The sequence below is a fragment of the Eleutherodactylus coqui genome, chromosome 1, assembly GCF_035609145.1.
Source record: "Eleutherodactylus coqui strain aEleCoq1 chromosome 1, aEleCoq1.hap1, whole genome shotgun sequence".
Classification (NCBI taxonomy): Eukaryota; Metazoa; Chordata; class Amphibia; order Anura; family Eleutherodactylidae; genus Eleutherodactylus; species Eleutherodactylus coqui.
The window spans coordinates 389,747,509-389,819,597 of record NC_089837.1 but is presented as its reverse complement, the minus strand read 5'-3'; positions in this window follow the sequence as shown (position 1 = coordinate 389,819,597).

The following is a 72,089-nucleotide window of genomic DNA, read 5'->3' as shown; positions in this document are numbered from 1 at the left end:
TTTCAACAGTTCAAATTTCTAAACTTTGATGGTGTTAGACATTAGTACTCAAAAACACAATTTGTTTTTTTGATTTACTCATCACTTCACACTAATACAGAATAAATCTAAAGATTACCAATCACTGGTCAAGTATTTCAACAGAAAATATTCTAAGCATGCTCAATCTCATTGTACAATGAATTACCATATATAAAGTGTATTGTAAAACTATGCCCATATTTCCATATCATATACACAGTACCAGATATAATATGAATTCAGTATTATTTCCAATTACAAACCCTAGCTAAACATCTTATAGTACGATTCTTGGATTTTAATGTCTCAGTAACTAACGAAGAAAAAAAAAATTGATTGAAAATGAAATACACTTTTATGCGAGCACTAAAATAATTCCTAATTGTAATTTTCTGAAGAAAACGCCTGCAAACAACCTTGTCTGAATTTAAAATGTGGGTTTGGTCGGAAACTAGCTTAAAATGACATCTGCTTATTAAATACTGCTACATTATCTCTGGACAGAGAGTGCCTTGGACATTCCAGACTGGGAACCATGCCACAAGTAAATACATTGGATGCATAAACATTATCTCTTGGCTGCTTAGCATCATGCTAATCTATTTAGATGGCACGGTGCCTGCTCGCAGGTTTATCCTTTCTATTCTCATGGCATACAGTAAATTCTAAACAACAATTCATTGTGAATGATTGTTTTTGAAACAGTTTGATGATGGTGCCAGCTGTGACGTAGGAAAACACATGTCATTAAGGAGAAACACACATAGTTTCGGAGTTCTGAAGCTTGTTATCTATGTATGGATTTACCTTTTACTTATTCGTTTACCATGTCTTTCCATTCATATTTTGTAATGTATCTAATGCTTGGATGCCAGGTTTTCCTAATTTCTAGGGAAAGTTAGACATTGAGTAATTGCACCTTTTAATGTCCTTCAGCTTCAGCTGACCTCATGTTGCTTCCTGTAGTGGTGCTATTAATAACATCCATTATACTAAAAGACAATGAATCTGATCTATCTAAAATACATCTGAATGATATGAGATGTTGTTTTTAACTGTAAATAAAAGAATATTATGGTCTTAAAGAGACAGGTCCATCAAATTAAACTCTAATTTATCGACCAAGCCATTTCCTTGTTTTAAGGTGGTAAAGTTTTCATAATTAGAAAGGTAGATGGATGATTAAATAAAAAATGTAATATTGGGACTCACTGCTCTCGCTATACTGTGCAGACCTTAAACACTAGAGGGCCCTTTCAAATGGGAGGAATTTTTCTGCATTCTACACCACAAGCCGTGGTAAATTCTACACCAAAATCCACAGTGAGACTTGTGGATTTCAGTGTGGAATTCACAATCATGCATTAAGGTGTGGATTAGTGGTGCAGAATGCAAAAAAATTACATTCATGTGAAAGGGCCCTTAATTGTCATCACTATACTGTGCTGAACTTGATTCATTGCAAGTACCATAGAGAAGACCTGTCATGATGATCCTATCAAGACTATGTAGTGAGTCAGAGTGTGGAGACCTGTGTCAGAGGGGCTACTACAGTCCATAACCCCTACAGTGGAATGATGGGGGATAAGCTGGTGTGCGCTGGCCTCTGCTCCTGGCGACAGTGTTGTGCTACAGTGTTGTGCAGGTTCCCCAATGGAAAAGAGTTTCAGGAGTCAGGAAGGTAGGCAAACATCAAAACTCATGTTTATTTGTTTGTTTAGGTGATATACAGCATGACACATTAGGCCACTTCCATATATCAGTTAGAAATAGTTAAAGGACCTGGGAATATTTACCTTGCAAAAAAGAAGGCTGAGAGGAGACTCAGTAGCTGTCTACAAATATCTGAAGGGTCACAGTGCAGAGGGATCAGTCCTATTCTCATTTGCACAAGGAAAGACTAGAAGTAATGGGGTGAAACTGAAAGGGAGGAGACACAAAATAGATATTAGAAAAAACTTTCTGACACTGAGGGTGATCAATGAGTGAAACAGGTTACCACGGGAGGTGGTGAATTCTCCTTCAATGGAAGTGTTCAAACAAAGGCTGGACAAATATCTGTCTGGCAAGATTTAGGCATATGAGAGCTTTTATGCTGCAGTCCTGGGAGAAGGACCACTGCATATCCTACATCAAAACATTAGATCATTACTGGGTGGCCGCCCATCTTGATTTCTGCTACAAGGCCAAAATGACAAATCTCATTCTGTCAATAGAAAAGAGTCTCAAAATGCAGCAGTATGGCCACAAGGATGCATCCGCAATGGATTGCGGCTCTGCGGCTCATGGGGGATGAGCAGGAAGCCACCACAACAGCACCACCACCAGTGACATGGAAAGTCTAATAGAGGTGTGGCATAGTTTTTTTCAGCCTGTAGGAGCCTGCAGCAACAGCAGAGGTTAGGACTCTCAGTCACAGGCAGCATTTATCCATGATGGTCCAAGAGTATGTCAGCTCCAGTGTGTGGATGTACTCAGACATGGTGTTGGCCCCTTTGACATCCAGGTGTCTAGGCTGGAAGAGTAGCCATAGCTTGCACAACATGCTTTAGAGGTGCTTCCCTGTCCCACTGACATTGCCAGGTGTAATAACTGAAAGACGCATCCGCCTGTCCACAGACAATGTGAATCATCTGACGTTTATAAAAATGAACCAGGCAGAATCTGCACCTTTATGGCAGATTCCTCTGATTAGTTAGCTTACTGGCAATTTTTACTCACATATGACTGAACATGGATTTGTATCAAAGACCACACTGTGCCCTCAAGGTGCTGGTGGTGGTGCTGCTGCTACTCTCCTTCTCCAGCTTCCGCCATGTTTCCTCCAACTACCCCACTCCCCAATTGAAAAATATATAGAATAAGCAGAAAAGTGCCTGATAAATCTTCAAATGAAATATATATTTAAATAGGTGCTCTGTATAAAATTATAGACTCACCTGGCACTTAGTGGGGATACCTAGTGTTAGGGATTGTACCTGCTCAGCACCTGTAGTCCAGGTGCACTTGTAAATCAACAGAAATCACTCCTTGTCCTCTAAATATCCAAGGGTTCAGGCAAAAGCAGATGGACCCCCAACACTGACGGGTGCAGGGGTAATAATTAAGAAAAAAGGTAAAGAAAGAACTGGCTAAGCAGTAAAAAACCTCCGCACTCTCGAATTCTTATAATTACAAATGGTTCATTTCCCCATTCCGGGGAAATAAGATAAAAGCAAATGACAAATACATAAAAAGTTGCCAGAGTGTGGATAGAGGGTACTCTCATCCACTACCCGGCTATAAGTACAAAGTGCAATGAATTTCTGCACTCTAAGGGCTCAGTCCCACTGGCGCCGATCCGCTCATGTTTCAGGACGGGAAAATGGCCACACTGCAGGTGCGGACGAATCTCCGCACCTGCCGGAAAGAGAACACATAGCTGGCAATGGAGCTGGTTATGTGGAGATTAGTCCGTAGGCGGTGCAGCGGTTTTTCTGTCCTGAAACACGGGCGGATCGGCGCCCATGTGACAGAGCCCTAACAGCGCCTTTCTAAAGCATAACAGAACAGGGTATACAGATGCATATATATAGGAAAATGTATCCAAGTTACCTGGAAGTTGTTATTCTTTCAATATGGGCCTCGAGTTGGATAACCTTCATATCAAAATAATGATCGTAGACAGTCTTCACAAGAGGCGTCAGATTGCATTTCTGTGACAAAAATGTTATTCCACCACAAATGTAACACAAATTATTCACTAAATTTACACATTTTTGTGGCATTTTGATATAGCAAATTTTACACTTCAAAAGCACTCCAAAACCAGAAATTCTGAAAAAAGAAAAACAGAAACAATATGAAACTCAGTCAGAGCAACATTTATTATGCTTATAACCTACAAACATATGGAGAACGATGTGTTATGTCAGTTGAGAGGTGTGACAACTCCCCCCTCCCCCCCAAAAAGTCCCACAAAATAAAAATGTAAACTCTAAAAATAAACTCATGTCACTGTATCGCCAAAGCAAGATCTAATCAGTCATTTTTATGGTGATTTTTGAATTCAGCAGATGGAAATACATAAGAATGCACTAATTTTGAGCCCGAAACAAAATCATCGTTGGGCAGTCATGCAGTGTAAATGCAAAAAACTGTTGCTCACTATTCGTTTGCAGTTCGTTATTGTTGACTTCCAGTCAGCATAAAAAGTATTGCTGTTTGCTGGCTCCTCATTCGTGTAAATGCTCCCAGCTCTGCGCTTCACATAGAAGATGAAGCGCTGAACGAGAGCCAACGACGACGAACTCTACCTGTGCAAATGCTCTGCAGGAGCACCTGTCAGCACTCATGCAGTCCTTTACCCGGCTTTCATCCTGTATAAAAGGGCCATTCGAGTGAGCACATGACCCGTATCTCTAAGATAAGCAGGTAGATGAATGGCATATCTCTGAAGGTGGTGGTCCACATATTAGGACAACCCATAGATGATGGGCCCAACACCAGAAATAATCAGTCAACCCAGAGGGAATGGTATATTCTTATGTTCTTTTGGAAGCAAGTTAAAACAAGTTATTTCGGTATTAGATGTACAAATAAAATTATTTTCTGTATAGACGTGCATAATCCACCATGGTGTAGAGGGGAATGGTAATATCACTTGTAGTTTTTTTTCAAGTTTTTATAATATTCTGTACCACCTAAAATTCTCAAGGCTTCTGATATATATTATTTGCCCATAATAACAATGACCCCTCCTGTATGTGCATTTTTAATTACTATATCTTGGTTTAACTATATGATTAGGATAAGCTATCCTGGATGTTAAATCAGTGAGATAATTGAAGGGGCTGCTTAGCTCCAGCAAGCACTATGACCCCTTTACAGTCCAGGAAAACCCTGTGTTATATGAGGCATCTCTGAGTAACAATCTCAAACACATTACCAAAGTCCAAATTTATTGTATCCCCAAGTTTAGCTTTAATGTTGGAGAATGGAAACACAACTATTTGCACCATCTATAAAGTCTAGTTAACTACTACCCTCAAGTTCCCTGTCACCTAGTCATATCTTCATATTCTTGAAAAAAACTGTATAGATTCCTTTTTTGCCTTAGAAAGTTGGTTTTCTCTCAGACTTGGCTACACCTAATGGAAATACTGATTTCATTTGCATGCATGCGATTATACATATATTGAGCCAAGACAATGTAGGCCAAAAGAATGTATATCCAAATGAGAGATGCCCAAGGACTTTTAAAGATAAAGAAGTTAAGATTGTATTTCAGAGACTATAGCTCCCCTGTTCATACCAAGGTTTTGGCAGCAAATATCAAAGTCATTGCAAGGCATCTATTGTTCTAGCTTCCTAAAAAATTACAAATGTTATAGTTGTAAACCCTATGATATTTATGCAGCCAGATATTACTATGGGTCCTCCATGTGCAGTATGGGATATATGGCGTAGTCACACTACACATGTGAGTTCTGACACCATTTTCAGGGTGAAGAGTGAATGAAAAGCAATGAACAGATCTTTAATTCACTGATAGTGAGCACTAAAATGTTTATACTACTGACTACTTTGTTAGTTGTACTTGCTCACTTGCTTTCTGACCTGGATTTTTGTCCCACAAATATACAGAAAACCCAGGCAACAAAGCACTAGTTTCATAAATATAAAAGCAGTAAGAAAACTGTAAAAAAAATAAAAGTTGCCACATTCTGGGTAAGGTAAAGCAATAGCTATTGATGCTTTTATGCACCTATATACAAGCTCTCACGCTGTAGTCTTTGCTTGAGAAAAGCTCTAATGTGAGAGCTGAACTGTAACGTTCAGGACGTTTCAGGCGTGTGGAATAATTATGACACAAGATCACCAGATGGCAGATGTATAATACCAAAGAATTTCTACAAGTGGCATGAAAATATGAGAAGTTGGATGCAATGTTTGCATAGGTCACTTATTTCTATTATATATGCCATAATCCCCCCGTGGAATATTCCAGTAGTAATCAGCTGGCATCGCAGGCATCCCCTTTCCTTATACTATTTCTCGATTGCATGTATGTTTTGGTGCAATATTTCACCATGATCATCTGATAAGTCACTGCATCTCTCCGGGAAGTATAGAAGGTGCAAGTGCATGAAATGTACTTTGAGGGATACGTTGCATCCCAAATCTTTCTATGATTTCAACATGTCGGTCACAATCTGTTCGAAGTCGTTTGATCTCGTTTTCCCTAGATATTTGTCTCTCATGTTTTTGAATGCCATCCAGCAGATTTTTCTTTGCTTCTTAAGCATTCATTAAAGGGGTTGTCTCGCGGCAGCAAGTGGGGTTATACACTTCTGTATGGCCATATTAATGCACTTTGTAATATACATCGTGCATTAAATATGAGCCATACAGAAGTTATTCACTTACCTGCTCCGTTGCTGGCGTCCACGTCTCCATGGCTCCGTCTAATTTCGCTGGCTTCTTGCTTTTTTAGACGCGCTTGCGCTGTGCGGTCTTCTGCCTGGTGAATGGGGCCGCTCGTGCCGGAGAGCTGGTCACCGCGTCGTCATCGTAGCTCCGCCTCCGTCACGTGGTGCCGAACAGCCAATGAGGTGGCTGTATCGGCAGTGGAACGCGGAAGACAGAAGAAGAAACTCCACGATGCACCATGGGAAGACCCGCGGTGCCCCGTGGGAGAAGACCAGCGGCGCCATCTTTAAAAGAAGAAATGAAGAAGCTGCAGAACGCTGATGCAGGTAAGTGCAATGTGCTTGTTTAAAACTAACCTATGCTTTCTTTTTAACAGGGCATAATGCAGGGGTCCATTTAAAAAAAACAAAATCGCTTTCGCCGCGAGACAACCCCTTTAAGTTTATTATCATGTTTCAGTTCCTTGATCTGCGGACCCACGAAAACACCCTCTTTTATCTTTGCTTTAGAAAAATGGGTAAATTTGGTCTTGAGATAGGCAAATCCATTTTTATCCATTGCCGTGACAAAACTGTTTCAAAAAAGTTTAATTTAATATGTAATAGAGGAAGCAGGATGTTGTCGAGGAACCTTCCTTTGTGGAACCACGGCTTACTCAATTTGGAATGTTTACACCCCTCCATATTAATTCTGAATTGATAATGCGCATAAGAAGTTTTCACACTGACACGAGGTTCAGCATGCATAGCTTCCTCAATTCTAACTTTAATGATCGGCGTGTAGCCTATTTTAAGAGTTTAACACATCCGCCCATCTGGGCAGGTCAAAGATTACATAGATACAACGTATTGTTTAATTATTGGATAAGCATCTTGCAATTCTTCCATCCTCCGGTCATCTGTGATTGGCCATCAGGTGGTGGATGAAATGAGTGGGTTGTCTTGGACCCACGTGTGGTTCCTTCGATATGATTGGATGTTACATCATGAACTATAAATTGCACAAACCTCCCATGTTATTTGCATACGTTTCCAGTAAAGTCGCTGGGGAAATTTCTGCGGTAACTGTTTCAGACTGCGGTTGTCCATGTCTGAGTTAACGGTCCTCCAAAGTTGCAAAACAGATGGAAAATGTAACGTGTTTATACTATATATTATCTTGTCAGCGTTTTGAGAACAGAAGTTTCATGTTGGCTTCCCCATGTCAGCAGAGTTATAAAACAGATATTTTCATATGAGCGGAAGTACCTATTGCATAACTGTAAGAACATTATATTTGTAGCAAGACAGAAAGCGAATATGTATACAGAATGTTAAATTGACAACTGTCTACTGCCAAGGCCCACCGATCCATATAGATATATACTGGGCTTCCACCACAATGTCTCCAGAGAAACGCTACAAATTCTGACAGGCCAGTCCTTCCTTATGTAGTGAGACTGCCTGTCATGGCTATTTCATTCACACAGAAAACAGGCAATTTTGTGAACCCTGTCTGCATTCCCAATATGACAGCAATGTCCTTCAAGTCTCCATAGATCTTCCACTTATGTTCAGAGTATTAAACCCCTTCCCACTACAGGGCATACATTTACGCCCTGCGGGGTCAGGGTATGTATGAAGGGAGATCGCGGTGCGACCTCCCTTTATACAGTGCTGGCACTGGCTGTTTATTACAGCCAACACCCGCCTGCAACAGCTCCACTCAGCCGCGTGGCTGAGCGGAGCTATTAACCCTTTAAATTCTGCCAGCAGCATTTAAATCTCCCGAGCAATGTTTGGGGGTGCCGTACAGCCCCCTGCGAGGAAATTTCAGGGAACTGTGTGGATTTCATGGCAGCCAGGGTCCTTCTGAAAGGCCCCAGTGCTATCTTGGCACAATGCCTACCAAGCCATCCCCGTAGGGTGGCTTGATAGACTGCCTGTCCAATTACAGTATGATGTAATGTGATGAAGGTATCGCAAGTTGTTGTTCCCTGTGGGGACTAAAAAAAAGGGAAAATGAGAACAATAAAGTTTTACTAATTGTTGGAAAAAAAGTAATAAAAGTTCCAAAAAAAACCTTTTGCCATATTTACAATAAAATAATCTAAATTCTAAAACGGAAATACAAATTTGGTATTGCTGCATCCGTAAAAGTCTAATCTATCAAAATAATGCATTATTTGCCCCACTTGATGAGCGTCGTCCGGAAAAAAAATAAAGAACGCCAGAAATGTGCTTTTTTGGTCACCCTGTCTTCAAGAAAAAATGCAATAAAAAGCTAGCACAATTCCATATGTATTCCAAAATGGTACCAACGGAAGCTACAGGATGTCCTGCAAAAATGAGCCCTTGTACAACTATGTAGATGGAAAAATAATTTAAAAAAATGTAATGTCTTTGAAAAAAAGGAAGAGTAGTACAGCAAAAAATAATCTAAATAAGTCTGGTATTGTAGTAATCATACTGACCCATAAAAATAAAGTTATCCCTATTTTTGTTGCAGTTTGTGCGCTGTAGAAACAAGATGCACCTAAAGATGGCGGAAGTTCGTTTTTTTTTCCACTTTACTCCACTTAGAATTCTTTAAAAGTTTTTCAGTACATTATATGGTACATTAAATAGTACAATTAAAAAAATACAACTCGTCCTGCAAAAAACAAGCCCTCATACAACGACGTCAATTGATAAATAAAAGAGTTATGATTTTTTAAAAGGAAGGGGGGGGGGGGGGATGGACAAAAAAAGGGCCCCGTCATTAAGGGGTTAATTGAGTGAAGCATATGCTGCTGCATTTTATAGGATTCCTTGGCAAAACTGGCATAACTGACTGAAACAGAAAGCGGCACATTGCTGCTGTGAATAATCTGCATTCATACTAGTTTCTGAGGCGTCCATGAAAAGCCTTCACTCTTGGACAGCATAAGACCTACCTAGAGCGGACATCAAACCACTTGCAAAATGTCTCATCATAAATGAAGAAATGTGTCTATAAATTGTTACACTTGATTCGGATTGGAGATTTCACTCTTGCAACCTTGGGCCTAGGAGTTCCACTTTCCTTTAGCTCAGGCGAAAATCACGGACCAAATCATTTAAATCTGTCTGTGTTAAGAAATGTGGAGTTGAATATCCTGTAAGTTGGAATGGAAGATCATCTCTTTCACTGCTTGATGGAAATTGGTTAACCTCTGCAGTGAGATCAGCGGTCTTGTGGGGGAGAGCAGAGTGGGGAGAAGAAAGGTACTGCTGCGCATGCTCTATCGTTGCCCATGGAACTACAGCAGGACATGTGCATGGGCAATTGTGAGCCAATATCCCAGCTGAAGGGGGGGGGGGGACTTGGCATAACTGTGCATCGAAAGATACATTTTTGAAAAAAAAACATTTATTGGGCAAATTTTATATTCTGGCCTACTTAACATGACATGCAATCAAAAACCTGGCACAGCCCCTTTAAGAATAAAAACGCATTAATATCACATTTTCCACTGTCTGAGCGAATTGAGTAAATTGAGTGGGAGAGCATATATTATAAACATATATTATAATGCAACATACAGCAGACACCGGAAAATTTAGTTTTCTGGTAAAAAGAGGGACATGCATGTGGTCATCTTATGTCTCAAAAAGGATTTTTTGCTGCATGGCAAACCTACGTCACGCGTGCCGGGGGGCACACAGAGCCCTCTTTTCTGGCATGCGTGCTGTCAGCTGTTCACCACTGTAATGATAACCGGCCAGGGTGCTCCAGCTCCACGCCGGTAATCATGCTGCAACGCTGATCCCTGTGCACACTCTGACATCAGTGTGCAGCCAAGATCCTTCTTCCCTGAGTCCTCTCCTGCTTATTTCCGCAGGAGAGGACAAGGGAAGAAATGTTTCGGATGCACACACTGACGTCAGTGTGTGCACCGGGATCAGCAAGAGCAGAGGAAGAGCGGCACTGACTGCAAGGAGGAGGTAAGTATATGGGTTGGGGGGCTATTATTACTGGGGCTACCTACAGTGGGGTTAATATTACTGGGGCTACCTACTGTAGGGTTAATATTACTGGGGCTACCTACTCTAGGGTTAATATTACTAGGGCTACCTACTGTAGGGTTAATATTACTTGAGTTACCTAATGTGGGGTTAATATTACTGAGGGGTTTAATATTATTACTGGGGCTACTGTGGGGTTATTATTACTACTGGGGCTACTATGGGGTTAATATTACTTAGGGGGTTAATATTAATGTGGCTACTGTGGGGTTATTATTACTACTGGTGCTACTGTGAGGATAATATTACTGAGGGGGTTAATCTTATTACTGGGGCTACTGTGGGGGTCACTATTACTACTGGGGCTACTGTGGGGTAAATATTACTGAGGTCACTATGGGGGTCACTATTACTACTGGGTCCAATATAAGAGACACTATTACTACTGGAGCTACTGTTGGGGGCCACCATTACTACTGAGGCCACTGTGGTGGTCACTATTACTACACAGGGCCAATATAGGAAACACTACTACTACTGGGGCCACCAATATAGGGGATGCTTTTACTACTGGGGCCACCAATATAGGGGATGCTTTTACTACTGGGGCCACCAATATAAGGGTCACTATTACTACATGGGGCTGATTTGCTGCAGAATTTATAGTAGCTGTAGCAACAAAGTTACATCCACATGCTGTGGAACAAAATCTGCTCAAAACCCGTTCGGATATTGACATGTGGTAGGGGATTTAATTCCACAGCATGTTAATTTTAAATATAATGTATAATAATAGCCCATCCCTTGCTCCAGCAAAATCCCTGTTTAGTTTTTTTTTAAACGGCCCTGTCCTTTTTACAATGACGGAGGTAAAAATCATATGTTCTGATAAGCCACGCCCCTAACCTCTCCCTTGACCACACATTCTGTCCTGCTTTGGGGCTTCATGAGAAACTTTTGCTTCAAAAAGGGCTCCATGGCTGAAAAAGTTTGGGAACCTCTGTGCTATATCTTTACCAAATTGACACACATAATTGCCCAACTTTTCCATTTGTGGCCAATCTGGATAATCCCCTGTCTATTTAAAGCACTCACTTCTCTGGAGGATGCTTGAGCAATTATTCTTCTCTGGTTTGCAGAGATGTTTACTTGTTCTGACTGACTCCTGGTTTGACCCATGCCTGTTCTACTCAGCTTTCCCATCTTCTCTATTCCTGACCTTAGTTTGTTTACTGCCTGTCCTGACACATAGCAGGAGTGCAAAATACACTCGTTCACTGTGCAAAAAAATTGTGCAGCAGCAAGTGTTCTGCGTATTAGGCCCGTCTGTTTAAGCCCCCAGAGATGTGCCCATTTCATACTTTTCTGTTTGGTATTGGATTAAGCATAGAATGTAAGTACACCGGGGTATTTGAATACACACTGGGGGCTCTTTAACTTTTTTCACTATTGTTACCTCCTCTCATACTACTGACTATAGTAAAATAACTGCAAACACAAAGTTTCACCAGGTTACATGAGGGACACAGGGAATTGTCTAACACAATGGTTTATATTGTCAAATTTCTTCACTGCTGCACTTAACTCACAAAGCGCTAGGACACTACATTTGTGATGTGTTGAGGTAAAAGGTTTCATTTACCAGTTTTCTAAACTATAATTATCACCTGTTTTATCTCATTAACGTCAGTTCTGCAAGGTCCTTTCCATCACATTGATTGACGAGGCATTAATACATTATACACTTTCACATACTGTACACTTTTCGCAAAGTGATAGGTATTGTTATGCCCTCAAAAGAAATCATGCAAAAATAACATCAAAATTAACAGCAATTAAGCCAAGTTTTAGATTTCATAATGTGCAAGTATCATATTAAATCCGTCCCACAGAGATTACCTTTTAATTGCATAGTAATATCTTCTCTATCTTCTAGCTCAATGCAATAGGGACAGAAAATCTAGAAGTAAATATTAGTAGGATGATACTTTCCATCAAGGACGGATCTGAACAGCGAAAATAGAAGTGTGGGTGTGAAAGGGGTCTGAAGTGTTTATCGTGATGACAGGTGGTGATTTTCCGCGCGGATTCCTCAAAGGTAAAATCCGCAACAATTTCAGTAACAGCAAAGTGGATGAGATTTTAAACTTCTTTTAGGCTGGATTCACACGAACGTATATTGGCTCGGTTTTCACGCCGAGCCGATATACGTCGTCCTCATCTGCAGGGGGGGAGGATGGAAGAGCCAGGAGCAGGAACTGAGCTCCCGCCCCCTCTCTGCCTCCTCTTCACCCCCTCTCCACCCCTCTGCACTATTTGCAATGAAAGGAGGCAGGACATGGGTGGGGCTAAGTTCTGAGAATTAGCCCCGCCCCCAGCCCACCTCTTCCCATTGCAAATAGTGCAGAGGGGTGGAGAGGAGGCAGAGAGGGGGCGGGAGCTCAGAGCACTGCTCCTGGCTCTTCCATCCTCTCCCCCCCCTGCAGATGAGGACGACATATATCGGCTCGGTGTGAAAACCGAGCCAATATACGTTCGTGTGAATCCAGCCTTACATAGAAGTTTATTGGAAGTGCGCAAATGCACACTCAATACCCACTCACTTACAGAATATGCTGCGCAATTCCATGGGCGATAGAACACATCTGGACCTCACTAGGCTAAGTAGCCTTTTAAATCACAGGAGGGGTTGCGCATGCATGTAAAGTGGTCCTCCACACACAAAGAGTGCAGTACTACGCACCAATATGCGTGCAAATCTACCTCATCAAATTCTGTTGCACAGAAGTATGTACAATTGCGCATACAGTTGTCTGAAGTCGCTCTAGGGCATTACACATACTGCTTCAGTGCACTTACTACACACACAGCTCTACTACACACAGTTCCTATACACCCACTACAAGCACAACTCTGCTACAAACATAGTCATCCTACTGTCCATACACACAGTTTGCACACAGCCCTGCTATTAATTTTAGTAAAGACTTTAGATACCAATCTGTGCTCCTCAACTCTGGCTCCTTTCATTGATTACATGGGGCTGACATCGTGAAAGGTCCTTCTACACTTTTCATTCTTGCTGCTGTTCCAGGACCTGCAGACAGGAGCATCTCTCCTGCAGGGCGCACTGATGACACTGATCAGTGACGCAAGGTCACAGTGATCTGGTAAAGGCTCTCACATAAAAACAGGTATGCAAGTACAATTTTGGTCCAAATTTCTGGGATGAATATTGCACTCGCTCATGTAAATACGGTCTCGCACATTACCCTTCTGTAACTCATGCCAGGAAACAGAGTAGGTGCATATTTACCTATCCTATACAGTGCACCTGAGATATGATATTCCATCTTATATGTACATGAGCTGACTGACTGTAAGGGCTCCTTCACATGGCCATATTTGCACACGCAGAGAATAGAACCCATTAATATCAAGGGATTCATGTAGATTTTCTGTTTTTGCGCATACTTTTCTCACACACGCAAAAAAATAGAACTAGCTAAATCCTTATAGAGGTAAAAGTATGCAAATCCGCCCCCAATGCACGCACAGATGCAAAATATGCTGCGCATTTTATGAAAAAAGAACACATTTTAAACTCATTAGTCTAAATAGCTATTTAAATTAGGACATGTTTGTCTGCTGCACAAATAAACTTGCCCTGTGTCAGGGCAGTAAATATGAATCCATTTTGAATCTTGTATCCATTTTGTATGCTGTCATTAATATTGTATTATATTATATTGTTGACATTTTCCACCATGAGAACTTCACAGATATAACTTCTAGTATAATCTTGATTGGTCAGAATATCTCATACTATCTGTGTTTTGAGACAAGAGAACCAGACTACACAACCTTGAATAATATCAGCGCTTGTTCTCCTTGGAGAGGGCTGTTTTACAGAGATCTCATGAGATATAGTGCCAATCGGCCTGAGAGAAGTCCTGCCTGACAACTAAGACATCATCTCTCTTGTTTAGTTTTAATAACCAATGATATCCTTCTGCGCTGCTGACGGAGCGCATTTACTGTCCTGCTTTAAGACCTATGTCAAAAGGACCAGACAGAGGTATTTCGGGTGTGGATGAATGGTTGTTGTATGAAAAAGATATCAAAAAAATAAGGAACTTTTTTTTTCTTTGTTTCCTAAATGGTGGAGCTAACACAAAAGGACATTTGTGAGTCTTACTTGTCTTGACGCTGTGAATGTGCATGATTTACACTAGAAGAGAGTATATATGTACCCCCTTTAAAAAATCGTAACTCCTTTATTTATCCATCGACGTCGCTGTATGAGGGCTTATTTTTTGCAGGACGAGTTGTGCTTTTCAATGGTGCTATTTACTGTACCATATAATGTACTGAAAAACTTTTAAAGAATTCTAGGTGGAGTAAAATGAAAAAAAAAAAACACATTCCGCCATCTTTCGGTGCGTCTTGTTTCTACAGCGCACAAACAAAAATTACATGATAACTTTATTCTATGGGTCAGTATGATTTCTATGATACCAAACTTGTATAGTTTCATTTTTGTTGTACTACTATTTTTTTTCAAAGACATTTAATTTTTTAAAATTATTTTCTGCTGCCCCCTTCTGCTCACAATAACTTTTTTATTTTTCTGTCGACGTAGTTGCACGAGGGCTCATTTTTTTTTCAGGATATCTTTTAGTTTACGTTGGTGCCATTTCGGAATATTTAAGACTTTTGATCGCTTTTTATTGCATTTATTCTGGGAGACAGGGTGACTAAAAAGGTGCATTTCTGTCGTTCTTTTTTTTTTCGGCAATGTACACTGTGTGGGCTAAATAATGTGCTACTTTGCTAGATCATACTTTTACAGATGCAGTGCTACCAAATATGTATTTTTGTTTCATGATTTAGATTTTTTTATTATAGATATGGCAAAAGGGGGGTGATTTAAACTTAATACTTTATTTTTTTTACAATTAGAAAATTTTATTGATCTGATTTTTACTTTCATTTTTAGCCCCCTAGGGGATCATAACTGGCGATGCTTTAAGCGCTCCTGCAGTAGGATGTAATGCTATAGCATTACATCCTACTGCAATCTGACAGACAGACATATTAGCCAACCCACGGGGATGGCTTGATAGGCAGTCTGCTAAGGCAGCCCTGGGGCCTTTTAGAAGGGCCCTGGCTGCCATGACACCCACACAGCTCCCTGTGATCTCATACGGGGGGAGCGATCAGACGTGTATGGGACCCCCGAACATCGTTCGGGGGATTTAAATGCCTCTGGCAGAACTGACAGAATGTCCTCTGCCTTGACCCCTCTTCTACTTACGGGCATTGCATCCAATGAACCCCGTTGTATGGTATCTTCCCCATCCGTAGGCCGAGAAGCTCCTCATGCCTTTCCCTAATCTGTCTTCCTATACTAATGGTTAAAGACATTGCTTCAGGCTTTGAGGCACGGGATACGCCACCAAAAGGTCCTTAATCTTATCCGCTATGCCGCAATAAAACTGACTCTGCAACGCTGGGTCGTTCCACTTAGTCTCTGTCACTCAGCGGCGAAATTCGGTGCAGAACTCCTCAATAGGAGAATCTCCCTGACGCAAGCCTCTGAACTTTCCCTCTGCCAGTAAGACCCTATCGGGATCATTATAAATCAAACCCAAGGCCTTAAAAAACTGATCCCCAGAGGACAAAGCTTCAGAGGAGGGGAGGAAGGAAACTGCCCATGCCTGGGGGGCACCCTGCAACCTTGCAGGACTCTTTGAAGCAAACAAATTTTATCCTATCTCCAGAAAAACGATCCTCAAGATTGATCTTAGGCTCCTTAATAGAAGCCCCCAGAATGGGTTGCTGCTGTTTTATTTCAGCAGCCTCCAGTGTCAGCAGCTTCAGCTGACTAGTTAACACCCCTTAATGGGATTCCTCTTAACAAAGGTACACAATATCCCACTGAGTAAGTACAGCTGTAAATTCTGTTACGTCTGCAAGGGACGCACTGGGCCAGCACTTGCAGACATGCACAATAAGAGCTCACAGTGCGGCGGCCAAAACAAACTGCCAAATAATAAATGGGAAGTCTTTCCCTAAATACGTAACGAATGAGAGACACACCTACTAAGCAAGAAGGTATAGAACCATGACTAAAACCCGCATTGGACTCCATCAACCTGGCAGCGATCCCAGCACCGCAGCAACATGGGGCTTTAATCACCTGTCAGAAGGCATGTAAGGGTGTACATATCCTTTAAAGCCAGACATACAGCAGTAAACTTGGCAAAATAGCTACATGGAAGGGAATAATGATTGCCTTATCAGTGGACATTACCATTATGAAACCTTTGCTTGACATTTTCTGAACAGAAGCAACCCAAGGAAACAACCACTATTTCCTATTTAACTGAAAAACACAATTAAACTATCTAGTTGTATCATCAGTAACATACAAAATCTTCATAGACTAGAAATTCAGAATCTTGGCCCTAAAATGTTCAATTAAGAAATACACACATTCATGGATTTTTAACCTTTGTCCTTGAGGTGGTCAACATAAGGCAGTTACATGAATCAGAGATGTGTTTTTCAGATAAAACATAAGTTGCACTTTAACTTAGCTTATCTATTTCTCTAATATTTTTTGACTATAGTACATTAGATTTAACTCTAATTTGACCTGGATTGACCCAACGTCCCTCAACATCTGCAGTCAGGAAAAGGAGGGAGAGAGAATGTTGGGTTTGAACATTAAAATAAAGATTCATGTTTATGGTGAAGTCAGGGAGATACCTGTTGGCTAAACCACCATTCAACAAAGTTTTTCGGTTTTAGTCATCTACAGTGTCTTACATACGGCAACCACATGTAGCATTATCAAGTCTTTATTTGAAAGTAATGTCAATGAGTCACAATTTTTTAAAGATTATTTCCAAAGTGTTGGGCTGTATATGAGCTGGAGTGGGTCAGGAAGGGGCCAGCATCTCTAGAATCAATATATCTACGTCTGAACAATTGCCCCCAAAATATGCTTGTAAGACATAACTATTATGAATAATTATTATTACTATTTACAAGAAATATTGTCTGCATTTGTGTAGATTTGTTTAGAATATGGCATTTTCTTACAATGCAGATATTCAGCATTTCTAAGTATATTAGGCATGTTAATCATACTGGGGTTTTGCCAGAGGCATAAGACTTTGAGCTGCTGTTAATTGAGACACGAACCGATGTTCTGGAAAATAAAATTACACTGATGATAAATGTATTAGTGCTGTTTTTTGACTGCACAATTTTAAATGTATGCAATTGAGTATTCGTTAGCACCTTATTGCAAATATTTTTAAAAAATGATATCATACAGTCCTCAAGATTTTTGATGGGGGTCAAATTGGAATAGTGTGTGCATTATAACAGTTCTGCACACAACAATATAAGTAGAGATGAGCGAACGCGTTCGTCCGAGCTTGATATTCGTGCGAATATTAGGGTGTTCGGGATGTTCGTTATTCGTAACAAACACCATGCGGTGTTCTGGTTAATTTAACTTTCTTCCCTGAGACGTTAGCGCTTTTTTTTGGCCAATATAAAGACAGGGAAGGCATTACAACTTCCCCCTGCAACGTTTAAGCCCTATACCACCCCCCTGCTGTGAGTGGCTGGGGAGATAAGGTGTCACCCGAGTATTGAAATCTGCCCCTCCCGCTGCTCGCTATGGATGCATTCTATATGCGCTCAATGGGGCCAGCGGCAGCAGCGCTGACCCCATTGAGAACATATAGAAGACAAATCCTTCTTCTCTGGCACAGCTGTAACAGCTGTAGCAGAGAAGAACGATGTTTGCCCATTGAATTCAATGGAGCGGCAATACAGCATGTTCCACTGAATGCAATGGGCTGCCGGCGATCGCAGGATGAATGGTCGGAAAGGGGTTAAATATATAACCCCTTTCCTGCAATTCATCCAGAAATGTGTTACACTAAAAATATATACCGGCGTATAAGGCGACGGGGCGTATAAGACGACCCCCCAACTGTCACCTTATACGCCGGTAATACAGTGGAGCAAAGAATAAAAATCATTACTTACGTTTTTAGATGATCTGCGGCGCTCCTGCAGGCTGTCACTCCCTCCTGGTCCACGGCAGAGTATTGCTTTCTCCACGAAAGACTTTAAATCCCTGCCTCCAGAAGCACACGTGCCTTCAGCCAATCACAGCCAATGACAATGATGTCATTGAATGGCTGTGATTGGCTGTGTTTCTGGAGGCGGGGATTTCAAGGCTTGAAATCCCCGCCTCCAGAAACACAGCCTATCACAGCCATTCAATGACATCATTGTCATTGGCTGTGATTGGCTGAAGGCACGTGTCTTCCTGGAGGCAGGGATTTAAAGCCTTTCATAGAGAAAGCTTGTCTGCCGTGGATTAGGAGGGAGTGACAGCCTGCAGGAGCGCCGCAGATCATCTAAAAACGTAAGTAATGCTTTTTATTCTTTGCTCCACTGTATTGCCGGCGTATAAGGTGACAGTTGGGGGGTCGTCTTATACGCCCCGTCGCCTTATACGCCGGTATATATTTTTAGTGTAACACATTTCTGGATGAATTGCAGGAAAGGGGTTATATATTTAACCCCTTTCCGACCATTCATCCTGCGATCGCCGGCAGCCCATTGCATTCAGTGGAACATGCTGTATTGCCGCTCCATTGAATTCAATGGGCAAACATCGTTCTTCCCTGCTACAGCTGTTACAGCTGTGCCAGAGGAGGACGATCTTTATGCTGACAGTGGGGGGGGGGGCACTCTTGCCGCTATTGTGGCTTAATAGTGGGACCTGTGAACTTGAGATGCAGCCCAACATGTAGCCCCTCGCCTGCCCTATCCGTCACTGTGTCATTCCCATCACTTTCCTGAATTGCCCAGATTTTCACACATGAAAACCTTAGCGAGCATCGGCGAAATACAAAAATGTTCTGGTCGCCCATTGACTTCAATGGGGTTCGTTGTTCGAAACGAACCCTCGAGCATCACGGGAAGTTCGTTCCGAATAACGAACACCCGAACATTTTGGTGTTCGCTCATCTCTAAATATAAGTCATGTATCATATGTATTAATATATTCATACTCCATTTATTCCACTATTTTCCAAATCCAATAAAGGAGAATTAATATTCACATTGCGGTTGTTAACCCGTTTAGGACCAGGCACAGTAAATATACAGCGCCTGGTCCTGGGCTTAAAGCCTAGCTGTATGTAAAATTACGGTGGGGCTTTAATCCTCCTGGCTCTGCAATCAATCAGAGGCAGGACGGGCTGTCTACTGTTAGTAACAGCTTATAACCCGGAGGAGAAGGCAGGAGGGTTTTTTAACCCTTTCTGCCTATTCTTCCCCGAGTATACAGCGCACAATGAGCATTATGTACTCAAAAGTGAAAGGGGAAGTGTAACTTCCACTACGGGAGTCGGGGGGCTATGTGACAGCGGGGATTCCCTGCTATAGCAGAGCTGCAGGGTCATATTAGACCCTGACCAGCTCTGCTAGTGACTAATGTCACTACAGGGGATGTTTTCCCCTGTAACTGGGGCTTCTATGGATGGAAGTGTCAAATAAAAAATAAAAAATAACAACCTGTGAATGTCCCCCAGAGGTCTTACATGACGTCATGGGGACATAGATAGTTAAAAACCCAATTACATACATTAGTAAAACAAAATTACAGAATAAAACAACAATGCATACATAGGAAAGAAAATAACCCTGAACCGACGCCAACCAAAACCGTCACTATAAGTGCCCTGTAATCCAAAACCATACATATTATATATCAAAACATCTGAAACAAAATGAGGAACCCATTCCAATACTTTATTTTAGCGTAAATATACTGCTTTTAAAAAAAATAACTAGAAATGTTTAAAAAATCTTTTTTTTTTTTTAGCTTTTTACCCCCAATAAAACTAAAAAACGGGAAAAAAGTCAGTGAAAAAAAAATTAAAAATATAGCCCTCTATGTCATGGAGAAAAAATGCAGCAAAAATAATTTTGGTAGCTAAAGGAAAAAAATAGGGCAGTAAAACCACCACATGGGTAAAATCTGTAAAAAGTGTCTGGTCCTTAAGGTACAAAACAGCCTGGTCCTTAAGGGGTTAAACAGTATGAAGGAATTAAGCTCCTTCAATACGTTATTCCCCTACCTTCTTTATACTCCTTGCTTTCTGGGAATGTAATATATAGTATATACATACAGGCATATACATTGTAGCACAGCGGAGGTTAAAGAGCACTCCAAACCGTCACTTTTCTTTTCTTTTGGTTTATTTACACAGTCTTTAACAGGAACATAAATAACTGGGTCTCCAGATAAATGGTAAATGATAGCAACAAAAAGTCTCTGTTTAGATTTAACCCTCCTCAGTCCGGAGGTGACACAGGTAACTCCTCAGCTGAGGAGACCATACAAGTCCATAGAGGTGCACAGACCTGTGGATGTCCAGAGCGCAGCTGGTCCTTCTGCCTTCAATCTCTCAGGCTCTAGTCCAAGGGCAGGCGTATCCCCTCCAGGGGTCCTGCTACAACCAGGTAGCGCCTCGTCCACAGCGCCTCTCTCTGTTCACAGTGGAAGTCACAGAGTACTTGCAGCCTGTATCTCCCAGGCGCACACACCTCCCTCTACCTTCCACCTGTCTCCTTAAATGGCAGGCTGGACAGGTGCTAAGATCTGGCCTGGAGTGAAAAAGGACCGGACTACCTCACAGAGGCTAATAACCTCTGTGACACATACCTTCCACTCCAGACCATTCCTCTTACCCTGTTACATACCTCCCCCCTCTGCCCCAAGCCATCCGGCTGGGCACCAACTGTAGCTGCACAGTAAATCCTAGACAGGGCATCTGCATTACCATGTAATTTTCCCAGCCTATGTTCCACCTAAAAGTCAAATTCTTGTAACGTTAAGAACCATCTTGTCACCCTGGCATTATTCCCTTTATTTTTATACATCCACTTCAAGGGGGTGCAATTGTGGCAAAATTTGGGACAAAGCATCGGTAATAGCCCACTATACCTAAAAACGACCGCTCCTGTTTTTTTGTGAGGGGTCGTGGCCAGTCCTGAATGGCTTCCACTTTATTAATTTGGGGTTTAATTAGCCCCCTACCCACTATGTAGCCCAGGTATTTGACCTCTTCCATTCCCACTGCACATTTTTTTGGATTTATCGTGAACCCCACCCTCCTGAGAGAGTTTAATATTGCCTGAACCTTGCTGAGGTGGCTTTCCCTGTCCCGGCTAAATATTATGATGTCGTCTAAATACGCTGCTGCGTACTTCTTATAGGGAGCTAGGATTTTGTCCATCACCCTCTGGAATGTTGCAGGGGCTCCTTTTAGTCCAAAAGGCATGGTCACATACTGAAAACACCCTTCTGGGGTAGAAAAAGCCGTCCTTTCTTTTGCGTCGGCTGACAGGGGAATCTGCCAGTACCCTTTTGTGAGGTCTAGTGTAGTCATATACCGGGCTGAGCCGAGTCTGCCAATCAGCTCATCAACCCAGGGCATTGGGTACGCATCAGATTCAGAAACTTCATTAGGCCTCCGGTAATCATTGCAAAAGCGCCATTCCCCTGACGGTTTCGGCACTAAGACTATGGGGCTTGACCATCCACTTGTTGATTCCTCAATGACCCCCATTTCAAGCATCCTTATTACCTCCTGGGACACTACTTCCCTGCGGGCTTCAGGGATTCTATAGGGTTTTATATTTACCCTTACGTTAGGGTCTGTCCGGATCTCATGTTCCAGGACCCTAGTGCGACCGGGTCGGTCGGTAAACAGATCCCTATTCCTCTGCAAAAATTCTTTGCCTTCTTGTCTCTGGGATTTCGACAGGGTTTCTGCTATAATCACGTCCTGGATATTACCCTCCGGCTCCGTGACCAAGCAGGGAGAACCCAGTGAATCCCGCTCCTTCCAGGGTTTTAACAAATTTACATGGTAAATTTGGATGGGCTTTCCCCTACCTGGTTGGAGGACTTTATAATTGACCGTCCCTACTTTTTCCACCACCTCGTATGGTCCTTGCCACTTGGCAAGAAACTTACTTTCTACGGTGGGGACTAGCACCAGCACCCGATCCCCTGGGTTAAACTGTCTGACTCTGGCTGCCCGATTATAGACATTAGCCTGCCTTTCCTGCACTTGGAGGAGCTGTTCTTTTACTAATGGCATTATCTTGGCAAGTCTCTCCTGCATTTGGGCCACATGTTCAATGACACTCTTATATGGGGTGGCTTCGCTCTCCCATGTCTTTTTTGCTATGTCCAGTAATCCACGGGGTTGTCGTGCGTACAATAGCTCAAAAGGAGAGAACCCCGTGGAGGCCTGTGGTACCTCTCGAATGGAAAATAATAAGTACGGAAGCAAACAGTCCCAATCTCGGCCATCCTTTTCTACCACCTTCTTTAGCATATTTTTTAATGTTTTATTGAACCTTTACACCAACCCATCTGTCTGGGGGTGGTAGACGGAGGTGCGCAATTGCTTAATCCGCAGCAACTTGCACAGTTCCCTCATCCCCTTCGACATGAATGGGGTCCCCTGGTCTGTTAGGATCTCCTTGGGAAGCCCCACCCGAGTGAATATCTGGAACAGTTCTTTACCGATACATTTAGAGGAAGTGTTCCTCAGAGGTATTGCTTCTGGATACCTGGTGGCGTAGTCCACGATTACAAGGATATACTGGTGACCTCTAGCTGACTTCACCAGGGGTCCCACCAAATCCATAGCGATTTGCTCAAATGGTATTTCTATTATTGGTAATGGTACCAACGGGCTTCTGAAGTGCGAGATAGGAGCAGATATCTGGCACTGAGGGCAGGATCTACAGAAATCCTCTATTTCTTTATGGCACCCCAGCCAGAAAAACCTCTGTAGAATGCGTTCCTGTGTTTTTTCTGCCCCTAAATGACCGCCCAGTATGTGAGTATGGGCTAGGTCAAGGACCATACGCCTATATGCACCAGGTATCAGAAGTTGTTTTATCACTTCATTATTTACTTTCGTTACCCGATATAACAATTCATTAATCAATTCAAAATGAGGAAATCGCACCTCACCCCCTGCCTCTTGGAATACACCATTGATCACAGAGATATGTTCTCGTGCATTCCTTAAAGTCAGATCATTAAGCTGTGCAGTCCCAAAATTATCCCTGTTCACCTCAAGGTCAGATACCTGGGGTTCCGGAGTGGGTTTCTCAGAATCAGTCAGTTCTGCAAAGGGAAATTCGTTATGCTGATGCTGAACACCTCCCGTGGTGCTCGACGCGCCGGCTCCACAAGGCCGCAGCACCTCCACCCACAGTTCCCAAAACAACGAGAAGTCGCTCCCAATTATCAGTGGGTAGAGTAATTTGTTAACCACCCCCACCTGGTGTACATAGGTTCCGCACACTGTGCCTATGGTCACCTGGGCAACTGGGTATTCTTTAGTGTCATCGTGTATACAGACCACTCCCAATCTGCCCCGGGGGTCCAGTCCAGTGGCGATGGCTGAGTCCAGCAATGAAATCATGCTCCCTGAGTCCAGCAAGGCCGACACTTCCACACCATTCACTGTCACTTGACACATCTGTGCCTGGGTGTCTCTGTCCACCCCTGTAGCGCAGGTAGAATGTGCCACCAAAGAACAGTCCCAGCTATAGGAGCATTCCATGGGTTCAACCCAAGCTGGACAATGAGCGGCAATATGCTCTGGACGTTGGCACTCCCAGCACGTAACGGGGTTGACCGCGTTTCTTTGTACGGGCTCCAAACCTCTCTGGTTCCTTTGCTTCCTTTCCTTCCACCTGTCTCCTTAAATGGCAGGCTGGACAGGTGCTAAGATCTGGCCTGGAGTGAAAAAGGACTGGACTACCTCACAGAGGCTAATAACCTCTGTGACACATACCTTCCACTCCAGACCATTCCTCTTACCCTGTTACAACATGTACGCACATATATACCAATTACCCATAATAACCCATAACATTAGGTGGGAAACATTGAAGTTGATGCATTGCAAGCTGGAAAATGGGCAAGTATAAGGATCTAAGCAATTCTGACAAGGGACATACTGCAATGGCTAGACAACTTGGCCAAAGCAACTCCAAAATGGCAGGTAATGTGGGCTATTCCCAGTATGAAGTGGTTAGTATCTACCAAAAGTAGTCCAAAGAAAGATAACGTCTGAATTGAAGACAGGGTCCTGAGCGCCCAAGGCTCATTGATACAAGTGAGAAACAAAGTCTAGCTCGGCTGTTCAGATCCCAATCAATAGCTACTATAGCTATCAATGTTAGCAAGATGTCAGAACACACAGTGCATCACAGCTTGCTGCATATGGAGCTTATGCTTGTCCACCATCCCTACAATTCGCATGTGAGCAGCAGAAGTGAACATGGAACATGGAAGGTGGTAGCCTGCTCTGATGAATTATTATTTGCTTTTACATCATGTAGATACCCAGGTGAGTGTGATGACGGGGTACGTGTGTGTCACCTGCCTAAGGAAGAGATGGCACCAGAATGCATTATGGGAAGAAGGCAAGTCGGCGGAGGCAGTTTTTAAGCCTTATGATCCTAATAAGAGACTGCTTTTCGTTCTTTGTAGTAATCAGCCTCAAAGGGAAACCGTCTCTGGTGCAAAAAAAGTTCAATACAACCAGATGATCTCTTCTTATTGCTGAGAAGCATTTCCATCAAGCAGGTGGTTTAGTACCATGGCTCTCAGTGCTTAATAAATACATTAGCTAATAAATACACAGCTTACTCACTTCCTTCATACATGGTCTTTCTTAGACCAACAGCCCAAAACTTGGTCACAGTCCCACTGCTCTTCAGCCTCTCCCATTGTTGCAGACTCACAGATGGTCAAAACTTTAATGCAATTCTCTCTTTCTCTTCCCGCCAACACCAGTTATAATTGAAGGGTTGACGCATACAGAAAGGGCTCTCACCTACAATAGCTGTGCCAATCATTATCTCTCGTGGGTACACTACTTCACTCCTGCATTAGCTTGTCACACAGCCCCTCTCTTGTTAGCATAGTGTTATGTCCGTGTAGGCCGAGGAAAATACAATCTACACGGATGCAATCCAAATAAGGGTTGGAGGGAAAGGAAGAAAAGAAGATTGGAACATGCAAACATGCAGGACACCAACCACAATATAAACTGAATGTGCGGGCAAACAAACACCAACAACAGAACTGTAATACTACGACAGATAAATGGACGTGTGAGCAGACATCCAACAACGACTGACAAATGCTAAAACACTTACTAAAAGATGCACCAAACACATATCAGCAGATGGAATACCTAATAAATATGAGGTATTAGTTAGTGCTTTGGCTAAAGTACAGAAGCCTAAAAGCCCAAAGCAAGGGTCCCTGTTGTCTTGTGAGTCCATACTTTAACAAGACAACTAATACCCAAAAGAGAGTCCTACCTGCAAACGGGGCGATCGTCCCGATAGGGACTGTCCCATGCTGGAACCTAAGGGCCTGTCTTGCCCTAGATGGTAAAAGGGCAGGAAACACAAAATAAAGGAATTACAACATACCGATTACAAACAAACAAGGGGATTACAACATATAAGCTGAACTGGACAGTTCACAACTAATGTCTGATCATGGACACTGAACACATGGCTGTCACACCAAAAAACTGTCAAGGGAATCCCACCCAGAACCTCATGTATGCAAGCAACACCAAAGCAGAACATGCAGGACATCAAGCACCAGGGTTCTGAGAGGGTATAAGAAAAATGGCAAATGGATAAATGACTAGCACCCTGCAGCAAGATGGGCTGGTATTTATATGCAGCAGACCGGAAGTGAAGAACTCCACACCATCAGCCAGACAAATCAACCACCGCTGCAGCAGGGTACTTCTGGAAACCCAACGGAAGCACAAGTCCCAGGAGCACAATGTGACACATAGTACTTGCGATCACCTGATTTACTATTGGTGTGAAATCAAGGTAATTTTACGCGCATAATGTGCAGTGAATAAAGCACATTACCTTTAAATTTACATTTGCCAATGTAAATGCAGCATGTTCTATCTTGGTGCGTATCATGCACTGTAATAGCCTATTGAAATCAATGCCTGTTCTTGAATACAAAGGAAACCTGAGCATTCACTGCATATTTATGCACAAAATCAATGGGATTTCATGTGAATTTTTTAAATGCATAACTACACTGCGTATGTATGTGCGTAAAAAGGTTGCCGACAGGCAGAAAAACTGAAGGCAACAGCGTATTTCGACCTGTGAATATACTGCATATTCACGGACAGAAATACACATACGTCTGTGTGAATGCACCCTTAGGGCTTACTCACACGGGAGTTTTTTCGCACAATTTTTTGTGCGGAAAACTGATGCGCACAAAAAAATCGCGTGACCGAAGCCAGCGTCACGGCTGAAAAAAGCGCTGCGCAAATCGTTGTTCTTGTATATGCGCTCAACGGGGCCGGCGGCAGCAGCGCCGACCCCATTGAGAATATATACTAAAAAGCATTCTCAGCTGTGGCAGAGGAGAACGATGTTCGCCCATTGAATTCAATGGAGCCAGCAATACAGCCGGCTCCATTGAAAGCAATGGGCTGCCGGCAAGCACTGTATTAATCTTCGGGGAAGGGCTTCAAATATAAGCCCTTCCCCGAAAAGCATCCAAAAAAGTGTAAAAAAATAAATATATACTCACCTTTTTGCAGCTGCTGGAGATCAGCCGTGTCCAGTCAGCTCTTCTCCTGAACTGCTTTCTGTAGTATTCAGCAGGCGGAGATTTAAAATCCCCGCCTGCTGAATGGGCTGCCTCTGATTTGTCACAGCCCTCGGCCAATCAGAGGCAGCTCTCAGCTATTGAATGACAGCTGAGAGCTGCCTCTGATTGGTCACAGTGCTCAGCCAATCAGAGGCAGCACTCACTTACCCATTCATGAATTCATGAATGGGTGAGTGAGTGCTGTCTCTGATTGGCTGAGGGCTGTGACCAATCAGAGGCAGCCCATTTAGCAGGCGGGGATTTAAAGTCCCCACCTCCTGAATACTACAGAAAGCAGTTCAGGAGAAGAGCTGGCTGGACGCGGCTGATCTCCAGCAGCTGCAAAAAGGTGAGTATATTTTTTTTTTACACTTTTTTGGCTGTATTGCCGGCTCCATTGAATTCAATAGGTGAACATCGTTCTCCTCTGTCACAGCTGTGACAGCTGTGGCAGAGGAGAATGATTTTTAGTATATATTCTCAATGGGGTTGGCGCTGCTGCCGCCGGCCCCATTGAGCGCATGTACAAGAACAACGATTTGCGCAGAACACAGTTACATGCGTTCTGCGAATCGTTGTGTCATATAATTTTCACCACATCCGCATAAAAATCGGACATATGACCGATCCCATTGCAAAGCATTGGGTATATATAGATGCAGCTTGCAAGCACATCTGCAAATCATTTAAAAAAACGCCCGTGTGACTGAGCCCTTAGGTATTTTACTGTGATTTTGAGCTGCATTTTTTAACACGTTTTACAGCGCTTTTTTAACGGATTGGGTAAGGAGGTGCATTAAGAACTGCTAAAACGAGCAAAAATAGAGCAGACAGTGCTGGAAGATCACAGTATTTCTACTGAGCACAGGTCTGCATCAAAATCAATGGGAGCGTTGTACTGCGGTCAGCGTGGTGTTCTGAACGCTGCGGTAAAAAGTGGAGAGTATGAGAGCAGCCTTGAGGTATGGCACTAAACCACTGAGATCCACCGCAATCACATTGCTTTGAAACATGTCTCCATTATACAGCCAAATGCAGAATCCACGATTGGCATCCGAGAGGAGGATCCCCAGCAAAATTCAGCCATTCAAAGGCATGCAGTTTCGCTTTTTCGCTCACACTCACAGATACGAATTGCATATTCGCAATTGGAGGAAAAATCGCAGCATACTCTATTTTGCTGCCAACTCCGCACAGACGGAAGTCAATAGAGGCCATCCAATCCACAGCCCATATTAAATTAACAATGCGTATGTGCTGCGGGTACCTAGCGACAACGCGAAAAATACAAATTTTGAAAAAAAAACTGTAATGCCATGACCTATGGTGAGCTGCCGTAGTCATCCGCATTACAGTAAATTCAGGTACGCAGGGTCGCCGGCTGAGCTCACAGCCGGAATCTGCTGTGGGCTTCCAGCATGTGGAATCCGGTCCGCCCATCTGAGCCCGGCCTAAAGCCGATAACTTTCATGTTAAATAAAGAATAAATAACATGACATGTGCAAATTTGCAGTGAGGTGTGCACAACCAACCATATAAGCTGCAGGTACTTTTTAATAACTTTTTATGCTGTAAACAACAAGGAGCTGCAACAACTAATGACATTTGCTGCAGAAATGTGTTATAGAAGGATTTATAAAAAGAGGATTCTGCAAACATAGCACACAAAAAAAGACTATGTACCTAAAGATGTCAATTTGATGTACTAAATTTACTGTCTCTCCATCAGAAACATTAAAATTTTTCTTGTGACACTGAATCCCACTGGAAACCGGAAACCTGCTTAGTTTGCTTCTGGTTGTAAAAGTATAGGTCTCAGATTGGAGTGACAGGCAGCCTCTGCACATGTGAACTCTGATGGAAGCCAATAAGAAACCGAAAAGATTCTGCATTACAGGATGCCTGGTCTAGCATTATCTAACACTAGCGTGCAGTGTAATAATACATATTTATTACAGGTGCTTATAACCTTGGAAAATTCCTTTTTTTGGCTTTGCTGGGCATGCTGTAGTCTTGTCAGCTCTTAAGTGCGTCTCCTTTTAACCTATAATGAAACTGCAAGATTAAAGGTGAGGTAATGAATTAGTACTGGTGACAGCACAGCATGCCGGCCAAGCAGCAGGGGGTTTCCATTGTTTTTATCCTTTTTGGCCTTCAATGTCATTTTGCTCCTGTGGGAACTAGCCAAAAAAGAACATGTGGGTGGAGTCCTGCTGCAGTACAAGTGGCAGCCCCTCCAAGTGTCCAGAGGGAAGCTGACATTCCTCAGCTAGAATGTATACTGACATCACCTCAACCACACACCACAATGCAGCTGCATTAACACTTCAGTGAAAAAGCACCAAATAATAATAATTCACATTATCCCTGCATTTTCAGCAGGAAGAACAATCTATATTGGGATTATCTATCTGTCGATCTATCTATATCTATTTTACTTTACATCTAAGGTCCTTATGCAAGAACTATCCCCCTCCCATGAGTGATACACGCCATACACAATCGTCACATACACATTTGGTTTATGCCTCACACAAATCAGACAACTGCACTTTATGTAGTTTGCATATCTATAGAATTTTCAGAGGTGGCAGTTTCAACCAGACCCTAAAGGCCCTTTTAAACACAACGATTATTGCTCAAAATTCGGTCAAAAGCCATCTTTTGAGCGATAATCGTTGTTTGTAAATGTGAGCCCATCGTGCACTTACTGTCCACTTTTTGTCCATTGCAGAGTTCAGCTTGGCTTAAAATTCATTGTCCCTGATAAAAGGGACCACTAAGGAGCTCCTGCCATCATCACCTCCCAGAGACACCGGGACCCTCTAGTATCCCAAAAAAGGCAGCTGCGGGGGACAGACATCTCCCCTGCTTGCTAGGTGGAAGCCCCCCACACCATAGAAGAGACACCCGGGGAACCCTCCGAGAACACCCCGACGCGGCCCACGGCAACGGAGCGCAGACACGAGGAGGAGGAAAAAGGGCACAGAGTCCACAACCAACCGAGACCTTACCTCCCTCGGAGACCTCCGGTAAGCTCCGCCGAACCACCGACCCCCGCCCGAACTGCACCGAAGACGTCCGGAGCGCCGCGGCCTAGACGACACCCGAAGCCGCGGCCTAGATTTCCGGCCGCGAAGATCGCCGCAGCCCCCGACCTGAACCGCGGAGAAGCAGAAGGCCCCAGGAAGCTCCAAAAAGGCCCAAGAGACCCTCCGAGGGCCGCGAACCCGCCGGAGAGCAACAGGAGCACTGTGGCCGAGCGGCAGCCAGGGCCGCGATCCAGATCCCTGGCCGCGACACCCTCCATCTGAGGTCGCAGGGGAAGAGGGGGGCCCCGGGAGACTTCCGGATGGCCCGAGGAGACCCCGCCGAGGCTGAAACCCCTCCGGTAGGCCACCAGACTGCCGCGGCCTAGAACCGCCAGAAGCCGCGACACCCGCGGCAAACTCCGCCGCCACAAGAGGGGGGAGGAGCCGGGAGACACCAACGGACCGTGGGAACGCCCCTCATCCACGCCAAAGCAGCCCCAGACCAAAACAAAGCCACAAAAGGCTCAGATGTCACACACACAAACCCTACAACAAAAATAAGTTGTAGGAGACCACTACTCCCCCCACAACAAAACCACATAGAGCCCCCTAAGGCCACAGCGGAGCCCTTGCACACCCCAGAGTACTGGAGGATATAGGCCACCACCATATCAGGAGGCATCACAGGGCACCATAACTGGGCACAACCCGGGACCGCAATTCGGAGCACCGACTGTGGCAAAGGTGAAAGACTGCCAAAGGGACACCTACAAATACCGCAATCTGGGCAAGAGGCCACTGACAAAGGACGGGGGGGAGATACCCAGGGGTACAATTCTCTGCAACAAAGCGGCCTATTAAAGAAAAACAAAACGCATAAAGAAAACGTCTATAAAGCAAGAACACCAAACACCATGAAAACAGAAGTGGGGAGAATAGGAGACAAAATCAAACCAAAAGCAATACTAGCTGCAAGACAAGCCAGAAAGACTAAGCAAACAGAAATGGAAAATTAGTCACCAAAAGAGAAGCCACATCCACTAGAAAAAAACAGCAACAAAACAAAAGAGACTTAGGAAACAGGGAGGAAAAGGGAAAAAAAAAAGAGAGAGCCCTTTCGCACACAAAACCCACATAGCAACTAAGCGTGGAGAAACCAAAATATGGACAGATATCTAAATGAGCGCAGTACGGGTACTTCAACAAGAACGACACGCCAACTAGACACAGACAAAACAAACTCAGGAGGAAAACAGAAGAACAGATCCATCAAAAACATCAAAGAAAAAGAGGGCAAAAGCGCCCAGCCCCACACGTCTCCCTTAAAGAATACTCCACCCCGAGTCTCCAACACACCAGACCAAAGCATTGAGGCAATGGACACCCAATCCCCACAAACCACCAAAACTCCAGCAGACAGCATAGCGGAAATGACGCAAGCAACAATGGTGGCCAGAGAGGTCTCAAAAATACTACTCCCACTATTTGACAGCAGGCTAGAAACTCTACACAAATCGATAAACTCAGCACTGTCACAAATAACGGACAACACCCAAAGACTGATGGAGCTAGAAGCAAAAACCCAAAACACAGAACAAACCATTGCAACCCTAGAAGCCTCATTACAGAGGAGCCAAACAGAAACCGAAACACTCCGAGAAAAAAATCGACGACTTAGAAAACAGACACCGACGTAATAACCTACGCTTTGTGGGAATACCGGAATCAATAACCAATAATCAACTCATAACATACCTAACCACAGACCTACCACAAGCCCTTCAACTAGAAATACCCAACAACCCACTAACAATAGAAAGAGCCCACAGAATCGGCCCACCCGGGGATGGACGCAACAGCAGAACCCGACCCCGCCCAGTAATAGCAAAATACTTGAACTGGGCAACAAAAGAAACAATCTTACAAGCATATAGACGACAAGGAAATCTTACAATCCAAGGAGCAAAGATCCTCCTGTTCCAGGACTTTTCGGTGGCAGTGTCACAGAAGCGAAAATTATTCACCCCAATCTGCCAAACTCTACACGAACGGAACATGCGCTTTCAACTGCTTTACCCAGCAAAGCTTGGGGTTCAAGACGGCAACAGATCCATGGTGTTCAACACACCAGAAGAAGCAAGAGAATACCTACGCATGGAGGGGAATGGAGAACAGGGCTGAGATCGATGAGAAGGAGAAGCACTACCCCCACCTCCCACCACAACTCTGTCCTAAACAAAGTGGATGTGGCAATCCTCATGCATAAGAAAAATTGAAACTTGTATTAACAGTTAAAATGTTTATTTTTATGTTTCTAACATTGACCTGTTTGATTTTCAGAAAATGGCCAAATAAGGAGATCGGGGGACCCCACCGACATGGCACGATCACCACACAGTCGCGTCCGAGGCTAGCTGGGACCGAAGGAAGCGACGATACCAAAGGGACAAAAGTAGCGGTAAATAAGACCAAAAAACACACACTACTATGCCTATAGACCCAGAGACGACAGAACACCAAACACCCAAAACGCTACGAATCCTATCCTGGAACGTAGACGGGCTCAACACACCCATTAAACGAAAAAAAGTACTCATACACCTGAAAAAACACAAACCAGACATCGTATTCCTACAAGAAACACACTGGAAAAAAGGAGGGAAGGGAGAACTGAAAGCACCCTGGATTGACACATGCTACACAGCCTCACATACATCAGCATCTCGAGGAGTGGCCATCCTAATTGGGAAAAATGTACCACACACAATAAAGCAAACCACAGCTGATCCACAGGGAAGATACCTAATGCTGAGAATCCAGATAGACTCACGAACCTACAACCTGGTAAACATATATGCCCCTAACATAGATCAACCGGCCTTTTACGCCACAATAATAGAAAAACTACAACCATACCTAAGCGACCAAATAATTCTGGGGGGAGACTTCAATAGTGTACAGGACAACTTGCTAGACAGAACTGGACCCTCAACCCAACCAATCTCAACCACACAGGCACTACTAACATTGACAGATCAACTCCGTGTATGCGACCCCTGGCGACTCCTAAATCCCACAAGCAGGGAATACACATGCTGTTCTAACGTCCATCCTTCATTTTCACGCATTGACTTTTTCCTAATATCCAACAGCATATTTAGCCATCACCACCAATCCACAATCCACCCAATGTCTCTTAGTGACCATGCACCAATCACAATGCAACTACAAATAATCCCCCCACAATGGGTGTCAAGAATATGGCGCTTCCCCTCATTTTTGAAGGAATCGGAAGACTTCAAAAAATACCTAAAATTGCACTGGAACAACTACGCAGATGACAACAGGGAACATATGGACAACATAACACTGTTCTGGCAGACCTCGAAGGCAGTGATGAGAGGCCACATCATAGGATACGTTTCCCATAAGAGGAAAAAATTTCAAACGGAATTCGAGGCCCTACATGACTCCCTTCTGACAGCACAGAAGGAATACATAAACTCCCACGATGACAACTCATATCAAATATACCTTACAGCAAAAAACCTACTAAACACATTCGTACATACAAATGCACACTGGCAAACCCAGCTAACGAAAAACAAATTCTACAGGTGGGGAAACAAGACAGGACGCCTATTGGCCAACCTAACCGAACAGAGACAACCACATAAGCCAATATTAACTCTAAAACACATCAATGGGAACAACCTTACAACAAAACAAGAAGAGATCTCCCAAATACTATATGAATACTTCGAAAACCTATATAGAGCAGAACCGACTAATACACAAGACATAAACAACCTATTAGAAACAATGAATTTACCAAATCTCACAGAGGAACAAAGATCTCTACTAGATGCCGACATAAGGGAGGAGGAGGTCCGGGAAGTGATCGCAAAGACAGCAGGAGGCAAATCGCCCGGACCAGACGGTCTTATGGCAGAGTACTATAAAATACTAACAATAGATATAGTACCAGTAATGACACAACTCTACAACACAATATACACAAATGACACCCAAATAGAAGACTTCGGAATTTCCAGAACGATTTTGCTCCCCAAACCAAACAAAAACCCGACAGACCCCAGATCATATAGACCAATTGCGTTGCTGAATTGCGACTACAAATTCCTGTCCAAAATCCCAGCCGATAGGCTGCAACACATTCTACCGGCCATACTTGACACGTCACAAAAAGGCTTCACACAAGGGCGAAGTGCTCTAAAAAATATCAGAGCTGCTATAGCAGCGACGATAGCGGCACGGAACCCGGAAAGCCCAACAACGATGCTCTTAAGCCTAGACGCCGAAAAGGCCTTTGACAAAATGGCCTGGCCATTCCTGAACATACAGCTGAAAGAGCAAGGGTTTGGACGGACTTTTACGAAATATATCAACGCAACACAAACTAACGCAACTACGATTCTCACAGTAAACGGTCTCAATACCCCCAAAATCGACCTATTTAGAGGGGCACGACAAGGGTGCCCACTATCACCATTACTTTTTAACTTGTCAATAGACCCACTACTTAGATACTTAACACAAACAACACTATACACAGGGACATGCTACGGAGATGCGAAAATAAAAGTAGAAGCATTCGCAGACAACCTTCTATTAATAGTCAACAACCCAAGGGAAACCCTGACACCCCTACTACAGGAAATCCAAAAAATCGGCAAACTCTCGGGCTATACCCTAAACCTCGATAAAACGGAAGCATTACTACTTAAAGGACCGACCAAGCCCCTATGGGCCACCCAATACCCATTCAGGTGGGAAAAACACTCTATACAATACTTAGGAGTCCGAATTACAAAAAATCCCTCCTCACTATACAATACAAACATAGAACCCTACATCAAAAAACTGGAAACGACACTAAACATGTGGAAAAATTTTATGGTCTCCTTCTTGGGGAAAGTTAGTCTCATAAAAATGATAGAGTTCCCGCGTCTGCTGTACATCTTACACTCATTACCAATATTCTTAAAACTAAAAGACATAAAAAAAATTAACGGCTTATACAGAGACTTTGTCTGGGGTGGGAGACGACCACGTATAGCATTAAAAATTCTACACAAGCACAGAGATAACGGCGGAACCAATCTGCCTAACATACAGGATTACAACCTCGCAGCACAGGCACGAATCCTACATGACTGGATCTATTCCAAATCAGACATTACAAATGATCTAATAGAACAGGCAATGGCCAATCCAATACGACTAAAGAACATTCTACATAGCCCATACACAGAACTACCAGAAAAAATCAAACACAACCCCTTGATACTCGCGGCCTGGAGGACATGGAACAAGCTACGCCAAGACAGCCAGACCTCACCCCACACGTCCCCACATCTGTCACTAACAAATAATCCCAACTTCCAAAACGGCAACCCTCATAGCATTTTTATCGAATGGAGGGCCAAAGGAATAGACTCAATAGACAAAATACTACACAAAAGAGAAAAGCGAATACTAACACACGAAGAAATGAAACAAAAATATCCTGAACTCCCAATTCCACTATTCTCATACCTACAAGTCAGACACTACGTTACGGGACTTATACCACAGTTTAAAGAACCGGACTGGACACAAACAAATAATAGTTGGATTGCTAGGACAATGGGAACAAGGGGAATGATCTCCAAATTATACAGGGCAATAAGACACATGAGAGAGCAAGACGACATCGACCCAGGGGTTGGGAAATGGTCCCTGGATGACCCGGACTTCACACCCACACTAATTATGGAATCACTGAAGTCGGCACATAAATATCTGCCGTCAACAAGATTCCTAGAAATGAGATTACAGGTAGTACACAGGTCGTACCTCACTCCAGCTAGAGGATTCCATATGGGAATCTACACTACATCAAATTGCTTTAAATGCCAGACACCAAATGCTAACTTGTACCACAGCTTATGGACATGCCCCCAGATACAAGCCTTTTGGACCCGAATAGGCGAATATACAACAACACACCTGACAAATTTCTGCCCACAAGAAGCAACATGGGCAATCTTCGGATACCTAGATCCCAAGAAATATCACTGCTCAAGGGGAGTCAGAAAACTACTACACTTTATAGCGGCAGCGGGACTAAAAGCCATTTTACAAACGTGGTTACAACCATCGGACCCCCCATTCAGATTGTTTCTAGACAAACTAGCATTTCTGTTCCAAATGGACTGGGCAGAGACATCACTATTCAAGGAGAAAATGGTACAAGCCTTCTTTGAAACCTGGGACAGCTTTATCCAATTAATGCCACAGAGGGTAAAAGAAAAACTGAGAAATTGTTTCCAATACACCTGCTGGTTCCAAAAACAAGTGGCAGTGGGTGAGCCACCAGTTTAGGGTGAAACGATGGTCGTGCCGTGGCCTCGTGGGGCCTCCACAATACACGAAGACCTCCAACAAAAAGCAAAAAGACCAACAGACCAACAATCAAAACAGGCCAAGAAGTTGATTTAACATATTTTTTTTCTGTTTTTCCTCCCCCCCCCCACACGACCCTTTCTTCCCCCCCCCCCCCCCTCATACTCCCACTCCCATATACCCCTTTCCTATCTGACTTTATTTTAAGATTTTGTTAGGTTAATATAGTTAAAAATATGAAAAACACAAGCTAGGAGAAATCATATATTTGCAATCGGAAAAATCAACAAACATGATGTTATGTCAAATGATTATCCTGACTTGTTCAATAAAAACATGTTAAAAAAAAAAGGGGGACCACTAAGTTCTTCACAGTGCTGATAACATTCTTTCAGCTGCTGTCCAGCTGGAGAACAATAGCGATGTGTTTATAGAACAGACCACCCACTGTTCTCTAAATACATGCAAATGAAGCTAGTTAGCTACTAATGGGCTGATTAGCCCATTAGTAGCTAATGTTAAAGTGATCGCTCAAAACTGTCAGTTTCTGATGAATTTTTAGTGATCATCTGTGTGTGTAAATGGGGCTTTAGTCAAGGGAAACCACAGGCCCTTCTCACCACAGTAATACTAACAGGGTTGCTAGTTGCACTGCTGGACCTTGAAACTCCGGCTATTAGTGCACCTATTTATACATGAGGATGGACTTCATTACTCACTATGTTGCCTGATTCCTCCTGTCTCCTGTGAGAGAGCAGAAAGTTGTGTCAGACAATATAGTCAGTAAAGGAGATTTTCCTCTACTTCATTCTGTTGGTAGACCGAAGGGGGCATTATTACTTGGGGGGGAGTAAAGAGGGCATTGTTATTTTTCTTGTGGGAGCACAACAAGAGTATTATTAATTTTAATTGGCACAAAGGGGGCACTATACCTTGTGAGCAGTACAAAGGTATATTTTTACTGTAGAACACAAAGGATGCATTGTTATTTTGTGGTGGGCACATGAATGGTAGTGGAAGCATTATTATATGGAGACAGTATAAACATTGGGGGGTATAGTAAAATTTAGGGCACAAAGAGGGGCACTATTACTGTCTAGGAGGCACTGAGACATGTATTGGTAGTAGCAGAAGGATGGGAAGAGTTTACAGAGATGAGTCATGGTTGGTAGAAGTCTTCATGGCAATTTGGGCCTGGATAGAGAAGAAAAGGGAAAATGTATGACTCCAATCAGAGAAGACGGCACCTGTGAGTCACTGGATATAACCATAATATAATATATTCACTTTTCTCTGTGTAGAATTGCAGACTATTAGTTAATGACAGCATTAATTAGAAGCATAATATCATGCAGAAAGTTGAGATACTGTCCTTGATATATTTTTTTCTTGAGGTTTGTGTCACTGATCTTTTAAGACCCATGTCACATCTCTAGTGCTGCATTGAGGGTAACTTTAGACACCCTGAGGTGCAGATGAAACTTACTGTTTAGCCCACAGTCAGCAGCTGTGAAAAGTAGATCTGAGGTTAGGGGGTCAAGCTTAATATTTGAACCAGGGTTCTTGAACCCTTAGGTACACCCCTGAGTATACACATCAGAAGCACATAACATCATATGTCAGATAAGCTCAGAGCACAAACAAACAGCAGAGGTGATACAGTTGTAAGAAAAAGTAAGTGAACCATTTAGCTTTACCTGGATTTTTGCATAGATTGCTAATAGAATGTATCTGATTGTTACAATTATAAGCTAATACAATCTAACTAAACAATAACACCCATACAGTTGTAACCATTCATGTATTTTACTGACCATATTCGGTAAACATCCACAGGGCAGGAGTGCAAAAGGTGTTTCAATCAAGGAGAAGAAACTGGAAGTGTGAGTTTCACAGGTGCTTAGCCCATTAAATAGGGGATACAAAGACTGGTTGCTGACAAATCTGCTCTGCTCAAAGAAGAAACAATGTCTCAATAAAAACAGATTTTTAAAGATCTCAGAAGTGTTATAGAGATGCATAATGCTGCAAAAGACTACAAAACATTGCTAGAAATGAGTGTACATCAATTCCAGGTTAGACAAATTCAGGATTGTTGCTACTCTCTCTAGAAGTGGTTGTCCAGTTAAGATCACACCAAGAGCATTACACAATTCTGAAAGAGGTGACGAACAAAAGCTAACAGTAAAATGCTTATAGAATACTCTACAAACTGCAAAAACCTATTTTCTTGTGTCTAGTATTAGAAAAACACTGAATTAAACAAAAATGGAAGGACATCACAATGGAATCTTCTGCTTTCCCGAAAAAAAAGCATTGTGGCCATCCCACGTTTGCTTAGGACCACCTGGATATTCTCTAAATAGAGATGAGCGAGCACCAAAATGCTCGGGTCCTCGTTATTCGAGTCAAGCTTTTCGTAAAATTCGAGAGCTCTATTCGAGTAACGAACCCCATTGACTTCAATGGGAGACTCGAGCATTTTTGTATGGGACTCACCGGTTGCCAAGCTTTTCTTTTCTCCTGTGTTTGTGTTCTCTCTTTCCTCCGCCAAGCCAGCCACAAACTACCATTGACATGCACAGCGTCGCAGCGGGGAGGGGTCAAATCTGACACGTCAGCAGCGGGGAGGGGCCAAAACTGGGGCGGGGTCGAACACAGCGTGATGCTCACTCAAGTAGCCTGCACCATCGAGTCTAGCATCAAGCTCGGAAGAGTACGTTCGCTCAACTCTATCTCTAATGCTTATGGTAAAATGTTCTATAGATTAATGAAACACAATTTGAACTTCTTAAGCACAAATTTACAATGCTATGTTTATAGAAAAATATGAACACTGCACAAACCTCATTCCAGCTGAGAAAGCATCATGGAATGGAGCTGCTTTCCTCACTCAGGTCCAAGATATCTTGCGATCATTGAGGGTGTAGTGGCCCAGAGTTAGTTGGGTCCCTCCATCAGTGTAAATGTATTTGTCTCATGCTTACTGTATTGTCAGTGTCTTTTATGTGTATGAATAAGATGTGTAGCTAGCTGCAGCTCTGAATGGGTTACTGTCTGCGTTATGTCTGGAAATGTATCTTTTGTATGTCATGTGACATTGTTGTATATATATGTGATTGCAAGGTGTGCAAAAGGGTTTTTCTGTCTGATCTGTTCTGGGCTTGCAAGAGAGAAGAGCTGGAGAGAGTGCTGTTCTGCAAGTTAACCACACAGACACCATTTGCTCTATGTGGTCCAGAATGGAAAAGGCTGAGATGTATCCAAAGCTTACCCTGGGCCTGCTTTACCCAGGAGTTTTCTGTTGCTTCCCCAAAACAGTAATAAGAAATAATCAAATAATTGTATATATCTAAAAATGACACCAATGAAAATTACAAGTCGTCCCGCAACAAAGAAGCCTTAATACGGCTGTGTCAATGGAAAAATGAAAATGTTCCAGTCTAGAATGAGGTTATGTACACAAAGTCCTTTAGGGAAAAGACTTATTCATATTGTGCAAAATTAGTTAAAACATAATAAAACCTCTATAACTTCAGTGTTGGCATAATTATGATCTGTAGAATAAATTTAGGAAATATTTATACCCCATGGTGAACGCAATAAAAACACAAAAATTAATAAACGTTATTCATTACATTATATGTACACAACATTGATTCCTGAGGGCGCTGCTAGCAGTGCACAGAATGTGCTTCTAATAGGAACCAACGGGTTCCTATAAAAGCGTTCACGTGAGAAAATGTTAGGTGCGCTGAATCAGTGTACCTAACAAAGATAGGACATGCGAGTGCAAACTCATTGTCGGCTCCAAGATGTGAGCAAAGATAGAACATGTCCTATCTTTGCTGCGTGCTTTCCATAGGCTCCTGCTGGAAAACACGCAGCATGCACCTCGGATCAAGTGAATGGGTGACTTCAGATAGCTTGAAGTATCCGTTCACGCAATCTTTTTAGCGCAAAAACAGCGCTAGTCTGAACAAGCCCTAAAAGTTAGAACTTGACCTGTACAATACAAAGTATCCAAGAGAAGAAGTGAATAGTGGCAGCATGCAGGGATCTTTCATAAAAATAAAAAAAACTTTATTACTCCTTAATCAATCCATAAAAAGTGGGGAAGCTACATTCCGGCCCACAAGAGGGGGGGGGGGGCTCAGGCTGCTATTCTTCTAGCATGCATTGGCTCACCTCCCCATGTTGGGGTTTGTATTGAGTGCTGCTGAACCTCTTTCTTCTGTACAAAGAAGGTGTCATACAGCTACACTGACGAATAAAATTAAAAAGTTATGATGGATGGAACATAAAATGTCATTATTAATTAGTTCTTAACCCCTTAGTGACCAAGCCCGTTTGCGCCTTAATGACCAGGCCAAATTTTGCAAATCTGACACGTGTCACTTTAGCATGGAAAAACACCAGAAAGGTTTTGCATATCCAAGCGATTCTGACATTGTTTTTTCGCCACATGTTGTACTTCATTTAGGTGGGAAAAAAAGACAGATCGAATTTGTGTTTATTTATTAAAAGCGCCAAAATTGGGAAAATTTTGAAAAAATCGTCATTTTTTCACATTTCCAACTGCAATATCTCAAATATGTGCAAACATAATATAGAAATGTTTGCTAAGATTTATTTTTCCATCCATTTAATTTATTTTGGGTGCACATTGGAAAAACTTTCGTTTTTTTTTTAACCATTTAGGAGACGTACAAATGTAACATTACTTTTCAGCATTTTGAGGAACACTTTGTTTTCCTACACCAATCCAAGATTGGAAAGGCTCATAGGAGTCAAAATGATAGATACCCCCACAAGTGACCCCATTTTAAAAACTACACCCTTTAACGTATTCACTGAGGGGTGTCATGAGTATTTTAACCCTACAGTTTTTTTTCAGGAGTCAATGCAATTTAGAAGAGAAAAACTAAAATTTCATATTTTTGCAAATATGTCATTTTAAAGGCAGGACTTTTTTCTATAGTACACATGAAAATTAGGATTTACACCCCAGAATGGATACCCCTGTTTGTCCCGTGCTCAGAAACATACCCATTGTGGCCCTAATCTTACGTCTGGATGCACAATGGGGCCCAAAATGAAAGGAGCAACCAGTGGCTTTCGGAACAGAAATTTTGCTTGAAGGAGATTTAGGCCCTATTGCACACTTGTATAGCCATTGAGTGACTAAAACGATGGAGAATGCCCACAAGTGACCCCATTTTGAAAAGAAAACCCCTTAACGAATTTATCTAGGGGTACGATGACTTTTTTGACTTCACAGTTTTTGAATAAATCTAAGCCAAGCCGAAGGAAAAAAAATTACGATTTTCATTTTTTTGGTAATTCTGTCATTTTAAAAGCATTTTTTTTGTACAGCACATATATGAATGAAGACTTGCACCCCAAAATGGATACCCCTGTTTGTCCTGTGCTCAGAAACATACCCATTGTGGCCCTAGTATTACGTCTATAAGCACAATGGGGCCCAAAATGAAAGGAGCAACCGGTGGCTTTCGGAACAGAAATTTTGCTTGAAGGAGATTTAGTCCCCATTGCCCACTTGTAGAGCCATTGAGTGACCAAAACGATGGAGAACCCCCACAAGTGACCCCATTTTGAAAAGTAGACCACCTAACGAATTTATCTAGGGGTATGATGACTTTTGTGACTTCACAGTTTTTGAATGAATCTAAGCCAAGCAGAAGGAAAAAATTATGATTTTCATTTTTTTGGCAATTGTGTCAATTTAAAAACTGTTTTTTTTGGACAGTGTACATAGGAATGAAGACGTTCACTCAAAAATTGATACCCCCATTTGTCCCATGTTCAGAAACATACCCATTGTGGCCCTAATCTACTTAAAGGAAACATAGCTAGACCTATAATGGAAGGAGCACCCATTGGATTTCAGGGTACAACAGAATAAATTCCAGTCCCCATTGCCCACTTGTAGAGCCATTGAGCGTCCAAAACGATAGAGAGCCCCCACAAATGACCCCATTTTGAAAACTAGACCCCTTAACAAATTCATCTAGGGGTGTACTGCATATTTTGACCCCAAAGTATTTGAATGAATCTAAGCAAAGCAAAAGGAAAAAATTACGATTTTCATTTGTTTGGCAATTTTGTCAATTTAAAAACTGTTTTCTTTGTCCAGTGTACATAGGAATGAAGACGTTCACCCCAAAATGGATACCCCCATTTGTCCCGTGTTCAGAAACATACCCATTGTGGCCCTAATCTACTTACAGGACACATGGCTAGGCCCATAATGGAGGGAATGCCCGCTGGATTTCAGGGCAGAACTGAATAAATTCCAGGCCCCATTGCCCACTTATACAGAAAAAAAATTGATTGCTAAAAATAATCCCCCCCCCCCCCCCCCCTGCCATCCCCATTTTTTGGCATTCCCTAAATATTAGATAAAGGTAATAATATAAACTGCGTTTTATGTCCGAAGACAGGGGTAATTACGGAGGCTGCTTGGGATGGGCACATGGGGCAAGAAAACTGGGTATCCCTCCCCTCCTCTCATGCATTTTGGGGGGTATTTCGTAACCTCAGCGGCGGGTATGGGGTGTAAAAAGTGGCGCTCTGTGAGGCTTTGTAATTTTGCTGCGGTGCAACGGTCTCACAGAGAAGGCGCTCAACAAGCTGCTCCTGGAACTGCAGGAAGGTGAGCGTTCCCGGGGCTTCTTGTAAATTATGGATTACAGGTAGCGGTCTGAATAACGCCGGGCTAATGTAGCCGTAGGCGGAATCTGCTTGCGGAGGCCCGCAGCGGATTCCAGCTGTGAGCCTGGTTGCGACCCTGCGTACGGCCGCGTAATGTACTGCGCATAACTGACTCACACAGGCGTTTTTTTTGTTCATATTTCCTGTGCCGTCGCTTAGAGATGACCCGGGTACCGCAGCCCGTACACAATGTGTTTGCATATGGGCTGCGGGTATATCCGTGGTCATAGAGCACAATGGGCTCTAGGTCGCGGATATCCGCGGTAAAATATAGCATGCCGTGTTCTGTTTCTGCGAGTGGATTACGTAATTCCGACCCGCTAATTGGGGGGAATTGTGTAATCCAATGCATGCGATTGATCCAGGGATTACCGCTGATCAAGCGCATGCAGAACCCGTAATTCCTCTCCGGTCATGTGTGACCGGCCTAAAGTTAGTTCGCTACTTTATCACGTGACCGGGGACCGCTCAGCGAGGCCACCGGTCACTGCTCCAAGCACTCAGCGAGGGAGCAAGGAGATTTAAAATTTCCTGGGCTCCCCGGCTCCTGCGAATGTGTCCGTCATTTTGCCGGCGGGCACATACCCAGTAGCTGGCAGGATCCATGGAGGATAATCGCATCTGGATTCAAATGTGGAAGCCTCCGAGAAGATGTTTCATCTCCCCCCACCGATCGCATCGGTGAGGGGAGATGAAACTGCTACTTTTTAAAGAACTTTTACGTGATCGCCATTATGCATTGGATAACGGCGATCACGTGACCAGTAACCGCATACCGCGGCTCCCAGTGACATCTCCAGGCTCTTGGCTACCTTTGGTAGCCAGCAGCAGGGAGATTTTAAATTTCTTGGGCAATCTTTCACTTCTGCGCATGCGTCCACCATCATGCTGACGGGCGGATGCGCCGAAGCTGGGGTAAGGTCCACAGATCAACATCCCACCAGGGAACAAATCTGAGGACCTTGGGTACGTAATTTCATCCCCCCTTACGGATACGATCCGTAAGGGGAGATGAAACTTTAACTTAATAAGCTTTTTTTAACTTTTAACTTTTTTTTTTTTTTACTTTTTAACTTTATATGATCACCGTTATCTGATGGATAACGGTGATCATATGACTGGAAACCGCATACAGTGGTCCCAAGTCATATCTCCCTGCACTCGGCTATCTGTGACAGCCGGGTGCAGGGAGATTTTGAATTTGCCGGGCTCGCCGGTACATCGCAGAAGCCAGCGGGGGGTCCCGACACCGGCCGGAGGACATCGGCGGACCTGAGGTGAGTATTTTCACCTCCCCTCATGGATCCGATCCATGAGGGGAGGTGAAACTTTTCTTTTTTTACACTTTTTTTCACTTTTCCGCGATCGCCGTTATCCATTGGATAACAACGATCGCGGTACCGGGAACCGCTCACCGCGGTCCCAGCTAACATCTCCTGCCTCCCGGCTACCTACAGGAGCCGGGAGCCAGGAGATTTTAAATTTCCCGCGCTGCCAGGCCTTCTGTGCATGCGGCTGACGTAATGCCGGCTGGCGTGCATGAGCAGAAGGACAGCTACGGGGCCCGAAGCATCGGGACAGCGGGGAGCCGTGCCGCGGACCTCGGTGAGTAATTTCTGATCCATCAGAGCAGCTGAATCTTTAACTTTTATTGCAGTTTTATTTACTTTCTTGCGATCGGCGCTATCCATTGGATCGCCGGGGGGGGGGCGCTATCCATCGCAATTCCGGGGGGGGGGGGGTCCGCACAGCTCCATGCTGTCAGCTACCTGCGAACACCGACAGCATGGAGCTGTCACATCCAGAGCCCGAGGGGCTTTATTCTCTGCAGGACACATGTTTTTACGTCCTCAGAGAATAAAGCCCACTTCGGGAGGACATAAAAACACTATGGGCTGGTCGTTAAGGGGTTAAGGCTAAAATTAGTTATGTCACTAAGGGTTAAAAATGCACTTAATGCAGCAATGATTGCAGGTAAAGGTATTTAAATGAGATATAAATTCTAAACCTACAATGAAAAAAAGTTTTTCTGGAGGGTTTTTACAAATGTAATGTGTCGAAGAGTTAAATAATAGAGATACCTTTCGGAATTGCTGTATGTGCCTAATATAAAGTGAGGGTTTGCCATTGGTTCACGTTATTAGCACATTTCTCTTCACTGTCATTAAATATTGTCAATATTGTTTTTTCGTATTCGGTGCACACAGCTCTACTTGTGTCCTCTCACACAGCAGCTATCTTATCCAATAGATTCTTGTTTGGATAGATATTTTTCTGATGAAATATGTAGAGTTTTACTAAGTGTGTCTTCAGGACAATGGATACAATTAAATCGCTGGCATATTATAAAGCACGGACAAATGTTGCAAGAATCTAACATTTTCATTAAATATAAGATTGTACATTTTAGAGGAAAAACAAAGGCGTCACATTTGCTGTCACTTGGGAGTGGTTTGAGTTTTTTCAGCAATACCATATCTTCTCCCTGCACCTTGATGTTCGTAACATGCAATAAACAACAAGGACGCCAGAAATATTTAGAAGAACATACATTAGAATTCTTGGTCTACCATCCAGGCAGTAAAAACCTAGCATTTAGGAATTCCATTATACACTCCACATTGAAACAAGTGACTGCCAAGGCATCATTATTTTCTGGTTGTACAGATGTCGCACAGTTTTGAACAGAATCCAGAAGGAAAACCTCAATTGACTTTGTAAGAAAAACAAGAATACTTAAACAATCCCTCTTTTTATATAAATGCTATATTGCACATACCTTACAGATTTTAAAGGAAATCATTTTGTAAATGATAGTGTAACAAATGTAAAAAAAAGCATAAAGAAATGTTCACTGTGCAAAGCTAATAGACGGTCTGTGACGAACATAGAGCTGTTCTTCCTAACCTGGCCACCTATGGACAATGATACATAAAAGGTACAGTATTAACTATCATCATGCTGAGAGATATTTCATAAGTGGTCGTAAAATGAGACAGATTTATTACTACAAGTAAGTTAGTTTCCTGGCAAGTCTACAGCATACTGTAAAATGTGACCCCAATGCAAGGAGAATCAGGACATCAAATATCACAACAATCACTGGGACCACAGCGGGCTGCAGCACTGGATACCTACACCTGTGGAGAGGTAAGTATAGCTGTGTTTTTTCATTTTCATAGAGGGGGTCCTATGGAAAATGGGTTGTCCAGTAATCGGACAACCCCGTTACACATGAGTTATGAGTGTTTTCAATCGAGAAGATCATTTGTTATAGCCCTGTATTAGACAAAGGTGACTAAAGGAAACACAAAATACTGTTAAAAAAAATTGGAAAAATGCTAATCAGCCCTAACTGACCCTGTGTGAGAAAAAAAACAGATAACCAAATTCAATTGAGAATTGGGTTAAATTTCACCAGCCACACTCAGGCTGATTGCTGCCAGACCTGTTGAATATAAACATCGCTTAAATACAATAAATGCAAATAAATATGTAATCAGCTCACTGCCATCCGCAAGCACAGGTTTAGTAATAGCCTTGGGGAAATATTCTCCTATGCAGGGAAATGAATAATGCCAAGCCGTTTCTCTGGACAAATTGAAGCTCAAATCCAAAGGCTGCCTTCACAGTTGCCGGAATTGCTGCGGGCATTCTGCAATGGAATACCCACAGCTATTCCAGAAGAAATCCGTGGTGGCCAAATCCGCACCAAAGTGGTGCAGGTTTGGCCGCGTTTTTACTTGAGGAACAGCTGCAGAATTCAACCTTATTTAGTTTGGATGTGCACCCTCTGCTTTTAACCGATGTGGAAGAAAAAAAACATTTTTTTTTTACTGATGCTGTAGATATGTACTATTTGGATTCATGCACCACTTAAATAGAACTTATCTGGCAATGTGACGCAGGAAAGAATGTCTCAAACTATTAATAAGAACAATTTTTATTTATGTAACACCAACTTAGGCCGCCTGCAGAATCCCGCAGCGGAATCCGACCCTGTGCCAGCCGGTGACCCCCATGTACTTATCCGTAGTCTTCATAATCTGTGATGCGGATGTGCTGGCCGGCGCACATGCGCAGAACAGATCATGCTGCACTGCTGCTAGGCGATGACGTTGATCTTGGACCTCACCGCAATGACGATTGTGGAAGAGCCGCGGATCGGACAGCTTTCATTGATTTCGATAGAAGCCGTCCATGCGGAATCCGCACAGAATTGCAGCATACTGCGACTACTCCTCCGTGAGTGGAAAATCGCAATCGCATTTTGCCATAGCATGCTATGGACAGTATTTGCTGCGAAATCCAGAGAAGGACGACTGCTCCGGATTCAACAATGCTAATCCACCCGTGTCCAGGCGGCCATGTTCTGCAGCACTTTACAAATCTAAGGAGACAAAATAAGAACTAACAGACAATATTAAACCAATGGATAATTCGAACAATAGGGGTAAAGGTCCTGCTCACAAGAGCAAACAAGTCGTCAGAAGTCAGCAAATCGCCAGCAACAGCCACAAAGGTGGCACGAGGGGAGAAACCTGTGTGGCAGCAGCCGCAGCTCCATTGAAGGCAATGCGCACTTGCATACACACGTGTTTTTGCGCGTACAGGGGTGCGCACCTATGTACGCACAAACTCGTGTGAACCCATCCTAAGGGACAAATAATACCACCACACTATGATCACGTATTACTACCACACATTGATTAATACTATAACAAAGATCAATAGTACCATTGATAACAATATATGAAGGCCAAATAACACCGCTACACTATGATCACATTTTACCACCACACAGCGATTAATACCAACGTGCTCCCTGTAGGCCACACACAGTAAGTGCCACTTTTCATGCTTGACACACAGCAAAAGTGCCCCCACTCAATAATAATGCCTCCTACTCAGTAATAATTCCCCTCACAGGCCCCCACTCAATAATAATCCCTCTCACAGACCCCACTCAGTAATAATGCTCACATAGGCCTCAATTCATTAATATTGCTCCCACACAGTAATATTGCCCCCCATTTGGTAATAATAATCCCATATAGGCCCTCACCCAATAGTAATGCTCCATATTGGCTCCCACTCAGTAATAATGCCCACATAGGTTTTGGTGTCCCTCAGAGTCTCCAGCCCTCCATTCAATAAAAAATAACTTTATATGTAGTAAAATAAAAAATGTATACTCACCTGTGTCACTCCTTCTGCTTAGTGACACACTGTTCATCCATTGACTTCCTGCTGAGCGATCCTGTGATCTGGCCGGTTCCTGGCTGCAGCAATTATATGTTTGTCATATGATCACTCTGCCTGAAAGTAAGCAGGTAAACAGTGCCCCTGCAGTCTGGGCGGAGCTGCAACATAGGTGAGTATACGTTTTTTGTGTTTTATTTTAAGATATTTCATCAAAAGAAATTTTTTTAAAACTTCAGCCCCTCCACCGACTCCCGTACCTGGTGTATTGAATGGCCAATCCACCCCCGCTTTTAAGAGTAATGTGTTATGACATGTGATAATGTCTAATAGTGTGTATATTTCTCACTGTATTTATGTGTTAGTGGTAGCTGCTGCTTGTGCAGCTAGTACACAGCCTAGAAAAGGTTAACCAGTCCAGCCTGTAGGTCACTCACAAAACCTCACACGCTACAGTGATATAGCAGACACTAGCTATTCTGGACAATAGGAAGGAGCTAGGGCTGCAGGGGAAGCAGAGACTCACCCCATAGCACCGGAAGTAGTAGAGTGTAGAAGAAGCAGCTACTAGTGTGTGAGGTTGAGATTGTATCTAATGAGCTATTACCAGACAGTGCAAATACAAGATCCTATACTCCTTCTAAGACCAGTGAGGAGCAGGGAAACCTACACTGAAGGAAAGAGCTGACTTTGACCAGTCTTTCGGCAAACTCTAGACCTGAAGAGGGACTAGACCACCACTTGTACCTGAAAGCCAGTGTAAAACGATTGTGCCTTCATCTACTGGATGTTGAACCATTACACCTATTAGATGGTAAATGTGTGTTTAACCCTTTCTCTTCTGACTCTTTGGACTTTGTTAGGGTATGCACTGCCAGGGGTGTAACAATAGGGGATGCAGAGGATGTGGTTGCACCTGGGCCCAGGAGCCTTGGGGGGCCCATAAGGCCTCTATTCTCCATATAGGGAGCCCAGTACTATGACTAAAGCATTATAGTTGGGGGCCCCGTTACAGGTTTTGCATTGGGGTCCATAAACTTCAAGCTATGTTTCTGTGCAGCATGGTTTAGGTATGGGTACGGGTACAGATACAGATAGAGGGGGGGCCCCAGCTCGCGTTTTGCTTCAGGGCCCCTGAGCCTTTTGTTACGTCCCTGTGCACTGCTATCACCACACTTACACCAAGGAGCAGAGACCAGTCCCAGATCACCTCACCATTATCACCCCCTATACACTGTATACTGTGTGATTGACTGGCTTGAGGAGAGACACACTGTGACATTACTCGCTTTGTCGGCCACTCCAATATCACCCCATCTGTATTCACTACATATGGATAAGCATTCCGTTAGATCAGTAATAAAGGAGAGGTTTCTGTGGGCGAATACAAATATGCCAAAGGCTTAAGTAAGAAAAGATAAAATCATGTCTCCGTTGTTTATAAACATAATAGATCATCAACCGTCTTCATCACATGTGTATTAAGGAAAAGAAGTGGATGTAAGAATGTAGTAAGCCGCTCTTGCTTCTTCTTTTCTAAAATACAATAAATCTTTCTCTAACCAAGAGTTTTGTCTTAACAAACTTTTCCTGTCTACGCTAATAGCAGAGCTATGCCAAGACTGACTTTCTTGTGACTGCTCCTCAGGAACAGTGATTTGCTGTATACTTCTCATTACCAGATACATTATGCAGGAACTCTCTGTGATGGGACACGGTAGCCCTGCTGTGAGAATGCCTATCAGAGCTTCTTTTAAGACCCTTTCTCAATTGTCAGCAAAGTATTTCTTTTAAGGTTAAAAGGGGTAAAATTATTCTGAAATGCTTTTTGACCTGTCTCCTATCACAAAAAAATGTTCACTGTTCATTTTTCGTCCTAAAATTGTTGTTTTTTTTATTTTTATGCAGGACTATTATATCAATGTCTCATTTCACCCATTCATTGCCAATGGAGTATTATACTGTATGTAAAATTATTAGCATGGCTTTCTGACTGAATCAGAATGTCTCATATAGTTTTCAGTGATCTTTAATGCAGGTGTTTTTATAATAGACATAAATACTAGATGCATCTTTTTCAGATAAAGGGCCAGTAAAAAAGAAAAACAGCTTCTGAATATTTCTTTCCTGATATCGTCTCTTTAAAATACTCTACTCAATAAAGTATTAAATGTAGGAAAGAAAATGTCTTAGATGGGCTTACATGTAGGTGCAATTCATGGAAGTTGTCAGTGTTTGTTACATAGGAGTTCACATTCTTCTGGCTCAAATTAACCCATTTAGGGTGCTTTGACACGGGCAGAATTAGCCAACAAGATGCATCAACAGACACGGAAAATTCTGCACCAAAGTCCACAGCTATATGCGGATTTTTATACGGAATGGAAAATGGCTTAAATCTGTTTGAAAGTCTGCGTCAGAATCTGCATGAGACCTGTAGACTTTAGTGCGGAATTCCGTAGCTTTTTGTCTTACGGTGCAGCCTGGCGTAATAATTCTGCCCCTGAGAAAGCTCCCCTATCAGTTTCATAGGAGAAAATGTAGTTCAAAGAACAATATAGAAAATGAGGCATATAGTAACTGTAACTAGACAAGTAGTTAACAGCTGTCAATGATGTAAATATTAGAGACAGTTCAGAGTATATAGGGGGAAACGCTGGTTATAATACCAAGAAAAACTGAAACAAAATAGAATATTTAATACTCATATTGGAAAGGAATTTGCTAGGGGCTATCAAACCATATTTCACATTAATCTATTCACTGTTTTTATTACTATTAGGGTATGTTCATATGTAGTAGAATTGGTGCGGATTTTCTGCATCAAAATCTGCATCAAATTCCACATCGAAATTCCACTATTGGAATTGCAGATTGCAGATTTTGATATGCATTTCGTTGCAGATCCACGGCAGAATTCACGACTTTAATTGAAAGGGTAACTCTGCTTTACATCTACATCAAATATCTGTATCAAAATCTGCACCATATTCTGTGGATTTTGGTGCAGATTTATAACTTTCTCCATTTTCTAGTTTTCTAGCAATAATATCCCGATAATATCTACTCGAATTCACTTATTATTTCATTAGTCCACTAGTTTCTCAAGAGAAGTAATAATGCAAATGTCAAAAGACACAGATTCATGTTCTGAAAATGAGGTATGTAGACCTAAGTCTAATATACAGTATTCGGACGGCCTCACAGGGGCATATGATGGCAGCATTTATGCCTTCATCATACGGACAAGTGTTCTGGCCTGAGTGAAGGTCTAGTGGTCCGAACTCGGAACATCATAGATCCCTATGAAGTTCTGAGTTGACCTCACTAGACCCACAATCAGACGAGGACACTCATCCAAATTAGGTATACATAAATGCTCATAATATGCTTGTTTGAAACCAGCCTATAGGTAATCTCCTCATATATGGGTAAAATAGAGATCTAAAGAATATAAATGTCTAATGAATATGGATGTTAACTAAAATTATCACATTCAAGTTTCTTTCTGTACAACTTGACTGGGTTATAGTATATTTCATTACATTTAAAAAAAAATTAATTGGGGAGATATATGAAAACTGTCTTAAACTAAGTTTATATTTCCATCAAAATTTGCCATCCTCCTGTTCCGTCATGCACAGTTGGAGACAGTGTAGGAAAACACCTTTCTATCAAGGGGAAAGTTAACACCCAGTTGTCAATTTATTCATACATTTCTTAGAGAAATAAAGTAGGAAGGGTAGAAAAGATGCTCCAAAAATGTTATTTTATGGGGAATACAAATATCTACTAAAACACGTCAGGACAGGTCAGGACTTCTTTTTAAATGTGAGGTTCTTAGCACACAGGAAATGGTTGAGGCAGCTTTTAAATGTTTTTGAACAGCATTTGATATAGGGTTTCATACAAACTGGGGCTCAGAATCTAAACACACCTGTTAGTATGTTTATGGAATGTCGGAGGAAACCCTGGCAAACATGGGGAGAACCTACAAACTCCATGCAGATGTTGTCTTTGGTCAGACTTGAACGCTAGAGCTGCAAGGCAACGGTGCCAACCAATACACAACTGTGCTGCCCAACATTGGTGCTGACCATTTGAGGCGTTGTACTGTATCATTTAAGGGATATATCAATTGTATAAATTTTCATTAATTTTTTCCCATATATTTGAATTTCAATTGTTCTTTGTCATGTTCCTGGATGCTCCATTGGAAGATTTATCAGCCTTAATGGTTTACATAGAAGCAATGGCTCCCAGAACTGACCAGAAATTAAACGTAATAGGGCATGCAGGTAGAGCATAAGCTTGAAATGATATGCAGAACAGACCTAAGCTTATTTAAGAGGCACACCTTCTTGTAAAGGTGTTATTTAAGCCGCTTAAAATTCGACAACTGTAGATGGAAGACTAGATGATGTTTGAGTATTTCCTACTCTTCAACTGCAAAATTGTCTAAAAAAATGGAATACATTTTACAGCAAACTGGCACTTTTAGTTGATTTTTCAGAATAAGCTGCCATATATGTGCAGGAGGAATAATATTATTTTTGGCCACTATATGGTTTATATATGGAGGTTTTCCCCTCTGCAGGCTGCATCTCTAGTTCTCAGTCTTCCCTCAGCTGGTTAGTGGAGACTGCTGCTATGATGGCTCCCATACACTAAACATGGAGAAAATACTCAGTAGTGTAGATGTGATTTCAGTAGCTGTAAATCATTAAACAGTTAACTTCTGCAGCCACATTTTTGTGAGTCTCTGCCTCTCTCTCCAATTTCCTCTTCCACCTCCCTTCACCTCTCCATAGGTTTCTCTGAGCAGCATGAGTCATCGCCCTTCTCTACTTCCTGTGTTCTATCTTATCTCTGATCAAGAGATGGACTTCACCTGAGGCATAACTTGAAGCTCCTGGGCCCTAATGCAACACCTGTAACAGGGCCCCCAACTACAATGCTTTATTCATAATACTGCGCTCCCTATATGGAGAAGAGAGACCCTATGAGCCCCCTAAGGCTCCTGGGCCCGGGTGCATCCGCATCCCCTCTATCCCCTATAGTAACGCCATTGGATTTCACTTGATAAAGGCAGTGGTCAGCAAATTAAAAGAAAGGGAGACCCCTAGTGGCCAGCAACTTAGAGTAATTTTTCAGCCCAGAAATTACATTTCCGGTAAGTGAAGTGATTTGTACTTTCGATAGTTATCACATTTGCTGTCATATTAACACAAGTTGTCTCAAAGGACAGTGACCATTTAAGGATTTAAGAATTGCAATGTATTCAGATTTATTCATTATTCTTAGTGTATTTAACACTTTCGTTTACTTACAGAGGTTATCCAGGCAGCGCCCACCCGGATACACTGGGTTCAGAGTGGAAGCACTGTTCCAACTCTATGTAGCAGCCGGCACTCATAATTGGCACAGCTGTCATTGAAATCAATGTGACCCCAACCTGCAATTACAAGCACAGCTCCCCATTGATTTCAATGAGAGCTGTGCTTGCAATTGCAAGGTCAGGGCAGTGCATTCGTTCCAACCCCAGTGTATCCTGGCCCGCACTGCCTGAATAACCCATTTCATTTTTGGAATTTCCTGTGTTCACCACATCCATATAAGCAAAAAATACCCCATTATAGATATTCCTGAGATCAATGCAGGAAGATTAGAAATTCTCATTTTTTTTATAAGAAATCTTACAGATCCATTTAAATATTTGAACCTGAACTTTCAATGCATATATAGTAACTATTTCAAGTTTCATCTTTATCCATATCATTCAAAAATGTGACCCACCTCATGTTCATACAAAGGATATGTGTAGTAGGCACATATGTGGCAGCAATGGATAAACAATGTATTCCTTTGCTAGGTAAATTCTTTTTAACTCGAATTCAGTGATTCACATTTAATGGCATTCTTAAGCATTCTGCATTGTAGCCATGCCGTTTGCTATTTCACGCACACACATATATACAGTGAAGAAAATCTTCTTTTTTTAATCTTTCCCATAACATTCTACTGCAGTTATCAATAAGATTCTGGAAGCAGCAGGCACTTGTGAGTTGGTAATGTTCCTATTGGAACAGAATATGAAATTCATCTAAGAGAGACCTTTCCACAGAGGATGGAGTTAAAGATAACAGCATTCTATTTTTGTCCTGACAGTCTGTCATCAGGTGAGTTCAATGTGCTCCATGGTGTGAAAGTCAAGTCTATCACAGACATGAAACATAATCTCATTATACACAGGAACACAGCACTGCTGATTTGTCATTCTCTAAGTGGAGCATTGATTGGAACAACTTTGATAACCATACCTTAAGAAGCCACCAATTTTTTTTTCCAACCCCAAAAATTGTACTTTCATCAAGATTAGCAATTTCATAAATTGAACCCTTGGCTTTAAGGTCTGGTCATCATTCTTAGAGGCTAAATCGCTAATTGCAACTTACAGGATTTAGGTGTTTTCTGTGATTTTATTTAAATTTTAGGAAGAGGTTTCTGCAATGTAAAATCACTTTATATAGTTGTTCACGGAGTGTGTTGTTGCTGTGCATAATCAAATCTTTGCGAAATAGGTGTAGGGGCATTTAAAGGTCTCTTAAAAAATCACAACCTCGAGCAATCAGGGAAAAGAATTTCTGCTTCTAATTCAGTATTTTAACTTGATTTAGTTCTGCCTTCCCAGGGATTTTAGGTGAACTTTGTAGATCTTATATTAATATATCTCATTATGAATTATGCACACAGAATTCTATGTTAGGAATTAAGCTTTATCTTTGTATGTAATTGTAAAATGTGCTTTGAAGTTAAATCATAATATATGAGATGAAAATAAAAGATCTTCGGGTGATTTCAAACAAGCAGAATATTTCCGCAATTTGCAGCTAAAAATTCTGCACCAAAATCCACATGTATATATGCGGGTTATGGAGTGGAAATCCACAGCAACAGATTAAGCTGCAGCAGAAATATAACATGTTTGAAGATTAGATAAAGTTAAGATAAAGTAAACTAAAATAACTATAAAATGGAACTAATCAAAAAAGACTCCCGTGAGAGCTTGTCTTTTGTATTTTGGACTGTGATGTATTTGCCTCCTAGTGAATGAAGTAGTAATGGACTTTATGGGTAACTATGGAAACAACACTGTCAGTCCTCAAAGTACTGATTACAAGAACCAGAAAACCCCTTAATGCAATAGGCTACATTTGTTGTCCACCTACAGTTTGAAGCCAATACATTTAGTACTGACAAAGAAGTATTCATCGGTTTGTCACAAAGGTGCAGGCCAAACATGAATCAATCATCTATTCTAATTTATTTGAAATGGAATCTATAATGTTTTTTATTACTTCCAATGATGAAAACTTGGTTCCTAAACTGCAAACTTCCTATTACATATCCATCATATTAGGGTCACACTTCAACTACAAATGTCAATCGGCACACACTAACTGGTTGTCTTCAGCCAGTAAGGCTTGACGCCTGAGGGAGGATTTTACACGCAAGGCGCACCAAAAGATGAGGAAAATCCACAGCGATTTTGATGCAGAATTGAAAATAGCTTAAATCTGCCTGTAATTGTGCATCAAAATCTATAGTTAGACCTGCAGGTTTTGTTGCAGAATTCCATAGTTTGTGGCTTTGTGATACATCCTGGTAGAATAATTCCACCCATCTGAAGGCATCCTAACTCCTTTGACTCCATCTTTTCTTCAAACTACTCATCCAAGACCTTTCCACCTCCTGTTGTCTTCAACTCAAAAACATCTAAAGTCAGGAAAAATGTTAGCACATGCCATCACGTGAGGTTCCAACTAGAGATGAGCGAACCTACTTGGCCACGCCCCTTTTTCACCCGAGCACCGCGATTTTCGAGTACTTCCATACTCGGGTGAAAAGATTCGGGGGGCGCCGTGGGTGAGTGGGGGGTTGCAGCGGGGAGTGGGGGGGGAGAGGGAGAGAGAGGGCTCCCCCCTGTTCCCCGCTGCTACCCCCCGCTCCGCCACGCCTCCCCCCGCCCCCCGGCACCCCCCGAATCTTTTCACCTGAGTACGGAAGTACTCGAAAATCGCGGTGCTCAATCGAGTAATTACTCGAAACGAGTATACTCGCTCATCTCTAGTTCCAACCAAAGCTCTTGCATCCCTCCAATGTACCCTTAAATCCGTTGCTCAGCTAATCCACCTCACTCCTCATTACTCCTCTACCTCTCGCCTCTGCCAATCCCTTCACCAGCTGCCTCATGCCCAGTGAATTCAGTTCACAATATTAACAATGACTTACAAAGCCGTCCACAACCTGTCCCCTCCATACATTTCTGACCTAATCTTCTGATACCTCCACATATATAATCTCATCTCCAGACCTCCTTCTATACTCTCATTTTGTCTGCTCCTCACTCAATCATCTGCAAAATTTCCCCCACATGTAACAGGTACAAGACATGACGCCATTTATGGAAAGGCTTTACACAACTTCAGTTAAACAAGCAACATTTTACAAAGCATCAGATAAACAAAGCTATGGCAAGAGCATGTAATAGAATTGTTTGAACACAACGGAACAGGTTATTAATAATCAATTAAGACTATAAGGCCTCAGTCAGACGGGCGTTTTTATGTGCGCATGTTACTTGCATTTGCAATCCGCATCTATATCGAACCAATGCTTTTTAATGGCAGCGGTCACATGTCTGATTTTTACAAGTGCATAAAAATGATAGAACCTACAGTACCTACAAAAGATAGCACATATTGGTGGCAATGGACATGGTTTTGTTTAACGCGCGCAGTGCGATCTTTTTCACATGCGAATAAATGCATGTAAAAAACGCCCGTCTGACTGAGCCCTAACACAGAAAGGAATAATTACCACACCTGCAAACACTTCCTATAATTCCTTCAGTGCTAAATTGCTATGGAGACTAAAAAGAAGTGTAAAAAATTGTAAAAAAAAAGTTTTATTAGAAAAATAAAAGATAAAAGTTTTCAAAAAACCTTTTACATATCTATAGTATAGAAAAGAAAACATATTTGGTATTGCTTTGTCCTTAAAACACCAATCTATCAAAGTAATGCATTATTTATCCTGCATGGTGAGCGTCATCAGAAAAAAAAAGCAAGGCCAGAATTGCACAATTTTTAGTCATCACGTGTCCAAGAAAAAATGTTATAAAAACTGATCAAAAAGTCATATGAACTCCGAAATGGTACCAATAGAAGCTACAAGATGCAAAAAAACAAGCCCTCACACAACTATATCAACAGAAAAATAAAAGTTATGGCTGCCAGAAAATGGCAACAGAAAGTAATTTAATTTTTTCCCCCCAATTTTTCTTAACTATGTAAATTTATGAACTCACCCACAGAATAAATTTATCATGTCAGTTATTTCCGCTGCAATGTATACACGATAACCCCCCCCCCCCCCCCCCCAAAGCAAATGGCAGAATGATTTTTTTTTACAATTCAGCAATTTCTCCATGTTTCCCAATACATTATATGGTATATTAAATTGTACCATGGAAAAACATTAGAAAAACAAGCCCTCAGACATCTAGGTTATTATTTTATGAAAGTGGGGGGGGGAGGGGGTAAAAAGGGACATAAAAAAAAGGTTGTATCATTAAGGGGTTAAAGGGGTAGTTGAGTGTTAAAACAATGCTTTAGTCTGGCCGAAACACGTTCAGTGTTTATCTGTTAGATGTATGCGTTTTAATCAATAAAGTTATTATTTTTAATGGTTGAAGCCATCCTCCATATCTCCGGTTCCTCTCAGAGAGTTCCACAGTCACACTACTCTTACAGTAAAGAACCCCCTTCTGTGTTGGTGATGAAACCAGGGGCGTAACTATAGAGGATACAGGGGAAGCGGTTGCACCCGGGCCCAGGAGCCTTAGGGGGCCCATAAGGCCTCTCTTCTCCATATAGGGAGCCCAGTACTATAAGTAAAGCATTATAGTTGGGGGCCCTTTTACAAGTTTTGCATCGGGGCCCGGGAGCTTCAAGTTACGCCTCTGGATGAAACCTACTATCCTCTAGACGTATAGCATGCCCTCTTGTTACTGTCACAGTCTTGCATATAAACAGATCATGGGAGAGATACTTGTATTGTCCCCTAATGTATTTATACATAGTTATTTGGTCACCCCTTAACCGTCTTTTTTCCAGGGTGAATAATCCGAATTTTGATATCCTCTCTGGGTATTCTAGTCCTTCCATTCTGTTTATTAATTTGGTTGCCCTTCTTTGAACCCTCTTAAGCACTGCAACAGCTTTCCTGAGCACTGGTGTCCAGAACTGTGCGCAGTATTCCATGTGGGGCCTGACAAGTGCCTTATATAGTGGGAGAATAATGTTCTCGTCTCTCGCCCCTATGCCTCTTTTAATGCACCCCAAGACTTTATTAGCTTCTGCAGCAGCTGACTGGCATTGGTTGCTCCAGTTTAGTCTACAATCCACTAGTACCTCCAGGTCTTTTTCCATATCACTTTTCCCACAGCAGTACCCCATTTAGTGTATATTGGTGACATCCGTTTCTCTTACCCATGTGCATAACCTTACATTTATCTATATTGAACTTCATTTGCAATTTTTCTACCCAAGCCTCCAGCTTATCTAAGTCCATTTGCAGTCTTACATTGTCTTCCATTGTATTGATTATCTTGCATAATTTCGTATCGTCTGCAAATATCAATATTTTACTGTGTATTACCTCTATCAGGTCATTGATAAATATATTGAACAGAATAGGGCTGTACCCTGTGGCACTCCACTAGCGACAGTGACCCAATAAGAGTACAAACCATTTACTACTACCCTCTGCTTTCTATCCTTGAGCGAGTTCTTTACCTAGCTACACACGTTTTCACCCAAACTGAGCTGTCTCATTTTATATATCAACCTATTATGCAGCACACTGTCAAATGCTTTATAAACATCCAAATATACAAAATCAATAGACTCTCCCAGGTCCAGCTTAGAACTTACTTCATTAAAGAAGTTGATCAAATTGGTCTGACATGATCTACTCCTCATGAACCCATGCTGTTGACGAGTTATTCAGTTGTTTTCTTTGAGGTATTCTAGAATGGCATCTCTCAGAAACCCTTTGAATATTTTTCCAATTATTGAAGTGAGACTTACCGGCCTGTAGTTACCAGGCTCTCTTCTTGAACCCCTTTTTGTATATTGAAACCACATTGGCAGTACGCCAATTCAGTGGTACAACCTCATTCTCAAAAGTGTCCCTAAATATAAGTAATAGCAGTCTGTTTATCACGTCACTTAGTTCCCTTAGGACTCTCGGGTGTATTCCATGTGGGCACGGTGATTTGTTGATTTTAATCTTCTTTAACCGGCTTTGTACCTCCTCCTTAGTTAGGCTGGTGATATTTTGCAGGGGGGTTATCTCTCTGCATCTCATGTGACATTACTTTTTACTTCGTGAATACACTTGAGAAAAAACTTTTTAATAGATTCGCCTTCTCCCCATCATCTTGTATGATTTCTCCTGTATTATTTGTTGAATCGTTCTGTAGCCTGAAGTTGTAATAGTGACCCCAACTTAGTAATAGGATCCATTTGGTATGCTCCCATGCATGATTAGAACTGCCTGCTCCTGCTCCTAAAATGGCAGCTGCTGGAAAGAGTTACATTCCTTAACACACTCACTCACTGGCTGCACTTTTGGGTCCCCATATAGCACACAGTAGCTTCTTTACTCCCCCCACCAGGCTGCAATGCTTAGAATTGTAGAAGCTACTGTGTGTTTTGCGGAGAATGTATGGGGACTCAGATGGCAGCCAGTGAGTGTGTTAAGGAATGTAACCCTTTCCAGCAGCTGCATTTTAAGGAGCAGGGCTGGGTGGCCCTGGAGAGAAGAGGGCACCTGGTGGCGCCCCTTTTATCTAGATGCTGTGATGCACCCTGTGTAGTTGCACACCCCAAAGGCCAGCCTTGGTAGCCAAGATGATTGACTCTGGCAGGGAACCTAGTACTGATAGTTTATTAAATTATTGAATTGTGTCTTAAAGATTGCTTACTGTGTCCTTCCCCAAGGTTTTAAAAACAATCTCCACCCATTTACTAATTTCTTCAGTGAGGGTGCACAGACATGAGAAGATTGAGCTCCCTGGATTTACATATTTGTGTGTTTCGGGAAGCATGTAAAATGCCACTTTTCTTTGAATTGTCAGTATCAAGTTATTTTGTTTTAAATACCCATTTAATGAACTAGCAATGATCTTTTTCGTGTAGAGGTCGGTCTGCAATTTTGACTAGTAAAGTGTGCCTGCCAGTTGTCTGTTTCCTTCATCTAGTCTGATGTCTATTCAATGGTTGTATGAACCTCCTCTCCTGGGTACTGATGTTGGATAGCTGTTTCTCATTTGTGTCCAGGATGGTAGATTTTACCAAATGGGAATTGCATCCAATTGGAGGTGTCATGTCCAATTTCTCTTTAGCTGCCAGGTACCCACTCTCTTCGGTCAGGCTGGGTTCTGTTTCTTCTGTATCATGAAAATATTCCCTGAGGTGTAGTCTCCTGAAGTAATTTGCCATATCCCAACAGAATTCAGCTTTATCCAGGGTTTTAGAGGGATTATAAGTGTTATTGAAGCGTGTAAAGCCACTTTAAGTAGCACTATAGTTGGCGTTACTGGCTGAAGGGAAACAGCAAACATGTATCACGGGTGACGGAATGCGAAACAGGTAGGAGAATGCAATGCAGAGTGCGGAGTTACAAAAATATCAAACTTTTATTTTAAATGAAATACTGAAGGAAAACATGCAGTTTTAGAAACAATTGCACTTTAACAGTACAGTTATGTATCCTGACTCCTACTGACTAAGGGGGAATTCACACCTGTGTTAGGCCCCAGTTCAGAGTTTCCATCTCTCTGCTCAGTTTTTGGATTAGAGAAACAGAAATAAAATAGAAAAAAAAACATCGTTTTTTTCCCCCATCGATTTTAGTGAAGCTTTAAAAAAATGGATAGCAAATGGAAAGGTTTCCATTTGCTTCTGTTCCATCAGGTTACTGGGGTTTTTTTGGACGGAAAAATAAAACTACAGACTGTGCTATTTTTCTGGCAATTAAAATGGACACATTGCAAAATCTTTTTGACAGCACTCTCATAGTGTGGAGGCTGTTATGTCCCAACTTCCAACTAACGTCATGTTTTTTTAAATGGGGTGCCCAGCAACCTCCTGTAGATGTGACAGTCAGCTGTCTAAATACTTTTGGCCATATAGTGTATATATGTTTTATTGATTCATTTTATATTAGGTATAGTTTTGCCATGTTAAATTAAAATAGGTTAAAAAATATACAATTTACATTATCCATTGTTTTACAGGCATTTGTTTTGCTGTCATTTACATTCACCAGGTGCAGCAGGGTCATAATTCACCATTGGTTTGAGAAGGGTTGTTAATGTTTTGTGAAAGAAGGTAGAAACTGTAACCTATCAACAATTATAATAATAATATAATAAAACTGTAATAATAATTAAAAGCAGCTTGTATGCTGCCACAGCCCAAGGCCATACAAGAAAAGTAACATTAATACTCAAAATCACTAACAGTTACAGTCTTGTTTAAGCAAGTAATAAGCTTCAAGCCGAAAACACACATTGGGTTATGACAATATAACATACCAATTGTTCATGTCAGCCAAGACTATATGACTGATCACTTGCAAAATGACACATAGAAACATAATTGCTCCGTATAAGCTTTTATCTGTACCTACAATTCTAAGCTGTTCAGAATAAAATTACTGTATATTTCATTTTATCTAGATTTACATCCATTGTTTATGAAAAATTTCATACAATGGATTGTAGACAAGAATAGTGCTGTGTGCAGTGCTATTCATGCTGTCAAAAGTGAAGGTACCCTTAACCCATTAATGACGCGGCCCCTTTTTCTTTTTCCACTTTTGTTTTTTCCTCCCCCCTTCAAAAAAATCGTAACTCCTTTATTTATCCATCGAGTCGCTGTATGAGGGCTTGTTTTTTGCGGGACGAGTTGTATTTTTCAATTGTGCTATTTAAAGTACCATATAATGTACTGAAAAACTTTTAAAAAATTCTAAGTGGAGTAAAATGAAAAAAAAACAACATTTCACCATCTTTCAGTGTGTCTTGTTTCTAGGGCGCACAAACGGCAACAAAAGCGACATGATAACTTTATTCTATGGGTCTGTACGATTACTACGATACCAAACTTGTATAGGTTTTTTTTTTACTATACTACTCTTTTTTTTTTCAAAGACACTTAATTTTTTTCAATTTTTTTCTGCGGTCATTCTGTGCGCGCAATAACTTTTTAATTTTTCCTTCGACGTAGTTGAGCAAGGTCTCATTTTTTGTGTAATGTCCTGTAGTTTTGGAATGCATATGACTTTTTGATCGCTTTTTATTGCGTTTTTTGGGGGGGACAGGGTAACTAAAAAAATGAATTTCTGGCGTTCTGTATTTTTTTTTTTAGACGACGTTCACCGTGTGGGAAAAATAATGCACTACTTTGATAGATTGGACTTTTACGAACGCGGCGATACCAAATACATAGTTTTAATTTATGATTTAGATTTTTTAATAATAGATATGGCAAACGGGGGGTGATTTAAACTTTTATAACTTTTTTTTTTTACAATATAAAAAAAACTTTATTGATTTTTTTTTAACTTTACTTAAAGTCCCCCTAGGGGACTACAAGCAGCGATGCTTTGATCGCTCCTACAGTATGACGTAATGCTCAGAATTGACAGTGGCATTTAAATGGTTAATAGCCGCGATCGGATGAACAGCCAATCGCGGCTATTGCCCGCGTGTGTCAGCTGTATTAAACAGCTGACACCCGCGATGTATGCAGAGAGGTCGTCCCGCGACCTCTCTGCATACATACCCCGCCGCTTCATGACGTACCGGTACGTCATTGAGCGGGAAGGGGTTAAAGTCACAGTTACTTTGTCTTTGATCATTTTTTTTGTCAGATGTCATGTACCACAATGCGTGCATGTTGCACTCCTTATACTAACATTTTTTGGGGGTTAGCGGGAGTAGTGGAAAATATTCTTATTGTGTATGTTTTTTTCAGATAATATGAAAATAAAAGGTTTTCAAAGGGGTCGTCTCTGAGTCCATGTTACAACTCACAAGGTTTATCCACCAGGACTGCCATGGGCAGTAAAATGGCACCGCAATATGCCAACTGTTTCATGGCAAAACTGGAGAGTGACTTTCTGGCCTCGTGTCCCAGCAAACCATCGGCCTACTTCTGCTACAATTGATGACATCATAATTATTTGGACCAACACTGAACAAGAACTAATAAACTTCCATGAGAGATTCAATGCATTTCACCCCACCATAAACCTCATATACAGAGATCAATTTTTGGACACCACCATAAAATTTTCAAACAACTTAATACAGACATCTCTATACCGCAAACCAATTGATTGACCCACATACCTCAGATGGGACAGTTACCATCCTAAGCACATCAAAAAGTCCATTGTATACAGCCAGGCTATCAGATACAACCACATCTGCTCCAACCCAACAGACAGAGAGGAACATTTACACAATCTCAAGAGGACATTTTTAAATCAGGGCTGCCATCCCACCTCAATTGATGACCAAATCACCAGAGCCACCAGGATACCCAGAAATCAACTACTCCAATACACAGAAAGGGAAGAAAACGATTGTGTACCTCTAGTAGTGACCTACAAATCACAGCTAGAGGTACTAAGAAAAAACTGCAAAGAAACTCCATCATACCCTACACAAGGATGACCATCTGAAAACCATATTCCCGGAAACTCCATTATAACCTACACACAGATGACCGTCTGAAAACCATATTCCTGGACCCTTCCCTCCTATAGTAACAAAGTAACATAGTATGTGAGGCCGAATGAAGACAATGTCCATCTAGTCCAGCCTGTTTATCCTCCTATGCTGTTGATCGAGAGGAAGGCAAAAAACCCCAAGAGGCAGGAGCCAATTGCCCTTTTGGGGGAAAAATTCCTTCCCGACTCCCTAATGGCAATCAGACTTATCCCTGGATCAACCCCTAATAGTTCCTACCTGCCTGTATACCCAGATTAACAATTAACCTAAGATTTATATCCTTTATTATTCTTCCCCTCCAGAAAGACATCAACTCCCCTTTTAAACTCCTCTATAGATTTTGCCATCACCACATCCTCAGGCAGAGAGTTCCACAGTCTCACTGCTCTTACAGTAAAGAACCCTTTTCTGTGTTGGCGATGAAACCTGTTTTCTCCTAGACGTAGCGAATGCCCTCTTGTTGTCGTCGTAGTCCTGGGCATAAACAGATCATGGGAGAGGTCCTTGTATTGTCCCCTCATGTATTTATACATAGTCATTTGATCACCCCTTAGCCGTCTTTTTTCCAGGGTCAATAATCCCAATTTGGATAGCCTCTCTGGGTATTCCAGTCCCGTCATTCCATGTATTAGTTTAGTTGCCCTTCTTTGAACCCCCTCAAGCACTGTAACATCTTTCCTGAACATCGGTGTCCACAACTTATACAGTGGGAGGATAATGTTCTCGTCCCTCGCCCCTATACCTCTTTTAATGCACCCCAAGACTTTATTAGTGTTTGTTATTAGCTTTATTAGCTACGTTACAGGCAACCTCCTTATTTGAAGAACTTTACAATCAGGAGTGCATTGCCCTCGTATACACAAAAAGGAACGTATCCCTGTAATGTAAGGAACTGCAAGACCTGCTCACACATACTGACCGTGGACAAGAAACAAATCCTCAACACACAGCAGAACTATAAGATCCAAGGGACATTCACATGTTCCACGTCCAAAGTTGTGTACCTGAACGGGTGCACTAAATGTCCTGTTGGGGGGCTTTATATTGGGGAAACAGGACAAAAACTGAAAGCCAGGATGAAATCTCATCGCCACACAATTGGAGATGAAAAGACGGAATTACCTGTGGCAAACCATTTTTGTGGTCACAGACATAGCATAGAGCAGGTGATAGTTATACTGAAGGGCCTCTGTTACTCTAATTCTCAAATTTATGTCTGTGAACATTTATTTAGATCAACGTAGGTGTCCCCCCTCCCCTCTCCATCTGTATGTTATATTTGTGTGCCATCCAAACTAGTTTCATTCATTAGCCTGACGCAGAGGTCGATAGAACCCGAAAGCTTGCTGTAACATCATGTATTTTGTTAGCCATTAAAAGGTATCATATCTACGAGATTACTTGGTTTCCTTTACTGAGAACAATCACATTTTGATTTTTTCAGAGAAAGATCATTAAATGCTTTCTTTGGCAAGGGATGAGAGAAGATTGCAAGGATTTAAACAATTTATTCAGTATATATCTGATATATGTTATTTCTGAGACCATGATGGAATGTTTGGACTTAGGGTGGCTTCATACGAGCATGTTTTTGTGCGTATATAGGTGCGCACATAGGTGCGCACCCATGTACGTGCAAAAACACGCGTGAATGCAGGTCCGTGCATTGTTTTCAATGGAGCCGCGGCTGCTGCCGGTGGCTCAATTGAAAACTATGCCTGCCGGCACCCCCGCATTCTTTTTAAGTGAAGGGCTTTAGATATAAAAAGTTCCTCTGTGTGTGGACTTCCTTCATTTCTCAGCCGAGGTTCATTCTGGTGAGGAACGGTGGCATCACCTGTGACATATCTACAGTTCACCGCACATTTATAGGCCGTTCCTGTTCCAGGGATGTCAGGAAGAGGCCTAGTGGTACTTGGGCCGAGGTGGCGTGTGTCATTCGGGGAGGAGTCTGGTAAGAGTCATCGTGACAAGTGACAACTCTACCCTCCCATCTCCTCAGTGCGGGCCTCGTGTCCTGAGTGGCACTTTGGTACACCACTTAATCTGTTGGGTTCCTCTGCAGCCAATTTCATACTTCCTTGTGGAAGTCTCTTAGACTCTGGTCAAGTCTGTGCTCAGGCTTTCTGTGGAGCTTAGCGTCTAAAATTCACATGAGCATCACAACAACTGCATTTTCAGTATGTTAAATCAAAATACATTTCTGTAGTTCATTTCCATCCTTTTATAATATGATACTTAAAAAGTATAGGAATGACAAAATATGTACCGAATATGTATATTTTGTGAAATAAGACCCAATTTATATTTTGCAAAACTTGATACATGATCATTAAAAGCCCTGTATGTATACAAATACACCGGGAGAACAACTCTTGTCTTTTAAGAAATTTTACTTTTTTCTTCTTTGAAATTTGGTATCTCAGATACTTCCTCACAAACACAGATATGGTTTGCATTCAATGCTATTGGTCATATTCAGACATCAAGTGTCACAATTCCATTCCAATCGCATTGATTATTCTAAATAATTTGGGTAGCAACATCATACACATTTCCACAGGAGCTTTGCCAGTTATCTTGCAGCTTTATTGATCATCTTGTCTGATAATTACCTGTCAATTTGAGATGAAATCAATGCCAAACTGCTTGATGAATAACACAGTACAATGCTTTTTTAGATCTACAGAAATAGCATTCTCTTAAACACAGAGAAGCAGTATCAGACTGGGATTCCATGGGCCACCAGAGAAAATGGCAGGCCAACTTTGTAGAGGCAGCATGGTCATAGCACACATACTTGATTCCCTTGTATCAAGTACGTGTGCCATTAACATGCAAAAAGAGGGAGATATATATCAAGCAACTAAAAGGAGTTGTAGTTTAGCTCCAAAACGCATGCAGTTCCATTTCAAGCAAATATACAAAATATTAGAGTTGTGGTGTGATTAGTTGAACGGTCTTGTCACCTGAGGCCCTAAAAGTGGTTCTACTCTTGGCATATAAAAAGGCTCACAAAGGCTACTTGTGTGTAGTGGACTGCTTTTTCTGCTTGTGTAGAGCTTGTTGATAATTAGACGCCTCTACGATGCATTAAAAGAGATTTCGCCCAGTTTAGAGTTTGTGAGGGGCGCATTATTGGACTGTGAGAAGCTGGATGCTTGTGTCAACAAATTGCCCACCAACCAGGCCATTCTGGCCACACTGTTAGGAGGTGTTGGCACCAGTAGATGCATGAGGGCACACACACAAGGTGACCGGGTTCAGGACACCCTCGTACGACAAGCACAAGCAGCTCCAACTATTTCACTATCCACAATCCAGGGACAGGGTGCACCATCATTACAGGTCCCTATGTCTGTCAGAACCATTTCCAGGTGATTGGTTTAAGGACATTTAGTTTCACAGCCCCAATTACATGTACTGTCTTTGACACCCACCCACTGTCACCTCTGTTTGCATGGATTTCATGAACAATGAAACTTGACTGCTATTGAGTGGAACTGGGTTTTCTTCAGTGATGGATGCAGGTTTAGTATAGGCACTGACGATGGTGTGTTCATGTCTGGAGACCTAGGGGTGAGTGCCTCAACCCTGCCTTTGTTGTGGTGTGGCACACTGAACCCACTGCTGGTTTTATGGTCTGGGTGTCTGAGACAGCAAGGAGGCACTTTTAACTTGTAGGGAACCATCTTGTAAGGGTACTGTTAGCTTGAGGAGGCATAAAAAGGATACTATAACTTGTAGCACTAAGGGGGTAATATTACCTTGTGGGGGCATAAAGGGACACTAGTACTCTGTAGGGAGCACTGAGAAGAGAATTGGAGGTAGTGGCAAGATGGGATGTGCAGGAATGAGTTATAGCTGTAAGAAGTCTTCATGGTGGTCTGTGCCTCTATACAGGAAAAAACACAAAAGTGTCCAACTTCAACCAGAGAAGATGTCATTTGTGATTACTGGAGGTAACTTCACTGTATTCACTGTCACTAAGTAAGCCTGGTATTTGCCTATTCTGTGTTGCGTGCATTATTTATAGGTATAGTACCATACATAAAGCCTCATTCCACAGAACTTGGTAAATAAAGTATAACATGAGTCCCATAAGTGCTAGATGTGGTCCTTTATAGGGTGAGACTTTGCAAGGATGACAGCCCTAGCAGGATTCTTGGTAAAATGAAGCTTTAATTTTCAGGGTACTAACACGGAGAAAAAAATAGAATCAGAGAGGAACACAGGACTGGGGCATGGAATCAGAGCAGAAACTGGAAAGGTGGCTTGGGTCAGGAACAAGTCAGGTACCAACAGGACAGAGAAGGGAACAGAAGATAAAAAAAACCCGACGTAGACACTGACCAACAAGCAAGGACTTTGGAAAAGGACAGGGTATATATGACAGAAGCTAAATTGAAATAAATAAATAGGTGAGGAGTGGTGCAGTCCAAAGCAGGAAAGGAATAACTGTTCATTGACTGGTGAGATGTAGCATAACCAGAGAACAGAACAGTCGAGCTGCCTAGAACAAAGACCACATATAGTAAGCAGAGTTCATGACATCCACCTCACTTCCTTAGGGACCCCCTTAATGTGTCCTTGCCGAGAAGGCTAGGCAGATATGGGCAGATGACACAGAACTGAAGGCACTCCTGGTGGCAGGCTTGGCACCGAAGCAGACATCTTTGGCAGAAGACTGGGAACTGCAGACATCTCTGCTGGCTGCAGACTTGGTACAGGAGCTGGCACCTCTGGCTGCAGACTTGGCACAGGGTGGTGTAGTAGCCCAGTACATCATCCTGGTTCCCTCCATAAATGTCATACATGTATGTATTGTGTTGATGCACTGTGAAAAGCTGTCTTGTCATTTCCAGTATGTGTGTTGCACAGCTGCGGCGCTTGAGAGGTTAACTTTCATTAAAATCCAAAGCCTGGATGTAAATGTATCAAGTCTGTCATGTCATGTGGTATGAGAGCAGGTCATAAAAGTAAGTGTTTGAGAGCAGGAAAGGGAGTCCATGTCTCAGGAGTCTGGTGATACAGGAGATTCAGGTACATGGGGACACCTTTAGTCCTCATGTGCTGAAGCATGGAAGAGAAGGAGAGATTTTCCATACCAGGAGTGATTGGATGTTGATGGAGTTAGCCCCAAGAGTAAGAGAGTATTTGTAAGTAACTACTTTCTTTCAAGGCCAGTGCAGAGGTACTATCTAATCTTCTAATTTACCTACGCGGCCGTCTGACGCCTGGATCACTGCGTAGAGGTACACCCTTTAATTGTCACACCCATGCATCTGCAAGATCAGGTAGAGGTACTGCAGAATGATAATATCTGTTCACACACGTGCGTCTTTGAGCTTGTAAGAGCCGTGTGGAGGTACTAAGTTCTAAAGTCTAGTCACTGGGAAGTCTACAATTGAACTGCCTTGTATTCTCTGTTTTCCAAGATTTCAAGTAAAGTTTATGCCGGGCTCTAACTGTTCCCAGACACCCATGGTACTAAGAACTGGCTGTGACTGAATTTCTTTTCCGCCAAGAGTCATACCGGTGTGTCTACAAATGGTGATGTCACCCATGACAATTAACTCCTTGTTATCCTGTTTAGCGGACATTCCCTATCCTAGGGGTGTCCGAGGTGGCCTGCAGTGATACTTTGGCCTTGGCTGCGTGTGTCCCTCTGGGAAGGAGCCTGGTAAGTGCCACCATGACAAGTCAGCTCTCTACCCTCCCAGCTCCCCACATATGTGAGATGTCCGGGGTCTCCCTATGGAACGCTGCACTGGCTGCAGACTTAGCACCAGAATAGATGTAGCCAGAGTTCCATGCTTTTTTACAATATCTAGTACACTGACCAGGTTATGGCCCAAAGGAAAGGTTACGGGTTCCAGCAAAGGACATTAATTCAGAGCCTCTGGGGAAAAGTTCCATGAAAGAAACCCATTTAAACTTGGTCCTAAGGGTCTGGATGCCTCTTTTTGATAATACACTCACAACGCAGTTGGCAGACAAGCAAGGGTCTAGAATAATGGCATGGCATCAGCCCTGGCCCACATAATTCACCAAGCTGAGGCATGCTCATTGTCATTTGGCACTGATTGCTGAAGAGTTAACAGTTCATCACTGTTAATTAATTGATTGATTGATTGATTGATTGGCAGGCTGTGGTAATGGGCAGCCCAATCAGAAAGTTAATTACTTTGGTCATTTAAACAGGTTTCTCTGAGCAGAGGATGCTGATTATACTTCTTTGTATCCTGGTACTGTGGTGTGGAGTGAAGAGGTGCTTTGTGCAAAGATTTTCTTAGCATCAGTTTTTATTTCCTTGTCAATTTGTTCTGCTCTGCTCCTTTCTTGTGTGTCCTTTCAGGTATGTCCAGTGTTTTCCTGGATCTATCACTCTTGGTCTATTCCTGGGACTTGTCTTACTCCCTCATTCTTTCTAGTGTAATTTCCAGGTAGCTCCAGGTTCCAGTTGCAGGGTCACCCTTTTCAGGGTGGGTGCTCTATTTGTTTGGCAGGTTCAACCAGTTACATATCAGTTACTCTGGTGTGTTTCCCATCTCCCAGTCTCCTCCTAGTCCTGGTGGTCTTTGTAACATCCTTGTTGGACAGGGCACCCTATGTGTACATTCTAGTTCCAATCTGCTTTCTATCCTTATGCAGTTTTCTGAGATGAAGCTGAATAAAAGAATGCAGTGATTCACACTTGTGTGACGTATGTGCTGTTTGTTACCAGATCTCACACATAAATTTGTTAGGCTTTCAGTAGTATGGGGCATTCTCAGCCCACCAAATGTCCTGCAAACTGATGTGGAATAAATGTTTTGGGCTTCCTCACCCTGAATCTATTGTGTTGGAACCAAAGGCTGACCTTGCGTATGTACTAGTCTTGTTCTTCCACACCTCACTTATTCTCTACACACCTCTTTGTCTCTTCCCGGGTCTCAACAACAACATGTCTCCTGCACAGCGTCTTCTCCCTTCCTCCACTCTATGGTGACTCATGTAGGTTAAAGCACCCTCTTCTTGACTGTTTTTTGATCATCAGCTCAGTGCCTCCAGCCACAGGTTATCTGCATGTGCCCCAACTCTGTTTATCTGCAGAATAATTACAATAGTTTGAATATTTTATATATATATATATATATATATATATATATATATATATATATATATATTACTAAAACACAATTTTCTTGCATATCCAGGAAAGAAAACAAACTATAAGAACACCATTTAGTTTTGCTTGGTGAGGGGTGATATACCATTTTTAGCAGAACAATGGGCACTATCTTTGCAGAACTTCTTTTTATTTAGAGATGTGTTTTCATATTTGATATTAGATAAATTGCACACTCAAAGCCTTTATTTGTCAGAAAGAAATCTCATACATACATATTTACCAGCATGATCTGCGCACTACATGGGGTTATGGATGTTCTGCAGTATGTAGATAAAGCCTAAAACAACACTCTGCCTGCAATTGAAGGGATATTATGCATATATCCTAAAATACTCAAATCATGATCTGCAAAATTTCTAACTAAAAAGTATTCAGAAAAAACTTTTTTCATGGGGTCAACTAAATGCTGCTTAAATTAGTTGTATGGTACAGTATTTTATTCATTATCTGAATATTAATAACAACTGATTTAATC